The sequence below is a fragment of the Colius striatus genome, chromosome 6, assembly GCF_028858725.1.
Source record: "Colius striatus isolate bColStr4 chromosome 6, bColStr4.1.hap1, whole genome shotgun sequence".
Taxonomy (NCBI): domain Eukaryota; kingdom Metazoa; phylum Chordata; class Aves; order Coliiformes; family Coliidae; genus Colius; species Colius striatus.
Window position 1 is genome coordinate 30492892 of NC_084764.1, and position 60948 is coordinate 30553839.

Below are 60948 nucleotides of genomic sequence, written 5' to 3' on the forward strand. Positions count from 1 at the left end.
GGGCTCAGACTCTCCAACCATGCCATTTCCCACAGTCCTCCCTGCAATGCATCTATAAAGGTGGAAGTAATCTGGGCTACACAGTTGACTTCAGCTCTGATAAAATCCTCAGTTGTGTTATGTGCAATGTTCACGCTCTTGTCAGTATGCCAGCAAATGTCATTGCTTTATTTTGGGGGGAATATACCATGTTAGAAAATCGTTTGGGGTAGGATTTTCATTTTCTCATGGGTTCAGCAGCAGACAAATGCTTTCCTCACTACATGTCAGCAGATCTGATGAGTACTGCCCTACTGCCTCCCATCAGCACGTGGCACAGTGGCTTCCCATCTTGGCAGTTCCAGCTCCCCTACGCATGAGTTAAATCAGTGTTTGTGTGTGGTGGCCTTTTTTCCCTCTTCTGTGCAGCATTACAATTTTTCAAGCCTCAACGACAGTGACAGGAGCCCTCAGCACCCTGTCACAGCTTTGCTCTGTCAGATGTCTTTCTGTCAGCTCCGGGTTTGGGGAGGATGAGTGGAACAGGCTACATCCCACAGAGTTAGGTACGCTGGGTCAGTGCGTCAGTGGGCAGATCTGAAGACCCCACTGGGTCAGAGTCCAGGACTGATAGACAATCCCAGCTCCAGGAGCTCAAAACCTGTAAAATCAATCGGGATGCCTACCCATCTTACTTACCTGGCAGAGTGCCCTTTGGGAAAATGTCCCTGATGCTATTCAAAGGGTATGTCTACATGAGCCTAAACACTTCCCTTCTCGATACCTCAGTTCTTTGCTCATAAAAACTATGTGGCACTGTTCCTTCACTTCCATGGAGTTGTGAAATTAATTATAAATGGCTTTGAGTTCATTATCTGAGAGGAGCTATAGAAGTGTGACTGTTATTTTTAATAATGCATAAGGAATAATTTATTTAACATTTCTCTGTATTCCTCATTAGGCTGCATTTTCCTGCTCTGTCTGAAAGTTCTCCCATAAATGTTGACAACAAGCTTCAAACTTTTTTACTGGTTGATTTGGAGATTTTTTTTAGAATGATGAGATACTGTGTCTCAGTCATTAAAGTTGTGGCACCTGCTCTGTTAAAAAAATAGGACATCAAGTTTAAACAGAATAGGATATGACAAGAAATTAAAAGAAGCAAACAGCTACTTTGCAAACAGAATCTGTTAAATCCAGTAAGTAGAATTAGTCTTATATCTCTGCAGTGAGTTTTTGCTGTGTTGTAACACGTTCACTTCAAGGCCATGGTTTCTGGGTAGAGCTAAATAGTTTAAACATTGAATGCTGTGTGCTGTGCTGCCTGCAGAATCAACCTGTGTTTCAAAACGATGCAAAAAGACAGTAACTACTTATAGGGCTCTGACCTATACAAAAGGAAAATATTTCTCCAGGTAGAAAATAAATAAATAACAGTGTGTCCTACCTATAAGCTGCACTGCAGGAATATGTCTGGAGTGAAGTAGATGGTTATTCAGAGGCTGAGGTGTGAGGCATAGACTAGTTGGTAAAAGCTGGTGGACTTTGCCAAGTCAAGCACAAAAAGTTCTGAGTCATCATCACCTCAAGCAACTGAAAATACAAAGCAATTTGGATTTAAGTTAATCTAGATATGCCAGAGACTTCGATCTTTTCTGTAACATCAAGAAGCATCCCATGGATTTGGTTTCAAATGAAATCTGAGCTTGTTCTCTCACTGAAGGCAAATGGCAGCCCCAGGGGAAAACACTGGGCTTGAGGGCATAGGAATACGAGAGTCTCTTGGCTATCTGGGCTTTAAACCTGGCATGTGTGTCCTTCCTTGGGTTTAGCCTTTCTCACCAAGCTGCGCTCATTCAGGGCATTCCTGGAACAACTGCTGCAGCGTGCTTGTTGCCATTACCCTTTCTCTATCCAGGCCACACAGACAGAGGCAGCCTAGACAGCCTCAAGAACCACTGAGTCCTTTCACTTCTATTTCCACAGAGCAACAAGGCCAGCTCTTTCTCACCAATGTTGTAGGTACAGACAGAAAGTAGGGGTATTGAGGTATCAGCCCTCAGCACCACCTGAAGGGGATGGCAAAGTCACCCTGGGTCTGCAGTAGGGTGCAGCCCCAGGGGTGCTGGCAAGGGGAAATGTCGGTAGGCAATGTGCAAGGTACCTGCTTGGCTCTCCATGGCTTCTGCTTGGCAGCAGCTACAACAGCTAAGAAGCAATGGGCTTTAAGGGAAGCAGTGCCAGAGTCCAGGAAAGAAGTAACTAAAGAAAGATTTCTGTTATTAGAAGACATAGTCAAACTGATGTTTGCAGGTGGGATATATGGTGCAGTGGAAGAAACAAGCTCCATCTCATTACCAGTTTGGTCTGCTTCAAGGACTTTGTTGCAGAGAGGCACCTAGTCTGGTCTGCAGCCTCTCCATGATTGAGCTGCTTAAACAGGCAGAAGGAATGGGAATAGGAGCATAAAGGGACACAGCAAAACTTCAAGTTGCTCAAGACGGTTTGAGGAGCAGTTCAAACAAATCTCTTATCATAGAATCACAGAATCATTTTGGTTGGAAAAGACCCTTAAGATTATAGAGTCCAACCACTCACCTCACACTGCCAAGCCCATCACTAAACTAACCCATGCCCCTCAGCACCTCATCGATGTGTCTTTTAAGCATCTCCAGGGATGGTGACTCCATCATCTCCCTGGGCAGCCTGTGTCAGTGCTCAATAACCCTCTCAGTAGAAAAGTTCTTGATTAAACCAAAAACAAAACTACCACTGAAATAGCTGTCTGATTTTTATTTCCTCAATGGGATAGGTGCAGATAAGGAAAGTAACTGTTGAGGGGTGGTAAAGATGCCACTTGAGTATGTTCAGGCCACCAGCCTCAAAGAACTGAAAAAAAATTATTATAGGTGTGTATACAGTACACACATACACACACACTCTACATGCATATATAGTGTGCACATACACACACACACTCTACATGCATATATAATGTGCACATACACACACACACTCTACATGCATATATAATGTGCACATATACACACATACGCCACAGGAACCATATGCCCTTTGCCAGCCTCCAGGACCCCATGGACACGTGGCCAGTGGTACATGTAACCAACAAAAGACTGTTGGAGTGGACTCTCCCCTTATTTGTTGAATGCTCATTTGGCATCTGCTTGGATTAATCACTTGGACAACCTCAGTGATGGAGAGACATCTCCCATCTTTTCCAGCTCACTCCGAGACCTGCCCCAAGAGTCAGGCTGCCTGCCAGGTCAGGCTGCAGTTTGTCTCCCACTCCAAGATGTTGCCCATCAGCACAGCTGATCTGACTGGGCAGGAGGCAAATCAGGCAGGTGAGCTTGTACAGTGATGGACATTCAGCATGTGTGAGGCCAGTGGCATAGACAGCAGACTGAGGCCAAAGGAGCAGAGCTCATGCCAGAAGTGTGAGACAGGCTGTTTCTATGCACAAGGAACCTCTCAGACTGGGGGATGTATTTCCTTCTAAAGAACCATCCAATAAAATCTAGCTTCTGAATGCTCTCAGAGAGGTTTATAGATAACCAGTTACCAATTTTGCATCTAAATGTATGTTCAACAGCTCATTTCCCTTGGAAGAATGATGCTATTCCTTTTTGCCATTTAAGCAACCCCTCTGCCCTATGACCATGCCCAATGCAACATCTTTTAGAGCACACCATCGTTCCTTAAGTATTTTTCATGTAGACAATATGGACCTTGTAAAAGGGTGGAAGAGATAGTGGAAGGTAGAGTTAAGCGCTGGCATTGAAAAGGAAAGTTGAAGCTGATATAATAAGGTGCCAGGAGCTGAAAAGAACACTGTTGTATTACAACTAAATCATGTGAAAGGAGAACGCTTTTGAAAATGTTTTCTAATCAAAGCTTTGACGTTTATAGATTGTTTAGAGCACAGATGCAGGGGGAGAATGATGTACTGAAAAGAAGAAAAGCAAAGCACTGATAAGAGCACTGAAGATTTCACTGGAGCTCACCAGAAAGTCGCTTTTATTTATTCACTAGTAGGAGAAAAGCAATGGACAGTATCCTGTGCAGCTTTCGACTGGGGAGGGATTTTTCTTCTGCTGCCTGGAATACAGGAAGACATTGTTTCTTTCATTAAATCTCTAGTTTAGACACACAGACTTGCTGCTTCTGTCTCCTCTCCATTCTCCGAAGGGGCTGCAGCCACCCATCTCTGTTTCTGTGCTGTTCCTTGTTTTCACCTGTAACAGGGGCTTCTTGTGCAGCTCAGGAAGCACTATGCTGTATTATTACAAGGGATGCAGCCTTTCACAGCAGGCTCCTGAGCAACAACCTAAAGACAAATAACAGAGGGAAAACAAAAAAAAGGAAAGAAAACAGACATCTAAAAATGCCAAAACAGCCTAGAAAACAAACACAAGGAAGAATAAAATGGCAGCTGTTGCCTTAAGAGTATTTTTCTCCCCGGTGAGTGTAATCAGAGCTGCAGCACTATGTTCCCTGGCAGCCTCCAGCCCCTGGTAACTAAACCCGTGTGCATAACCCTGCCATTGTTTCTGCCAGGGAATGGCAGAGCCCAAGCAGGGGTCAAAAGTTTATGAGAGACCAGGGCTGTGGCGACACGTGGAGCGACATGTGTGTTGCCAGCACACAGGGCAGTGCCTGTGCGGCCAGACCGGCCAGGCCACAGCGCCAGCGCCACAGTGCCAGAGCGGGAGGGAAGGAAGGGAGGTGATGCTGGTGTAGGAGCATTTGGCAGGGCTGAGAAGGAGATGAAAGGCCTGTTCGTCTCCCAGGACTGGGAAAAGATCAGTAGCAGAGAGATGATCCTACCACCAATACTCCTTAATTAATGACTTTCTGTCTGCCACTGTTTTGGAAAGGGCAGAGAGCACGACGCAGAGAAGCAAGCTGCACGCTAGCTGCTGTGCCACGAGGAGGGCAGCTCTGCTCTCTGTCCTGTTTGTGTCCAGAAAAAAGCACCCCATGCCAAACAGGGGATTTCTTCAAAAGCTAAAATACCCCATCCCAGGGTGTCTGCAGCAAGGCCCAGGCCAGGACCTCTGGGAGCATCTCCAGCCCTGTTGTCTGCCACTGCCGCAGCCACTGCAGCTCCCGCGGCCCGACACTCTCCTTGCACATAAGAGCTTTGGGCACCAATGACCATGATGGTGGGAGGGAGATAAGATGCATTTGGGAATGCATACCCCTCTCCAGTGAAGAGAGAACAGAGAAGTGCTCAGTTTTCTTCTACCCTTGGTTATTGTACTCCATTACCTGCAGTGCAAACTAGAGCTGCCAGCCCGTGACACTGACTTCACCCTTAGTGCATTAAGTCTCTGGTATGAGAAACTTGAAGAATCAAACTCTCTGCTGTGATAGAATGAATTTCAGTCTTGTCTTCACGTTTTTCTTTTCCTGTAGTAATAAATAATTCTTCTTACTAATACCACAGGAGTAATGGAAGGCAGAATCTCCATTATCTGATTCTAAGAGAAGAAAAGGAAGACTAGTGAGTGACCTGATTGATCTGAGTATCATTTCATAGCAAGCAGGCTCCATCAGCACATAATTGCCCTCACCATGGAAGAGCCCTTGACTCAGCTGAGACTGGTACTCACTGTGCTAGGTACAGATGTCTATTAAGAGACAGTCCTTCTTCCCGTGAGTCATCTAAGTGGATAACACATTTCAAAGAGGCAGGGAACATGCAGATCCCTGAGCACCAGGACTAGACAGACCTGATTTCCCAAGGATGTTTTTCTGAGGTGACTGGTTTTGTATAGAAGAAGATATAAATTCTTGAATTTTACCTATGATTGGCATATATAGACTATCACTTGAATCCTCTGCTGTCTAATAGTGCATGAGATTCCCACTCCAACTCCTTCCCAATAAATGCACTTAGCATTAGACTCCTGCACAGAACCACCTGTGTTTTCGAGAACTGTGTAAACATCATGTCCTTCAGACCATTACCTCTCTGCCAAATGTCACTGAAATTGGAAGGCATACTAAGAGACATACAAGTAGGCAGCACAATTATGACAAACCCCATTCCCACAGGAAAACAGTCACAAATTTCAGGTGGAACAGATAAAAGGATGGCATGAAATATCACAAGGTTTCCTTTTTTTCTCTTGCTTCTTCGTTTTCCTATTTACATGCTTCTGTGACTTGATTTTGCATCACTTGATTTGCCGGTCAAACATCTGAAAGGCAAAATATCCAATCTGTATAATGTTATTATGAAAAAAGCCTTTAAAAAGCCTGACATCTTGTTGCATAGGTATCAAAGCAGCCTTTGCAGATCAAGGCTCCAGAAACAGAAGGTAGGGTACTAAACTCTTTCAGGTACAAATCATGACATTTGAAGGAAAAATGAAAAAAAAAAAACCAAAACCCAACAAAAGCCTCTTCAACTCTGAAGGAAAATATCATCCATCAGAAAGTTATCTTTTCATTTTTCCTTGGTCCAGCTATAGAAGAATAGTTGTGGGGTTGCTGCCAGTGCTGAAAATACAACATCAGACTAAGCCGGAAGCACTGGAATTTGGTTGGTGATAACTAATCACATGCTTAGTCACTCCTGTGGGCTTCCTTTCCAGGAAGGATGGAGTCTGCACCTGGAAAACAAAACACTTCCATGATATATTTTGCAAGTCATTTAAATACTCCATACTATGTTATCTAGCATTTAGCAGCAAACACCAGTCACATACCATGTAGTCTGACACTTGAAAACAGATACCAAGTTTGTGTTTTCACTAGATATCACTTTTAGGTGCTAGGCATTTCAGTTTTGAGGTCAAATTTGGTATTTAAATGATTCTCCAGTACTACAGTGAGGACCACTGTACAAGTGCTTAAAATAGATTCAGGGTTCTAGATGAAAGAAGAGAGAAAGAGAGGTCATTGGCTTAATGACAGCAGCACTTAGCTGACCTGCAGCACTGGGGCTGGAGAGCAAGGACAGGCCCTAGCACCTGCCAGCAGCACTGCACAGTGTCTCCAGTGGCAAACTCTGCTGAGAGGAGAAATGAAAAAACTTTTTAAGAAGCCTTTAAACATTAATGGCAAAAACTCCCAAGATGGGAACATGTATTCCAGACAGCAGGAAAGCCACCTGGTGTCTTCCACACTTGTAGCATACATATGGAGACTTAGGGTAGAATGTAAGATACACTACAATGACTCCACAGAAAATGTTCTTGGCCATTATTAAACATTTAGACCCAAAGAACATCTGCTTTCTGACATTGTTAGGCCAGGAAGGTGACCTGCTCTGTATGAGGATTTTGTATGATGCGAATGATATCTTTTCCTGTATCTTTGTAATGACCAGATGTTCACAGATCCACAGACATTAAAGTCTCGGTGATCTTTTGCATGCCTCAATTTCTCTAGCAGTGAAACAGAGCTAAAACATTTGTCTTTGTTTGGAGATTTAACGTCTTAAATCTGAAGGCACTTGGAGATTTTTCAAGCAAGCCTTACCAGTATGAAATTTTAATAAAATGAAATTAACTTAAATGCAAATAAATAAATGAATAAAATAAAATAAACCAGAACTTCAGCTTCCTTTTGTCAACGTGTCAACTTTAAGCACGCAGTATGAGAAGCATTCTACCATATTTAACAATGTGTTTATTAATTTATCCAGCAGGCAAGCTCATGTTCTCACTGAGGAATACACAATCCTTAGCTATTATTTAGAACCTTTCATCCACAGATGTCAAGATACATTACAAATGCTGCAGTGCCTTTTGCCAATGCAAAACTTTCATTAATATCCGTGGAAGAAGGATTAAGCCCAACACATCCCCTCAGAAGAAATATTTATTAAGAACTTACCTTGTTTGTTCCCCCTCATTGTTTTTCCATCGTGAGTGCCATCGTAGCATTATTGACCCAGGGGCAGTGACTCATCCCTGCTCTGAAGGAGTCAGCTCCCAGAGGCCAGCAGTCATCTTTGTCAGAGGTCAGCGGGCAGGGTAGGAGCGAGTGGCCGCGTCCTGCTGCCCGTCTCCCCCAGTGCAGCCTTCCAAGCAAACAAAAGTACAGACGCCAATTAATCACACAATTGCATTAGTGCCCTCTGAGCCAGCACACTCAGCTAGTCCTCTGCTGAACTCTGCTGTACTGAAAAGACCTTCAGCAGGATTATGCTTAAGCAAAAGCATTAGCACAGTGCAAAGCAGTACCCTCTGCCCCCCTGCATGAGCTCATCAGTGTAACGTTGCTACAGGGCCTTTGCTGTAATGGCAGCGAAGGTGAATGCGTGGCCATGAAATAGTTTGGGTTGCATATGTTTTCTTTTAGATCAGCATTTCATAGCTAAAAGGTGGTCCAGTGTCCAGCAGAGAGGATAGGCTGATGCAGGAACCCTCTCCAGAGCATTGCCACTCTGTCATCACTTGATGCTGCTGACTCTGCCTATCAGGTCAAAATACACCTGATATAGCCCAGAAGGCTCTTCTCCTGCCTGGCCTTGGTGCCAGGATGAGGATGGGTGGCCCTTAGGCGCTCTGCTGGGAATTCCCGTATCAAATTTTTGCTGCCATCTCCCCCATCCTCTGGATGTAGGAGGACCTGACTGGCTTTATGTAGACAGGCCTTGCTGAGGTGTGCAAGGGCTGGGAACCGCCTCCAAATGGGACTCCTGCCAGACAGCAAGCTGAAGAAGGAGTCCTCTAAGTCAGACATGTTGAGGTGTCAGAAATCCTATTTTCACCCCACAGGCATTTCTCCATAATCTGAGATTGGTGTCTATATAAACCTAGTATTCAAAGCTCAGTGCCCACTCTGGACTTGAATGTCTGAGCCATCTTTTTCAGAAAAGGCAGCAGACTTGCTTTTTTGAAGCACAGACAATACTATATTCATCTCTGTAGTCTGTAGAAAAAGTGGATGACATCTCCTCATTCTTCCCTCAGCAACACAGTCACTGATTTGGAATGAAATTGCATTTAAATTTTGAATTCCTGAACTCAGGACAGCATTTATCTGCATAGCCTCTGCCAGGGTGTACTTGCATGATGTGTGGAGGATTGAGCTGAAGAGATTCTGATTTCTGATTGAAGTGCAGATGCAGGATAAACACTGAGACATCCAGCCATGCAATGAGGAAATTATTTCAGGCATGGGCAGTAGCAGAACACCAAGAACTGTAGTAGCAAGAGCTTAGGGGCTTGTGACTTTTAAGTGTGTAGAGCATAGGCAACAGATATGAGTCTGTATTCTTGAACCTGAATGTTACCTTCATTCTTGTGACAATAAGGGCTTTGGGCTATAGGTCAGTGGTGCAGACTCGAGAAGTCCAGCTTGAGCGTGAAGCATGGGGTCACCTCTCTGAGTCAAACTGAAAGTGCTTTGTAGACTTATTTGATGGAGCTAGAATTCGGTTTAATGATAGACTTTTTGGCAACATCTCCAGCATAAAAAGGAATATGAATCTCTTCAGCCTTCATGTCATGATGATGTCCGGTGTGAGCCACAGCAGAATGAGATTTCATTCAATTCTAAAACTTTCTTTGCAGTGCAGGTGTTGAAAGTGCAATATAGAAAATGCAATGCAAGTAGACATTCTATTGGTCCATTTATTCAGATGCTTTCAATCCCCATTTCAATGTGCTTTCAGCTTAAAGAAAGCTGGTTTATCGCATCAGCAGGTTCATTTCTTTAATAGATAAACTGACAATTGGGGTAAGCAAACGGAACTCCAGTGAGACCAGCACAGTTGATTCTACTCATGATAGTCAATGTGGCTTTTGAAAGATTTGAAAGCAATCAATGTAAATGGGCCTCTGGAGCTTGCCAGCTCTTATTAACCTTGATCAGGAGGCAGGCAGGCAGGCAGAACTAAGAGGCCCTCGTGATTCGATGTGGCAGAGTCTGACCTCTGTGTTTGTCTCCTGTGTAAATCCATGCAGAACAAATTAATACTCAGACACTGCATCTCTACCAGAGCCAGGGAAATCCAAGCAGAGATATTCTTGCTGAGCTCTTCCCAGAGTCCAAAGCCTGGTTCAGCACCATGCACGCTGAAAGTACAAAGTCCACCTGAGCCAGAAGCCCGGGGTATGTAGAAAACTTGAAGTCAATGGGCACTGATTGATATCCCCAGGAAGGCCTGCATGGATTGGGCAACATGAGAAATGTGTTAGGCTGCTGTGAGAAGTGGCTCCCCTCTGCAGGCCAGCACAGGTGATGCCAGTGGCTGTGGGACAGCAGATCTGGGCGCAAGGAGTGTCAGAGGTTTTGCAAAGAGCAGAAGGTCAGTTGTGGGAGGGAAAGATTATAGAAGAATTGTTTTTGTTGGAAAAGACCTTTAAGATCATCAAGTCCAACCACTAACGTAATACTGCCAAGCTCACTTCTAACCCATGTCTCTAAGAGAAGGATGATGAGAGACGGAGAGCATCACACGAGTGCTGGCTTCTCTCCATCTTGCTTTGCAGGGAGGGCAGAGGGACTTGCACTGGGCTGCAGCCCACGTCTGCACTGGAACACGCCACAGCCACGCCACCACTGCCAGATGCCCACAGGATCACTGGAAATGGCTGGTGTCTGCAAACAAGGGCTCGTGGCATTTAAGCATCGTGAATGATTTAGGAGGCCCAATGACACAGGCTGCTCTCCCCAGCGGCTGTGGCGGGTGATATCTTGCCCTGTTGGGATGGGGCTGCGAGGGGAGAGCTGAGCAGCGCCTGCCTAAAAACGGGAGCCCCGCAGCTCCTGTCAACTGTCCAGAGAGAAATGAAGTAACAAACAATAAAAGTGACTCTATGTGATGCAATCCTTGACTTGTCCTCCTAAAACAAACAGTTCTCCAAGGCTCCCAAACCATACATTAGAAAAGCCACCCCCTTGCTGACAAAAAAACCATCACGTGTATGTCTTCCCTGAATTCTCAGTGGTGCTTTCAACAGCTAAAAGCCTGAATATATTTTCACAGCTTTTTTTTTTTTGTGAAAAACAAATCCCTCTCTAAAATATGTATAAACATGGAACAGGCAGTACTCTTTGGAAAAGGATCTTTTTAAGAAATTATTATTGTTTTTCTGCATTGTATTTCATGTTCTTATCATCATAAATTCAGTCCTGCACAAAACTGTGGCCTTTCATATTTACCTCTAGGGTGTGCCTGCTTATTTTAAATCAACATACTGGTTTTTAGGTTTTAACGTTAAGCTGGGAGCTAAGGTTTGCTTGGATCAACTAAATTTTCTGACTGAGCATATTAGTGCTACAGATTCACTTGAAGATTATGAAAGAATATGTAACTGTATTTTTGGAACATCTTTGCTCTTTGCACATTTTTACATGTTTTATACAGAAATGCACAAAAAGTATTCCTAATTAATCATTCTTTCTGCTGTATATATTTTAATTATCAAAAATGTCACAGATATGACCTTAGGATGTAAACACAGGGTGATAACCTTGTTTCTCCTAAATCAAGAACATTTTAAAAAGCGTTTATACAATGGTAATGCCAAGGGTTCCAAACCTGCAGATATAACATGGAACCTCTAAGAGACCAATAAGGATCCTCTCAAGCATCATGGCTGGCTTTGGGCTCCTGACTTTGGGCAATGACTCCCATGCTGTCTTCAAACTGTTTTGTGATTTCCTGCTCTTTCTGATTCGGGTGCCAAGTTTTACCTGGAGACAACTGCAGCTTCACACTGGATGGACTGAATCCCAACATCTCATATAGACAAGCATTTGCCAAACCTTTCTTCCTGATTTAGTTGCAAGCATCACAATGCATCACTTGGCAAATGAGCGCAATCCTGCAGGCACTGACCGCGTTGGGAAGGAGAGGTGAATGCTCAGAAGATCTTTGGCTCAGGCCCAGCACCAGAGCCACTGAGATGGTTTCTCCATTGGACAATGAGAGTCTCTGGTTTCCACAGAAAAGGTTGTTAGAAATACTTGTTTGTTGATTATTCTTTTATTTATCTGACATACTCAGCAACTTGTAATTATCTCATCCTCTATTTATCTATTTCATTTTGCTTTGATGGTAAGTGTAATTAGCAGCAAAGCTGCCAGCAACACCTGAATGTTACTGTAGCTATAGGAAGAAGAAAGCACTCTCATTTTCTAAAGAAATGCTGGCTGTGATGTATCTGTTACTACAGATGGCAATATAGAACTTGCCAAGAGCATGAGCAACTTCTTTTTTTTTTAATTAGTAATTCTAGCATGGGTCAGAGCTGTCATGCCTGACTGACAGATTGTGGCCTGTTGCTGTCCATCAGAGCATAAGACTAGGCTTCTGGTGTTTGTTGGGGATACCACCCTATGTCCGTCCAAAACTTTTCTCATCTCAGCTTCAAAGCATCATCCGGCAGCACTGGCAGAGGGTGTGGAGTCTCCTTCCTTGGGGATCAACAAAACCTGCCTGGACACGTTCCTGTGTGACCCGATCTAGATGGATCTGCTTCTGCAGGGGGGTTGGACTAGATGATCTCTAAAGGTCCCTTCCAACCCTACCGTTCTATGATTCTATGATCACCCAATCTGCAAGAGCAGCCCAGGGTCCAGATATCCAAGTGGCTTGCAGGCAGGGGTAAAAAGGGGTACGGGGTTAGAAAATCTGGTCTACCATGACTAAGTGAATATTTCAGACCTAATAGCATCTGTATATAGAGTTACACCACAAATGGAAATAACTTCAAAATCAGTTACAGCTCTTTGCAAAACAATTACATCTGCACATTGAGGAATAAGGGTATGTTTTCCACTAATAACTTTTTAGCAGCTCCAGCAAGATTACTATGAATTTGGCCAACAGAGGATAGTGTCAGGTGGAGACATAGATCACAACTGAAATTGGTTAGAACACCTTTTCTCAATTAAGCTGGAATTCTGAATGGAATCCAGCTGCTATTATGGAGACCTGACAACCATCATAGAGTACATTAAATTCCTCCCTTGAGTGTGCAAACATGCTCCCAGTTACCTGCTTGGAGAAATAGCTGAGGAGCCAACTCCAATTAGTTTCTCAGAAATGGAAGCTCCTGCTGGTACACTAGTGGGTTCAGCAGGGTTCTTGGGGGTCTCTTGTTTAACTAGTTGTGTATTTAAGCCTGTAGTTTTTGTCTGCATATGTCAGCTGACACCTTCTTGGACATGTTCTGAGTTATACACCATGGTAGACACTGGTGTGTGCTGGTGGCTTCAGACAGTTTCAGCAGCCCTTTTATGTCCTGGGTTTATCAGTTCATGTGGATTCAACAGTACATCAGTCTGCAATACTTATCAGCTCTTCAGAGGCTTTGATATGTTACTTCTCTGCGTGAACTTGCCTCTTTTCAGCTTCTTGTTTTCTGGTAACTATTTTTCATCCATATACATGTGCACTCACAGAGACCATTCCCACAAACTCATGCAGGAACGGCTTCTAGAACACACTAACAAAAGCAAGGAACAGAAAATGCTAGTTACTCCCTCTTGCATATACACAGAAGTCTAGAGCCAGACACTTTCAGCTGGAGGAATTTGGGTTAATGCAGCCTGGCTGGGTACCTAGCTCAGGCAGAAAGTCAAGCTAATGCAATTACAAAGACTTGGGGCTGGAGCTGACCACTTTGGAATCTTTGTGGGGTCCATCTGCACATATCCATCTGCCAGATGACAAAATGGAGACAGCAGGAAGGGGTGAAATTCTTAGAGGGTCTACAAGCTCATTGCAATGCATGGGTAACTCACCTCACATTTATAACATATCTTGTTTGGTTTTGACAAATAAGGTAATTTAAATTTGTCAGTGTCTGCCAAGGGCAGCCCTCAGAGCCTCTGAGTGAGAGTTTGTTAAAGGAATTAAATGATCCACTCTAATTTAGGGTATCATATATGTTATTTCCTTTCCTTTGTATTTGATCTATAGAGTAGCTAGTCAGGGTAAGAACCGTGCCTGTGTACATGTCTACAAAGCCCTAGTGTTTTCAGACACTGTGCAAACGAAGGCTGCCATAACACAGAGGTATGAGGAGGTACAGATCATGTTCCTCCTATAATCCTTATATTTCCTTGGTTTTGCCTGTCTAAAATAAAAAACTTTCTGTTCTTCTAATTGAAGGAGTGTGTTTTGGCAGGAAATAGAAACTGCATTTTAGGTCTTTAGTTGGGCAGTCTTAAAATAACTATCAGCCTTACTTCTTTCAGAGACTGGATAGTGCAGATATTTATAGCAAAGCTAATTTGATGGGTTAAGACTGAAAAATTAGAATTTATATTACATTTCAAAATATTAGTGTACACTTTAGAGGTGCTGCCATGGCGACTGCAGCTTTACTGAGCTTTACACACACATTCAGTCACTGGGTCTCTCCAGGCTTTTACAGCAATTCACTAGCCCGGGGTTTTTTCCCCTTCTTGTTGCAATTTGTCTGTCTGATGGCTCAAATATTTGCAAGTCTCTGTCAGGGGAGCAGAGGTCTAAATACTTGCATGGTGTGGAACTACCAGTTTGATCCCAAGTGCTCCTATTTTAGCTGCTTCTAAACATGGTAAGAAGGAAAAGGGTTGGGACTCACACATCCCCTCTGACTCCAATACAAATCACAGGCACTCAGTTACTTAACACAGAGAAGGCAGCCAATTTACAAATTTAATGGAGGAAATATTGCACCTGAGGCTTCACCTTAGTCTTTCTTTTAAACTCTCTGACTTGGCTATTGGTGACCCACAAAAGGATGTGCATACTCAGCAGTCAGCCACTAACCTCCAGGCCAGACATCTTGGTGCACTTCCATGTCTCTCTGGTCACAGTCCCCTTCAACGCAGCACAGTTGTCCTAGGCATAACAGTAGCCCAATGCTTCTCTCCAACGGCCTCTCTGCTCTGGACAGAAAATCCAGCATCCTCTCATGACCCCCAGAGCACAAGCCAGGGCTGGCAGCAGGGAGCTGTACCTCAAGTCATGCACCTTGTGAGAGGCACGTGCATGGGGCCTGAGAACAGCAGGAGCAACTTCTTTTTGTATTTTCCACTCTAGCCAATTTTTACCCAAGCTTGCATCCAACTGGCAAGATGGCCTCTCTCAAGGGATACGATGGAGTTAGGACACAGAAATGGCCCCTTTCTAACAAAGAGTTAAAACCGGTGTGGAAAGAGGTAACCCCGTGTCCCAGTATAAGATGTGTTTGTGCTTTCCACCTTGAATTTAACTCCTGTAATGTGCAGTGTGCCTGCTCTTGTTCTTTTATTGCTTGAGCCCTCATAGCAGAATGTTAATGATGTGGTTATTCATAAAATAGCCTCATAAAATATCTGTCTTGTTATCATGCTGGTCCCAGTGAGCAGCAGCCATACAATCTTTTCTCCAATACACTTTCAAGCAGCTCAAAGCATTTAAAGCAAGGCCTGCAGTTGAAGCTGTCAGGCAACTACAAAGAGTAGATGCTGTCTGAGTCAAGGTGACAAAATCAAGGCTTTTGATAAAAATAAAGTAACAAAAACATCTGAAGCAAGTAACCAGGGGTTTTGATTTGGTGGACAGGTTTGGGTAGGACACTAGCCTTACCACATAAGACTCATAACAACATCTGACATTTGTTACTTCCCACATAATGTCTTCCTCAGCACCTAAACCATACATCCATAAAATATCTAAACAAGGCACAATTTTGTTCATGCATAAAATAATACACTGACAGCATTTGCAATCTAGTATCTTCTCTTGAAGTTCACTAGCATTAATGAACTCAAAAAGGAATTGCATCAGGCCCCGATATTTTTGCCACATCAACATTCATATTATTATTAGAGAATAAAACATTTTACAGAGTCTGGAAATAGGTTCATAATTATTAGGGCAGGTACAATCTTCTCTATTTTGAACAATATTTACTGTTGATTTTTTGGCAAGGTCTTACACATCATCAAACAAGAATAAGATATAACAAAACCCACAGAACCTAAAAGTTATTGAACTACAAAACTATTCAATAATCTAAATCAATGAGAGTATGGTTGTAATACCTCTGGTGACTTCAAAGCTGATTGGGTTAATAACTTAGAGTTTAGGATCTCAAAGAGTTTGCCAAACTGTTTCTTTTTGAAAGGTGCCCTCTCAGTATAGTTTTCACAAAATTTAGTTCCTGCAGTGGTTTAACATCATGGTTTAAGAAGTTAGTGCAGAACCCTCAATAACTGTGGATAGCCATGAGGCTTCTGTTTTTATGATTAACCTTTGAATGTTGCTGTGGAACAACATAACTGTCTGTTTCAGTGGTAATGGCCTGGCATACATTGTAGTGTGCTCAGTCTTCTCACACTCATTGCTGCCTCGTCTCTGAAGCACTCCTCTGAGTGTCAGCTATCGACAGGCAGCACTGTGCTTTTCTAATGGCAGTGGAGATGTGCTGTAAGAAAACTCTTTCCCCACACTGGTACAAAGGGAACAATTTGCTATTAAATGCAAATGCATCAGAACACAGGTCACTTGTCTAACTGGAGATAACAGAGAGGATTTAATAACTCCAGCAGTTGCTGCCCAAGCATCCAATGTACCTTTCTGTGGTGATGGGAAGCAGCCCTGTGTCAGCTGCTCTCAGGCTTTATCACATCATGTCATGCAGCCCACACTGATGTGACCTAATGCAGTAGGCAATAGGATCTGTGCCAAGTTACTGAATAGAAGGAAAATATTTCTTTTTCATGCAGACTACCTTAACATGTTGAATACTGCTGTCATGTTGGGCACGTTTCTGAATGCTTTTGTGTCTAAATAAAGCATTCATGCCTTGTCTGTATGTGTGCTTTGTTTCCAAAAATGAGCAGCATCTGGCAATCACTGCCTGCTGTTGCACTGGAAGTTGTCACCTGCATTCAGAGAGTCAGTTGTCCAAAGGCCACTATTTATAGTTTTGTCTGGAAAATAGATTAGAGCTGTGCCACCAGGAGACCTCATGAGTAACCACAAGTGAAGCACAAGGCAGTCAAAGCTGAAATAAGCAATCAAGTAATATCTTATCTTTTCTTATCCCTAGCTTGTGGATCTGTTGGGGACTAGACACAGGAATCACAGAATCACGAAACGGTATTCAATTGCATTTTGTGTCCCATGTACATTTGTTGCTTTTGAACTAGGACTGCAGAACAGAATAGCCTTGAAATGTGAATTTTTGAAAATATGGAATTACATCCTACTTGTACACTAACACTTTCTTCAGTATAGCAATCTAGAGTACAGTAAAATTCTGTAGAGCACAGAGTAGTTTGTCTTCCAGCTTTTGGGGGTGTTGTTCCACTGTAGAACCACAGCTGCACTGTATACATGTTATCTCACTGACTCAGAACAACTTAGTTGCCCCACTGCAGTGGGATTTAATAAATGATTTCAACTGTCTACATGACTTCAGTATCACAAACAAAACCAATATCTGAGGAATAAAATTACTCTTAGTTGGTTGTAGGCAGAAGGAGGAGCACAGTGGGAAGTATTCAGAGTGTGGCTGCAATGTGGTCACATTCCAAATGCAATCACATACACTCCAATGTGTTCAACAGGCAGTGCAGTTCCCAGTCCTTTGGCTTTGACCCACTTTTAACAAAGACAGAAAAAACGGAAAAGCTCCCATCCCCAAATATGCACAAGAAAAAGAACGACTTCTGCTTAGATGAAGGCCATTGAAGTGATGAATTCATCGCTTCCAGCACAGTAACTTCAGGGGTGGAGTCCCTCAACTGCTAAGACATTCTTAGCACTTTGAATAGTTCAGAGACTTGGCAAATTTCACAAGAAATCAGCTCCAGAACAGCTTGGAGGAAATGCTCCCAGAAGACTCTGGCCCGACATCTCTCCTAGCTGACTCGATGCACTAATTTGTTTTGAAACCCCAGAGGCCAGAGTGGGAGAGAGTCAAAGTGGACAGTGCTGCTTCAATACTGACTCAACAGTACAAGCATTGTGCCTCACACTGATGCAAAAAACATCAAATCAACTCAAACAATGTGCATATCTTTTCAGAGAAGGTACAAGGCTCATCTGTCTGCAGATACTTCCAGAAATTCTGTCTATTTACTTAGCCATTAAAAATGACTGTGCAACCTGACTATGGAATCACCAGGACACAGAATTACTACTTATAAGTACCAGAAGAATTTGCTTCCCAAATATGTCATTGGTAAAAAACAATTATCTCTGGTATTTTCTTAAATGCTATCTTGCAGATGGACACTGCTGATATTTCTTCCCTTAGACTATGTTGCAAGGTCAGGGAAATCACCAAATGCAAGGAGCTCAGCACATAACACCTTTCTTGATTTCCTGCTCAGAAGAAAGCTAGCTCCAGGGCACCTAGAGCTCCTGCTCCTGCTGAGCTTTTGCTACTGTTCTCAGAGAGAAAAAAAACCCTTTTGTACCTTTGAATTACTACCAGGAATAAAGTACAGTCTAAAGCTGCAGCCTTATGATGATGAGTACTGGTAATGTACAGAAGTGTTTTCCACGTGTTTCAATAAATACCTTAAAACTCACCTTCTCTTCTGGGCAAGGTATAAAAGAACATTCAATATGTATTGCTGGAACTTCTGTCTATATTACCAAAAGAAGTATAACCACCACCACCAAAGAGATAGAAAGAAGCTGTCAAAATATGTGGAAAGCCTTGATCTTTTAGGTGGCATAGTCACCTGTAAATACTGTTACTTCCTTTTACTATCCCAGAGACATGCTAAGGAACCTGACAGCAGCTTCAGTCACTAATTTAAAATCAAGACACCTAAAAACCATATCATGTCTACAAAATTCCAATAATACAGTAATACAGCTACTGTCTGGCATGTATCTGAGATAGGAGATCTGAGAGAGGAAGATTCTGTGTAGCACCCCTAGAAGTGCCTAACAAATGCACATTGCTATGTACATTCCATATATTCAGGATAAGCAAGACATTTTCTCCATGACTTCTTGACATCAGGCAATCCAGTCAAAATTTCCTGGTGGAAAAGAAGACCTCTCAGAAGTATAAGTACAAGTTGCTATGGTTTCTCTAGGTTGGCACATCATACTCATTGTCCCTGCAGAACACAGCAAAGCCACAGTCCAATTGCTCCACCCATAGAAAGCAACAGGGCTGAAAGTTGAGTGCAGTCAGCTACCAGGGCAGCTAACTCCTTGCTTTTTCCTTCTTTCAGGGATACTTTCCCTTGAAGCAGCAAAAGTAGGATTTTACAGCTGATCATTCTCAGGAGGCAGTCTTTGATATAGGAACAATATTTTTCTTCATGTGATGCTGTAACATTGTCATTTTTGACAGTGAATAAAGTTTGGATATTGAAGTGGGTGCTGTGTTGACTCCTCTTTCCTCCTTTCCCCAAAGGAGGAAATACAGAGAGAAGGTATTTGCTGCTCTTCTTAATCTTCCGTGCTTAAAATGACCTATCTGCTCACATAGTCTCATTTTTCTTCTCCTACAGATAACCACACCATATCAGATTATTCAGTATTGCAAGGATGGCAGGCAAGGCAAGATCAAAGAAATTGAGTCAGAACTTGCACTTTCCAGGGTGAAGTCTGACATCTGACAGAATTCATCCCTGACCACTAGGACTCGCATTTAGAAATGTGTGCATGAATCAAAGGCTTATTGGGGCATTTGGACTGTCTAGGCAACACCAGTGGCCATGAAAATACTGCCAAGAAGCACTAGCCACCAAGTTTCCATGCTGTTTAGCTCTATCCTGGAACAAGTTGTGTAGGCATGATGACCTAACATAATGCCAGTTCTTCCCTGGTTTTCTTTCCTTATGTTTGTCACTAGTTGTTTTGATGTCATCTACTCAAACAGCAGTAGTAACTGACTTTGAAGAACCTAGACACATGGCCTAGCTTTCATAATCCTACTATAGTTTCTGATTTACTAAAGGAAGCTTATGCAGAGCTTGTTTCAGGCATACTTTAAAAAATTTTAAATATTTTTATCTATGTTTCATCCTGCTTGCCTTGGGAAGTTAGGAGGGTTTTTTTTACCAGAGGACATGGTTTTAAGTTTGTTGCATTATTCATCCATAACATCAATTGACATTGCTTCAAGACAGGTAAGTAAGTATAAGAACTAACTGGCGTATGATTTGTAATGCTTAAGCAGGATCATTTGGGTATAGGGAAGAGCCAGAGATTACATAAGCAGTAAAAAGTTTGTTCGAGTGTCTCTCACTTATAAGGACGTGAATGACAACCTCAGAGTATCCTGCATTTAAGGGAAAAAAAAAACCCAATACAACATTTTATATGTTTATCTGCTATTCATTTCCTGATCTGTCATTTGGTTACTATTCTTGGCTCCAAAGTTTCCTTCTGTGACACCTCAGCCTGACAAATACACCAGGATATTTTCACGGTGTGCAGTACTTGTCATGATTCCAAGCACTGAATAAGAACTTTATAAGAGACAAAGCTTTGGTCCAGGCACCAGTGAGCACATAGTTGTTCATGAAATATAAAATTAGCAGGTTTGGTTTCCCAGTGGGTCTGTTACAATCAGTTTGTATTTCTCCTAAATCAGATAACAGCTATGTCCAGAGCAAGAGTTCAGTCAATTCCCACCTTGTTTAGTGCCTGTAATTTTAAAAAATGAAAATGATACAGTGTGATATCAAATTTCCTTTCTTCTCTTCAGTACCTTAGAAAAGGTGTTCCCTGTAGGAAACAAAGAAAAAGTTATCAGCCCTGTTTGACTGAGAGGTGCACACTCTTGCTGTTGCTGGACAATCACATGGTAGGAAAGTAAGTCCTTCAGAATCAGAGGCAGGAACAACACACAGGATATTACCAACTCCAAGAGCTTCATCCAGGGTTCTAGCCCTCCTAACTTGCAGCTCTCCTAAGTTCTTAATTTGGCTCACTCTTGCAGTTTCAGGTGTGGTTCCAGTAGGACTCATAGAATCACAGAATTGCTTTGGCTCAAAAAGACCTTTAAGACCATTGAGTCCAACCACTAATCTAATGCTGCCAAGCCCACCACTAAACCACATCACTCAGCACCTTGTCTCCACATCTTTTAAATATCTACAGGGATAGTGACTATTTTCCTTGTCCTTGATATTTCAGAATAGCTTCGTAAGATGCCTCTACAGAGTTTCTGTTGTTTTGGGTTTTTTTACCATCCCTGCTTCAGGGCACTTCCCTCATAGTCTATAGCATGATCAATGCTTCTCCATGCACTGTGTCCAAAGCATTAGATTCAGCTGCCTAAACTTCTACAGACCTAGGGCAACATGCACCATGTCTGCAGCACCAAATGGAAATGTAAAATTCTATTAGGAATCTAAGTCTAGAGAACTGGATCTTACCTACAGACACGTAGATACCAACAAAGTATTTGCTGTAAAACTTTCTCTACTTATCTGTGACAGTGAAGTTGCACCATCTCTTTTGTAGCGGTTAAGGTTTGAAAAAACAAAAGCCCAATGGGAAGCAATCTTTGAATATATCAGAAATTTATAGATTAAACATATACTCTTACAGTTCTACCTAATTTATTTCTCTTTATGCATATGTCATATCCATGTTAGGGAAGTTATGGGAACACATAATTGAATAATGACACTGAAATCACCATAGGAACATTCTTCATTATAGAATGCTGCAATTTCCTTTATACCTGTTTTGAAACAAGCAAATTATGAGTTTTGTGGTGTTTTTTTTCTGTTGGAAGTTGTCTTTTCATTTCTAAAAGGAAACAAATAACAACCATAAAAACCCAAACCAAACAAATAAACAAAAAAACCACAAAGGGCAAAAAAAGAAAAAAAAAAGAGAAATGCAGAGAAGATGGAGTAAAGCTGAAGGTGGGATCAAGTGCATTTGTGTGTGAGACAAGCCTGTCTCAGGTGTTACACTGCTCAAAGATGAGTAATGATACGTAGATCCAATTAAGTGATTTTAATTTTAATAACAGGATAACTTAATAATATACCTTGGTTTAATTTAATCTTGCACAAATTAGCTGAGAATTCAGCCCTTGATCTAGATCTATTAGAAATACATATTCTCAAGTTTTAATCTTAACTTGAATCCTCTGAATGTAACTACCACTCATTTTCTGTTATCTATAGAAAAAGAAATCATGGCCCAGACATACTGTGCAGTGCAACATCACTTGGCAACAACACATCTCTCGCCAGCCATACAGTGAGTTGGTAAATCACTTGCCTGAATGTTGATTTTTTTTCATGGAAGGTTTCTGTCTTCCATATCCATTGGATTGGCAGGTGTTCTCTTATTTACAGCATAGTCATACCAAGTCTCCACAGGTGAGAAGGCCAGCGCAGAGGAACCACCTGTGCAGGAATCTCTCTGGAGGAGTATGACCTTATCAGCACCATTTGAGCTGCATTTTATTTGTTTAGAGTGAAACCCAAATGCCAAGCCCACGATTCTTCACATAGGCTGCAGCTCTAGGGCTTGAAATGCAGATGGCTTGATCCGTCACAACTTCCACTTACTTTAGTAGAAAATACGGATAATTAAGAGGAAAGTGTTAAAAAGAGCAGTTGGAGCAATCAGGAGAAACTGTGCTTGGCCTCTATCCCAGGGTGGTGGGGCTCTATTGCAGTCAAGGCTGTTCGGAAATCCTGAGGAAGGCGGCTGGCAGACAACCAGGAAGGATCACCCTGGGATGGTGCTAGGACAGAGTCAGGCTGCACAACCCAACCAGACATGGCAGCTTGGAAACACAAGTCCATCAACTGAGAAAGAACAGTAGGACTGCAGCCTCATCTCAAAGTGTTATTTACCAAATTTCTGGTGACCATTTAGTGATGTACAAGATTGGGTAAGAGGTAAAACCCCATGATCTGATCTGTTTGGCAAGCTTGCCTTCTTCCCATACATACTGGTCTGGAGTCCAGTTGAGTATGGTTGCTGCCCTGGCTTCACCTTACTGGAAAACTATTCCTTAGAAAATCCAGCCAGGATAAAGATGATCCTTTGATAATACAGAGCTATACACTCATGTGCCTCTTCATTTCTTTCTCTTCCTTACCCATCAACATTGCAAGGGGAAAAGAGCATAGCCACTTTGGCAGGCTAGGACTGTGAGCACAAGGCAGAGAAAATTTCACCTGCTCTAGAACAAGGATCACAAAGGGTCTAGGGGCTGACTTGTAACTGCTTCACAGGTTTTTGGCCACAAGTAAAACTGGGAGGAGAATTTCCATGCCCTAACTTATGCCTCCTGGACTTGTCAAGGTTTTAATGCTAGTGTGGCATATCACAAACAGTAATTCTTTAAAATCGCTGGAATTGCATGCGGTCAAAGCACCAGACTGACAAGCAGAAGTGCTGGCTTTCTTTTCAGGCTTTAGCAAATGAGCAAGTGGCAAGGCTCCCTTGCTCCTCAGTTTCCTTTCTTTCAGAGCAAACTGACAATATCAGCCTAACTTGCAGATCTTTTATGAAGATCCAACATTTCCTTGTCATAAAGCAACTTGAAATCCTGTGCTGACAGATACTAGCAAGCCCTCATATATGATAATATACTTAATTTAAAATCAGAAGACGTTTTATGGCTTTCCAGAAGTCTCATAGCAACACAAATCATTAGAATAGCTAATAAATGACAAACATTTGTTATTACTCCAAGTTTCTGAAGTACTTTTTTTCAGTTACATTAAGTGAATGCAGTGAAACAGTCAATAATTGTTACTGCATCCTCATTTTCATTTAGAGTAGGCTTGCAGAGGTATGCAAGGAATAGAAATTCCTCATCATTAAAGATTTTGAGACTAATAAGACTTAATTGCTTTTCTCAGTATTCCCTCAACTGCTAGGATGGACATTCCCAAGTGCCTTCCCAAAAGTCTACCTTGCCTAGTAGATAATTCCTATTAGAGGAGAGCACAGATGTTTTCATATCAGGAAACTTACAGTTCATTGGGTGAACTTAAACCAGCATCACAGTATACATTGCAAATGGTATTAAAACCAAAATAGATCTATCAAGGTCAAATTACTGAAAACTTGGAGAATGATCCATAAGGTGCTCCTTCACTTCTCCTTCAGTGTTATTTAGATATGGGCGAGGGTATCCAACATCAGAAGGAATCTCACCTACAGTTTTGCAAAATTAAGGGACTTTTAAAACACAGTTCTCAAAGTACAGATGGGTAAATACCACTTTGCACTCTCGCTACTGAAACTCTGTCCTTGCAGGCTTAGCTTTCCAATTACATATTTCAACTTCTAGCAATTTTTTCACTGCTGAGATATAAAGGCCAGGAAGAGCTGGCAGGACCTTCTCTCTGCAGCAACATAAATACTGCCAACCACAATCCATTTATAAGGGCTCCCCTTCCTCTGCCCTATTATTACCTCCCAAATTGAAACTAAGAAAGAGTCTGATAAGCAGAGCTGCTGAGCCCATTTTCCCTCTTTGCTCTTTTTCCCACGTTTGGGGCACAGAGCAGCAGGGAAAAAGGCTGACAAGCAGAAGTGTGGGCCTGAGCTGCTATGCCTGAGGGCTGGCAAAGTGGGGAGAGTTGCAGGAGGATCATGATCATCTCCTTCTTGAAGGCATTCTGGGAGTGAAGTATATCATTTTGTAAATGTATCATGTATCACTTTTGAGGACTCCTCTGACACCTTGCTTTTGGATATGGTCACAGGCAATACATTTTCACTTTTCCTTGTACTGTTCTGAGGATGATGAAACATAAGTATGTCACAAAAAAGTTCTAGTAGCAAAAGTTTCCATTCCTGAGAAGCACAGCAGAGGCATCCCACAAGCTCTTGGTTCGTCTGTCACTACTGTGACCTTGGGACATGGGAATCTCAAAGTAGCATATTCCATGTCTGGTAAACTGCAGTAAAGCTGGCATTGTGAAGAAGGCAACGTCAGTGTCAGCAAGGCAGGGTGTATGATAAGTGATATGAAGACTTCTCCCTATCTTTGCAAGTGTCCTGGCAGCTTCACCTTTATCACCCCCTCCCCATGCTCCAAGGATGCTGGCTGTCATTCACAGCATTGTTCAAAGTAGCAATTTATCTGATGAGGAAGACTTTTGTTGACAAGAAAAGTTGTACTGCAATCCTTTCATAGCTGTTCTACAGAGACTTGAAGGAGCCCAAGGCATAAAGGGGGCATCTTGCAACTAAGAGGATCAAGAACAAGACAAAAATTTAAAAAAATAAAATAAAACAAAAAAAGAGAGTGAAAAAAAAAGCCAAGACTTTTGACTCTTTGTGTTCCCCTGCAATCAGAAGTCCATTGCTACAGAGAAGTGCCTCAATTTATCATTAGCAGAAGAGACAAATAATGGCTCATTATTCCTTTCTACTGTCTTAGAATATAGAAGATGTTTTGCTTAACTTACATATAAACCAGCCACCTTTCACACCTCTACACTACCTTTGAATCATACAAAGTGAATTATTCCTGTAATAGCAGGACAATTAACATGTGCAGCTAAGATAACAAGACAGAAAGAGAGCTCTCCTTAGAAGCCAATGTTTTATTGTCAACCATCTTCCTATTTAGGAACCCTAAGGCTCACTGAGGCTTGAAAGTCGGTCTTCTGAGATGAGCATGTGGTAATATGTCCACCAAATAAAGCTCCTCCTGTTCAGAAGTATATCAGGGTTATCCAGAAAGACCAGTTTCCTCTTGCCTACATCCTCTATATTATGACCATGAGTGATACATGCACCTCTTGACAAGTTCGAGAGATTATTTCATTGTGCATGCAGAGCTACACTGTTCAGACATCAGTACTGCATTTCGATACAAGCTCCTACAGAACAGCACCTTGAAGAAGTACTTATTGTCTTTGATTCATGACACAGATAATTCAAGTGAAAGATCCCAACCAAATTCTTAGCATATTCAATTTGTCTCACTGCCTATTGGTCCCTGCAGTGCCCTGTCATGTTTGGTTGGATCAGTATGTAAGTTTGATCTCAGAGAAGTATTTTTACCAAACTAGCGAAAAACAGCTGTTGTTCTCTGAAGTCCCCATTGGCTTCTGTGCAGTGCAACAACACACACTGGACATTCAACAGTCTATTGTTTGTAGTCGTTTTCCCCACCTCTTGTTTTCTGACAGAAGAACTTCACCAGGAAAGATGTCTCATAGTGAATATAAATGTTTCTCTTGTTCTTGGTATGTCTCAGGTGGCAAATACCTGGTTTTGCTGGAAATTATATTCTGTTAGAATTACCACACTCTAAAGCAGACACAGTAACAGAAGCAAACCAGAAATGGCATCTTTGCAATGAAAATAAATTCTCTGTCAAATCAGATAAATAAAGCAGAAGGTCCAAAGCCATTAGTAATATTGGACTTTGTGTAGATTTCTAGACAGTCCCAAGACATTTACCTTGTTGCAGCTGTATCTCTACTTATGAAGAAATGTCCATATTTCAGTCTCCAAGATCTATACTCTAGGTAATTTATCACTCAGAGAATTTATGAGTTTAGAATATAAATATTAAATATTAGTCAATGGGCAGCTGGTTTCGATTATATCTGCTGAAGTCAAAGGTCTTTTGGGGAAAGTGTATAAGCACTGAATATAAATGGAAATGATTGACAATTCTATAGCACACATCATCTGTGCAAATATCACAAATATCACTTTTTCTACCACACAGCCTAAGGCTTCATGTGACAGAATCCATGGCTCAAATGCTACATAGTGGTCTGAGGTCTCTTATTCCTCAAACCATTTCCCTATGTTGTTCATTTTTATCTCTAACTGTAGATGAGGGGCAGAAATATTTCAATTTAGGGTTTTTATTCTTATTTTTGTAAGCCAAAAATCAGGTTGTTGCTTATTCAATCCATCTGGCAATGTGAATATTTGCATTTGTTACAGGAAGTGATTACAACTTGTTCCAAATAACTGCTGTTTGAATTAACTGAGATCACAGATAAACACAGATTTCTTCTACGTCATAGGACTTAGGAGAGGTTTAAAGTACAGAGGCTGTTACTGGAGATACTTCCTCTGCACCTAGCAGAAAAGGTACCATCCTGTAATGGGTGCATGCCACAAAATCCTGCTAAATCAGCATCCACAGGAGGGTAAATCTACTCCAGTGTTTAAGCTCAAATCAGGAGGGCATTCTGGAAGTGAACTTCTAGTAATGTCTACTTTATTGTGCTTTGGGTCACAGCAGAAAGTTGTCTTGGCACACATATCCTTGATTCTTTGTAAATTAGACTAAACTGGAACATCGTTAGATGAGCTATTAATAAGAACTGGGTTTTCAAGATCAATTTAGAAGTAAACTTGAGTGAAATGCCTTGGAAGGTGTATAGTGTGGACAACTGATCCACAGCATCAGTAGTTTTGTTCTAGACACTCATTCTCATCATGCTGCACTATTTGGTAAGGCAATTATTTTCTAAAATGATAGGTTACTGTAATTGGAAAAAGTTTTCACAGAAAAAGCAATAGATAAATCTGATAGCTGATATGCTTACCTACTGCTGTCTCTCCCTGCCATGAGCTCCAAGATAAATTCCAGCTATAGAAGTTATAGATTGAAGTTATTATGCTATCATCAAATATATTAGAGGGTGAAGATCTGCTCAGTTACAGGGTTTCAAAATATTTTCCCCTTACATTTTCTCTTAAAGAACAGCTAGAACATTAAACAGAACATAATAGCAAGACTATTTCAAAACACAAAGTTCACAGAGATTACTTCATCTGGCATGTTGTATGTATAAAGAACCAGTCCTTGTTTTGAGTAAAGCCTGTTCTTAATGATTTTCAAGAAGCTATACCATATTCTGTCCTGACTCACAGGTTGGTCATTATTATGAATAACCTAAAGTATTCTGCAGGTGTGTTGCTCTCCATCACATATGTAGGCAGTGGCTAAGCCAGCAGCAGAACAGAAGATTCTTGACCATGTGGTTCTTGACTGCTTTGAACATAAATGCTACTTCATAAATCCACTGGCTAATGACAGAAAAAAAATACCCAAAATCCTCACGATTTTAAAACATTTACTCACCAATTAGTAAGAGAAAGCAGAGGACTGATCACATTCAGGCATAAATCACTCTTTGCCCCATTAGTTTCCTTCCTATACTCTACAGAGCCATATGAGTATTTATCGGGATTCGCATTCCTCTCCACCAGCGCTACACCTTAATTAGCCAGATGGCTGCTCTGGCTCCAGTCTTGCAGCGTACATTGCTTGTCAGAGTTCCCTGCCTCCGCAGCACAAGCAGTGTGGCACTGGGCCTGAAGCTAGTCAGGTATAGCAGCAGAGTTCTTCCATTCCCCCAAAGGGGAAAAAAAATAATTCTAGTAGGTTTTATCGAAGGGCTTCTCTGGAAAGTACTTTGTAACCTGAACAAGCAGGTCTCTGCTCAAAGGTACTGCTGTGTCACTATCAATTACCTGTGAAGCACCACCAGGACAGGCAAAAGCACTTGAGGTGGTAAAAGTGGCTAGGACTTATATGGTCTCCCATTATCTCATTACAATAAATTAGTAGAACAATAACTTGAACCAAGCACAGTGCTAAATCAGTAACTGTTTTTGAGATGCTCGTCTTTTTAAACAGGAATGTGACAATCCAGGTTACAGGCAGTATGATGAGAAATGTTGCCTCCAAATTAGTATCACACATACAATGAGGTTTACATTCAGATATCTGGGCACAATTCCACTACCACCCAGAACCCAGACCCATCCCCGTTAAACTCAAAAGACATTTTAGCACAGAGTCCCAGAAAAGTATTACTGGACTGCTACTGCAACCTCTGAGCACTCGGCTTGAAAAACTCAATTCACACTCCAATAGAAAGATAACTCATGTCACTTGAACACCCTCATCCTTCATTGCATCCTCTGCAGGGAGTGAGACGAGCGTTTCCATGGTGCCGAACAGCAGTGAGCATGCCTCAGTGAAATCAGAAACAAACCCCTCTTCTCTCTCCGTCGAGTAACACCTGCTATGCAGCTCTAGCTGCTGATCCATTTGAATATTGCCTCAGATCTTCAAAGATTACTCTTAAGATGCATATCTTCTTTTTTTTTTCCTGCAGAATAATTGGTAATAGACATGTGTTTAACATGCAACTTAGTATAACTGTTTATTTTGTAATCAGTATAACTAATTATGCCGATGGAGAAAGCAATAATGATAAAGGTTTGAGGTGGTGGTGATTTTCCACAGCAGCCCTTGTAGAGCTGTGCCTTCTATTGGTAGCTAAAAATGTGTATTGACAGCACATCAATGTTTTAGCTACTGCTTGCACAGCATCAAGGCTGGGTCCCTCCAGCATTCCTTCCCCCAACTTTACCAGTAAGTCGTGGGATGGGCCACAGCCAGGACAGCTGACCAAGGAGATATTCCATACCATATGACATCAGCTCAGCAATGACATCAGGAGCAGGAAAAGGGAGGCATTTGTGGTTCACTTTTGCCCTCCAAAGCAACCATTACATGTACTACACTTCTCAGGAATTGGCCGGACATCGCTGCCACTGGAAAGTAGAGAGTAACAGCTTTATCTGCTTTGCTTTGCTTCTCATGCACGTGGCTTTGGTGTTTCTCTATTAAACTGCTTTTATCTCAACCCATGGGCATCCCTGGCTTGCTGAGGAGGAGGGTGATAGAGCAGCGTGGTGTGCACCTGGCATCTTGTCAGGGTCAAACCACCTCAAGTGTTACGGAAAACCATGACAAAACTTTCCTGTTAGCAAACATGACAGCTTCCCAAAATTGGAGGGGAACCAAAGGAAAAGATGAGCCTCATGTATGCTAGTAAAGAATCCATCACCACCTCTGTTTCCACAAGCTCTTAGCAACAGCTTCTACACTATTTCCCCAGGGACTAAAGCAGGAAAAGAAAACTGACCCAAAGGGCCACAGAAACAATGCAACCCATTCTTGATGTTTCAGAGAAAAGAATTTAAAAAACAAAAGCCAGTGGTTTAATCAAGTGATCATGACTTCTTCATTATAGCAAATGAGTGGTTGCTATCTTGAAAAATGAAAATATTGTCATTTTGCTCTACATTTCACATAAGATGTAAAAAATAATTGCTTTGAGTAGCTTTAAACCTTAAAAAGAGGATTTCTTTATTGTTATATCCTACTGAGATTATGCATTGCATAAAGCAAAGACATTTCACCACTTTCAAATGCTGCATGTAATAATATAACCTACTTTTGTTACGTTCCATTATGCCTAATAGAGATCTTATTAGTTACAATTTGCTTAAAAAGCAGATATTTTCCTTCTAGTTTGAGCCAAAACTAGCACAAAATAAATTTAAATCTGCAGCTTCCCAAAGCTTAATGGTATTACGGACAATCAAACCCAGAAAAAAGTAGGCCCTAAAATAGCCTAGATTTTTACAAATAACCTCAGTGTTCATAATACATAAAGAGAAATTTTGGAATCTTAGCAGCTAAGGGTTATTTGGAACCCCAAATTTGACTTTTTTCATTTGACCCAGTCTCCTACTTTAACAGACATGACACAGGTCCCCGTGTCCACCCAGGGAGCAGGGCCTCATCTTGAATTGCAAAGACAATAATATTGTGAATGCACATAGATCTACCCATGCACCTGCTCAGATGCAACACTATAGTAATGGCTAGTGACAACCATCCCAATGACAATCAAGCTGGGAAGAAAATCCTAGAATGACAGGCATTGAAAATAAAGGCACATAAAGAATACCAGAAAGAGCACAGCTAGTACCTTTGACCAATTTCAGTCCTAATAAATCTGCCATCTTTAATTTAGTTTTATAAACATATCTTAAAGAACTGAAGAATGTAAAAGGGAAAAAGCAATAAGAAAGTATCTAGAGATTTTGAGAGTCCTACTACCAAGACTTGGCAAACGCTTTTCCAAAGCACCCTACACTGCTGTGACATACTCCCAAGTGACAGGATACATACTATAAAAGGACATTCCCATAAGGTGCTTGTCAGTTTTCTCGGTACACTTACTTTGGGACTTCCATATTGTAACATAACATAAACAGGGCTAGAGGCACCTGCACAATTCTGTAATGACTGAGCAATTGACAGAATGATACTTCACAGAATCAACTAGTATTTGATTCTGGAAACACATCCGTTGCTTCAACTCTGCCCAAGACTACTTTGACAGCTCTACACATAAGCCCAAGTATTTCAAAACAAGGCATTTCCATAGGTTTAGACCATGGAGATAAAAAGGAAATCCTTTGGCAAGAAACCTTAGAGAACAAGGTTCCAGTGCTCCTTAAGCACCAGTCTGTTTAGAAAAAGAACACATGGCACAAAATGGTGCATTAGGCTGACTGCACCTCAGAGAATCAACCTATAGACTGGTGTGTTTCTTCTACACTGGTTCTGTGTTATATTAGCCAATCAAGTGCTAAATGAGAATCTTGCCAATGTAATGCCAGTGTCATCATCACCGCTTCTGAATCTGTCTCTCTGGGAGAGTTAGGCTTTTTTTAATTGGCTGCAAAGATGCAGCTTTAAGACATTCAATTCCATCAGTGTGCAAGGGAGAAATCATTGCACATGAGGACATTTTACTGTGAATCATGCTCTTTGGGTGGGAGAGTCAAGTAAAGATTAAATAAAGGTTTGAAGGATTTTTCTCTGCAGTATTGTGCCTGGCAAATTTCCAGAGAGAAATAAACCCTAAGATCTAGGAGACTAACTGAAAGCTTCTCAAAGACAAAATGAAAAGCTACATTTGTCTCCATTAAAAAAATTATACCATTTTAGAAGAAATGTAGAATATTAATCTAGCCAGGATGAAGTTAGGGCCTGTCTAAAAGCTATATTTCTCTTGTAGATGTTTGTATTTCCATCACCATATTTCAGCTATAGCATAAACATAGAAAAACAGTGTCTTTAATGCCAGGCCTAAAAAATATTTAAAGTTATTCCTTTTTTGAGCAATGCTTTTCCAGCACTCTAAATATACAGTATTTGCAGATTTTAAACACCATCCATTAGACACATAGTTCTCCAAACTGTTCTCTTTTTCAGAAAGACTAATACTTCAGCTGGCTTCCAAAGCCTCCATTAGGATTTCTAGTTGAAAGATTTCCCTTTTTATCATAATGATGTCACAGATTACTGAGGGCAGCTATTTCATCCCCACCTCCGTTATCTAAGATTTTGTTGTGTGTGGTTAGTTTCATTTTTTTATCCTCTGCTTTCAAAATTAACTCAGCTGTGGATGAAGATATGTATCCTATTAGCACTATCCCTTTGGGGAATGCCTACAACAGCTGCAGCTGCCATCTTATTTCTCCTTAATACCCTTGTGTCCTAGAATACAAATAAAACAAATGTTGGCATCTTGTCCGCTGCACACTCCACATGAAATGATTTCAAACATACTGTACAGCTACATAGAATGCCCCTGATACGACACTCTTAGTCACTTGCAACAAAGCCATTAGAATAACAGTTTCTGCCTCCATAATCCATCCTGGAATAATGAAACTCTACACTGAATACCAATAAATGATCCCAGAGCTCATAAGCCTTCTTAACTCTGAACTGTGAAATATTAAAATACTGCAGAAATCATGACAGCTGACAGTTGGAGTCATTAGAAAAATGTATGCAAATCCAGCAGCAAATGACGCTGCACAAAGTAAAGGAGTTTACAGCTAATGATTTGCACTGATGCACAGTCCCATACTCTAGAAAGAAAATGTCTAACATTTATATTGATGGCAAGTAAAACAGTAATATATTTAAATTCAGATATCTTTTGTCCTGCACTGAACTCAAACTTGGGAGACAGACTTAAAAACCTAATAATAGAGATGTCAGACCTTGCTTATACTTACATTTTGATATGTCACCTTAGGCACTTAAAATTCAGCTAAGAACCCAATATTATCATCAGCACTGAATTTCCATCTGCAAGTAAAGATACTGTTACTGACTAAAAAAAGACTGTGTCTTGTTCCTATGCAGTCAAGTAGCAAAGAAAAAGAATGTTAGAGTCTTTAGCTGATATTGTCTCACATATTTGCTACTTTCCTCCCCAGCTAGAGGTACAACATAACAGAAGAGGGGCAGATGATAACCAGTTCATTACCAGGGAATGTAAGGGCACACACAGTGAAGCAGTTTAGACATATGAGTGCAGAAACAGAATTCATAATGCTACATTACCTCTGCTGCAAATAGGGATACAGACTGGGACTGACGACTTGGATTCCCTTAAAAGGAATCAAAAGGGAAGCAAAACAGCCAAGTCCAGCTGGGAGGATAGATCCTGAACAACAATCTGCCTAAGGCTGCACAAAATCCATCACGTACAGTACCTGGTCCCACCTCACCTTTAGCATAATTGCGGCAACGGTTGTATTCCTATAGCACCTTCAGCCCACGTGTGGTTAATGTTAATGAATTTATCTTTATAATACTGAAGTGAAAGTATGTTATCGCCCTCAAACTACAATGAAGGTCACCCTGACAACAAAAAGTACTGTTCTAAAGTGTTTCCAAAAGTGCATTTAGCCCCTGACAAAACCAGGAGTGGGGAGCAGTTGCCTGTACTTCTAGTTTTAAAACTTCATCAAATATATTGTGCCTATTCTGAAGTATAGCATAGTGGCTTAAAAAGGAGAAGTAGAGGTCTATTCAATTATCACCCTACTAAAAGTGAGTTGCACACAGATTATGTGGGACTTCAGGATCAAAGTAAAACTGATCCAGAAACCTAGCCACTTCTGAATGCTTTGAAACTGTATTTTTAGTCATAATACTCTTTCTTCAAGTTCTCCAAGTATATCTGCATTTTCCTTGAATCTGATTTTAAAAGCATCCAGGATAGATCTAGTAGACAAGGATTATAAAGTTAACATTTTTAATAGTATAAAGTCCACTCAAAACTGCAAACATTCCATTAACATCTTTCATCCATTCAGTAACTTGTACCACCTGAACTGGCATCATCTGCAGCATCACTAACAACCATAAACACAGATACCTCCTCACACTCATCAAATCTGTACAAGTTACCAAACAAGGAGAGCTCATTGTGAATTAAGATACCCAAAAGCTTGAAAAACCCAATATCCAGAGAATGTTTCTCCCTGAGATTCCATTAATGATCTTCTCAAAAAAACATAACAAACTAACTATAATAATCACTTTTCTCCAGCGTTATGTGGCTTGGGAACTTTTACTAGTCACCTCAAACTAATCTGCAGTAGTACCAGAAGGGGTGCTGGTTCCTGCTCATCAGGTAATAAATACTGTGTGTTTCCATAGGTCAACCTGTGGTAATGACATTTTCTTAGAGCTGACCAGGGACCTGAAGCTGTAACCAAGGACAGGAAGGCTGGTGACTGAGAGGGAAAACCAGGGCAGGGTGCTATGGTCACGGCAGAGCCTTATAGAATATGAGAGAAGAGTCAAACTGGATTCTATTCATCTGTCTTGTCACTGTGCCTTTGTTATTCTTAAACCTTGAAACAGCTATGTAATCTTGTGATAACTGGCATCTCTAGCTTCTAGTTCACGTCCTTCTTCAGAGTTCTTCCTCCTCTATCTTTTAGCAGCTACTCACAAAATTCAGATCACCAGCTCCTTCACACAGAAAAAATGAAGAGAAAATGCCATATAGGAGATGTGCAACCAAATTAATGATAGTATGGTGTGTTAGATTTATTTTTGTCCTTTAGAGTACAAATTGTTCATAACAAAGATTATTATTTTATCTTTATAATTATCATATTACTGTTTTGGTCATTCCCCAAACTACTTGTTTATCTGCAGCTTGGCCAAATTTCTCTGTCTGGGAGGGAAATGCTAGTGATGACACAAGATTTTCTAGCCCTGGAACCAGCCTGTGAGAATCATAAACTAGTCTGGAGAAAGCACCTCAAAAAACAATTCCTGGAACTCATTATTTATGCTCATTATTTATGTAAAGTAAAGCAGGTCAGCCAGAAGTTCCTCCTCGCTGTGCAGGTAAAAAGTTGAAAACATGAGATTAATCCTGTTGAGAAGGACAGAACAGAATCTGAGTTTCTTTTGTCCTGGAAGAAAATGCTCACACGTAGTTAGTGGCTTAAGGGCTTTTGCTTCCAAGATTACAGCTCTAACTTGCCACCTTTTTCAGTCTCACACAATCATGAAGTGTTTTTATTGCAGATTCAATGAAACACTTCATGCAGAAGTAAAACTCTGATTTCAGTGTGAAGCATTTCCATTTTTAAATGTCTTTGCCCTCATCGTTATTCAGACAGTCCTATTGTTTGGTTCATTTTCAAGAATTTATTTAGTGCTTGAGAATTAACTAATCAATTGGTCACTCAAAATGTAATAAACCTACAAAAAATGCAAAAAAACATTCTTGAAAAGGAATTTTGTAAGAGGAATAAATAGGGACATGAAATAGTACTGTTAGCTCTCAATAGCTTATGGAAGATATCACACTCTTGCAAGTAGAGTCCAGAGAAAAAATTTACCCTTTTCAGTAACTGCTTTGAGTGTTACTTTTTTTTCATCTCCTAGTGAAGGAACTGTATCTTTCCTTAGTTTTGCAGAGTTTCTCTGGGCATCATAATGACACATCAATCTCACTAATATAGCCTGCAATTTTACATGAAATGAGGATATGGCACCATTTCACTCTTGGTTGTGCTGATAGGAAGCATAATCAGCATAGCGATTTCCAAAGAGAACAGAAGGCAGAGAGTTTGTAATGAGAAACATGCAGAATACACAGATAAAAAAACAAGAAACGGATGGGCAATGTGTGTGGTAAAATGTGCTTGGGTCTCAAGCAATGATGTATCATGTACTTGAAAAATGACATATGGCAGTTGCCTACAACCCTGGCTGGCTAAACGCCCAGTGCAAGGGGGATTATACATAATTGCTTCACACCAGCAAAAAGCCTCTTCTGTATATTATAAACATATTCATATTGACTCTGTGCTAACGAGACAGGAGACAGAGACAAGGAAAAATAATTTTAGAGCGGAGTACAAGAGGTTGAAGTACAATTAGTGCAACATTTTGTGCAATATATTACATTATCTACTTAGCATATCTTGAGACATGTCCAAATATTAACAGTTTCAACCCCCTTCTATATCTTGTGCAGGAATGAGTGACTGTTAAAATATTTCTCATGGGATACAAGACCCCATCGCACTTGGGCAGGCCCATAGACCAACCTTCCTCAAATTTTCTGCAGCATGAAAAGAAAAAATAGCCCAATATAGCTATCTTAGACCAAAGCTGCTGCAGGGGGAAAAAAAAAAAAAGCTAAGCCCTGTCACTCCCTACTTCTTACTGACTTTTATTTCATTTTCAGAACTAATCTATTCAGAGCTACCTACGTGGCTGCAGCCATCTGCCAGACGAGCTCATATCAGAGGACTTCTGTCCATATCTCCTAAGCTAATTATGGGCTGGGCACACTTGCTTCCATTTTATGCAACACACTTTTATTTAGTTATGCTCATTGTATGTTTTTATGTTTTGAAGATTTCCTTTAGTGATTTCTGGAGACATTGTGGTGTTTCAGCAGCAGCAGGATTTGAACCCCCAGATCTGCTTTTTTATTCTGAAAAAATACTTCCCATCACCTCCTCACACCACCACCGATTCCTTAACTGAAATTACTCATTTCTTACTACCAAGTGCTAGAATTACAGAAAGAGGTCATTCGAAATATGCAGATTGCTTGCATTTGGCTCTGCCCTTGAAGGAATAAAGCTGGTTTATGCTGTAAATAAGGAGTAGGTTGCAATGCCACATGGCTGGTCATTATCACTACATGAAACTAGCTATTAAAAAAAAGGCACACTCCCCATGAGTTCACTTCTAAATGGATTTCGCTCAATTTCCCTGATTCTTTCATTTCCATACCTCAAAATTGTGTGATTGTGAGACACTCACCAAGATGGCAGAAGAGGTGGGACAGATGTCTGCCACTTGCCAACAGGAACCAATAGCAGCAAAGTTACTGTAGTTTCATCCAAATTTCTTCAACTGCTTTCATGAACTGTATCCTCTGACTTTTATTATATATTCACTTGTAGCCTTTGCTGCGTCTCTGCAGTTCCTGGTATACATCTGGGTCTTGACAGGGTCCACAAATCTGTCTGAGCACTGCCAACTGTTATTCATATGAATTACAAACCACAACATCATTAGATTTAGATGTATTAGAAAAAGAATATGATCCTATTTCCTACCTAATTTCTGACAAGGATATCAAAGGGAAGAGATCACCTGGAGAAGCCAATAATCTTTTTGTAAACGTGCATTTGAAGCCTTTTTTTTTTAAAAGGAAATCTCAGTTACTTAGTTCCACCTTATTGTGGCTTTAGAAAAACAACAACAAAAGAGCAATGATTAGCAATTTACGTCTTTGACACACCGGGTGTCTATGACTGAACCGAGTTCTCACTGCTTTGTTGAGAAGCCATTGATTTCCTTAATCCCGTTCCACAGACAGAGAAACTGAGGCTCAAAACTGGTCAACTTCATGAGATACATTTAATGTGTTATATTTTTCAAGATTTGTCCATGTATTACACTCTTGAGACTTTAGTCCTTTGATAAATATTACCTTTTTTTTTCTTTCAACATCTATGCTGTGAAGCTTTTAAACCATGATTTACGTCTTCTCTAATGTCCCAAAGAAGAGGATGTGGCAACAGTATTGTCCGTTGACAGGACCAGGGCATAATGGACATAAGCTGGAACACAAAAAGTTCCACTTAAGCACAAGGAGAAGCTTCTTTACTGTGAGAGTGAGGGAGTCCTGGCAAAGGCTGCCCAGAGAGGCTGTGGAATCTCCTTCTCTGTGGGTTTTCAAAACCCACCTTGATATGTTCCTGTGTAACCTGATTGAGATTAATCTGCTTTAGCAGATGATTACTAGAGGTCACTTCCAACTCCTACCATTCTATGATTACAATTCTTTGATCTACAGAAATATTTTGAGGTTTTCTAATTATTTCTTGAACTAAAATATTCTCATGGATGCACCAGTGAGCATCAGGCAGCAGGCACTGAACAAGAGATGATAAATAAAACTTTCCATTGATGGATCAAATTTAGTTGATGTTCTGCAACACTTTATGAATACAGGCACGTGAAATGTTCCTCTTTTTAAAGATGGGAAAGCAGAGGCACAAAGAGATTTTAAAAAGTTGGACAAACAAGCAACAAAATGAGGAAGAAAGCCCAGAGTTCCTGATTTTCATCCCATTAGTCATCCAGTGCACTAAATCAGAGCAGCCAGACTGAATTCTGATCTGGCTCTTAAATGCTTATGCATATGCAGATTCATTTGAAATTTTCAGGCCTTTTTAATAAATTTGAATAAACAAGTAGCATATAAAAAGCCATCTTTTATAGTGATACTGCAAATACAGATCACATTTGAGAATTTCCATCAGTATGATGTCAAATGAACAAACAGTAAAAGGACCATTTTAAGCAGTGCATGCAATGCTGTGAAGCTTTTAAACCATGACATACCTCTTTCTCCTCCATGCCCCCAAATTAATAATTTCAGTATTGAGAAATGTTGGCAGGTGCTTAATCATCTGCACGTATAAGACATTGCAGATTCAATGCACACATAGATGCCAGCAAACACGCACGCAAAACTGACAAACCATGCCAGCTTCCAGATGAAGAACTGTCTTTCATATGAGGAAAGGCTGCAGGATCTGGAGCTGTTTAGTCTGGAGAAGAGGAGACTGAGAGGAGATCTTATTAACATTTATAAATATCTAAAGGGTGGGTTGTCAGGAGGTTGGGTCATCTCTTTTTTCTCTTATATCTAGCAACAGGTTGAGGGGTAATGGAATGAAGCTGGAACACAAAAAGTTCCACTTCAATATAAGAAAAAACTATTTCACTGTTCAGGTGATGGAGCCCTGGCACAGGCTGCCCAGAGGGGTTGTGGAGTCTCCTTCCTTGGAGGTCTTCAAGACCTGCCTGGACATATTCCTATGTGACCTGATCTAGGTGACCCTGCTTCTGCAGGGGGGTTGGACTAGATGATCTCTAAAGGTCCCTTCCAACCCCCACCATTCTATGATTCTATTCTATTATTCTAACTATCAGTTCAATGAAGACTCACACTAATACAAAAGCTGCATGTGCCCTGGATGTTTTGAGATATCTGAAGTCAATAAATGTTAACCAGGTCTTTTAAAATGACATTTTATTTTTCCTTTCCTCATGAATGGAGGACAGACACTGCTGAGTGACTGTTGCAGGTTCTAGCTTCACTAGCCACGGAAAGACCCAGCTACCTGAACTTTATGCAAGGCCTGTAAGAAATGCAGATGGCTGCTTCCTTGTATCATGGGCTTATTGGTCCCAGCTTGTATCAAACCAATGAATGTTTGCTGTTAGGTTGCTTGCTTCTTATTAATTCTGCGAAGCTCTGCCACTTTGAGAAGCAGAACATAATATACAACACTGAGAGATTTTCATCACAGATGATACCAATGTCCAGCTTTCAGATGGATTGATGATAAACACAAAATCCATCTATTGTATCTTGAACTGCAGCACTGAGTATTTTAAAAATCTTGACAAAATGGTAATAAATATACGAAAACTATGAAGTTCTTTTTCAAGCCTGCCAGTTGTTGCACGAGTCTATAAAAATTTCTTTCTTTATGGCAAATTAATGCTTACTATGCAAATAGCTGAATGTGGCCCTATTCATCCTTTCTAACACTAGTTTTGTTTTTATTGCTGTATGAAAAGCATTTAAATGCTGTATTTTTAAAATTATTTAAATGTAACACAAGTCCAGAACATTTTGACAAGTCCTAGGAAAAAGACAAATTACAACTAATAATAATATGTGAAATATATGGGGGGTTGTCAATTTTTTTTTGTAAAAAAAAAAAAATATCAGTTTTGGGAGAGGGAGTCTTCCAAAATCTAATCATGAAATCTGAAGCCATAACAGAAATATCTGGAAATTTATGGCACATTCTTTTCTTTTTCTTCTTCTTCCTCTTCTTTTTTTATTTTTTTTTACTTAAATGTTCCTGACCTCTTTTATAGCCAATTACCACGATATAATAGTCGAGATCATTCGAGATGTGACAAGAAGTCACCATGAAAAAAATATAATTTGCCATTACATTATGTCAACAAGGTTTAGCATGACTTAGGGTAGAAAGAGAAGTGACAAACACTGTGCAAAGTGAGGCAGTCAGCTGGAGCACCAGATTAGCTGCTTGAACTGTCCAGGACATTGTGGGGAGAGGGAAAGGACCTATCCACATGACTCTTTCATCTCCACCTCTGCATTGACCCAAAATATGATATACAACTTTAAGTGCATGTTAGTCAAATCCACTCTTTTCTCCACTGACCCTTATGAAAAAAAATACTTCCTCCAAGCTCTGAGTAACTCTTGGCATTGTTGAAGCTCTTCTTTGAACCCATTGGTGACTGCAGAAAGATGAAAAGCTATGTTTGGTCCCCAAACGGTATCAGTGATACGATCCTGTGTTTAAGTTGTTTGTTCCTGACCTTAAATTTAGTGCAGTGTCTAGCTGTACCTGCAGATGAAATTGTGCTATTTTTTCACTTAAAAAAAAACCCAACCAACCAAACCCTTAAGTATTTTAACAGAGATGGTAGGATGCTACATGATGTATGTATGTATACAAAAATACCTGCCATTACAGAAAATTACTATAGAAAACTCAGCCAAATCAGGTGACATTTTTTCCACTGTCCTCCTGATTACAAGAACATGACTATTTGAGTAGGACGTGTCTTATTTTTTTACAGTTAGAACTGAATATCATCAAAATACAGAATCCAAACTGAACTATCATTGCTGTACAAAGCCCACAAGACTTTGGGGTGTTCAAGACCAAGAGACAGATACGGGAAATGCAGATTCATCTCTGTAAGAGGCTTGAACCTGCCTACTAGGAGAGCTGCGTTCACAGGTCCTGGCTTCCTGACTTCAGAGCAGCAGAAAAGTCTCATTAGAAATTTTGTATGCAGTAAAATCTGTTATCTTCTGTCAACTTGACAGCTATCAAGCAGACATAGCTGGCCTCTCAAATGACCAGCCAAAGATCAAGACAGTCAATAACTCGAGCTGTTTCCTTGCTGTCAGCAATAGCTTGTTGTGTCTCACTCCACGATGCCCCTTGGGCATTAAAAGCTCAGACTTTTGTGGATGGATAAATTAAGAAAATTCAGCATAAATTAAAGAGCACTGAAGTGAAAAGTATGTGGAGGAACCAGCTGGGCCACGGTGTCAGCATGTGGATGTCAGAAGAGTGAATTTTGAAATGAGGCGCTGATATATTTTATGTGGCCATGGAAGTTAAGACTGGGCTCAGCCCTGCAGGACAAACTGGTTTTCTGTCCTACAGAGAGACCTCTCTGCATACAAGGCAAGAGAGAGCATTCTAAAATGGTAAAAATAAATCCCAGGTTGCATTTCACATTTTACTAAGCAAACATAATCTGGTTGAATTGGAAATGGATCTGAAAGGACATAGCAGGGTGCAGCAATGGCCGGCAGCTCCCTGTGGCCTGGCCAGGGTGTCAAGGCCCAGCAGCCCAGGCCTGTCTCACCACCCCAGCCAGGAGCAGGCCACTGGGGCCATAGTCCCACGGGTATGGCCAGCTTGTCAGAGCTCATGGCTGGGCCAGGCAGGGCAGGGCTTTGGGGAGCTGGAGCCCAGCCCTGCTGCTGTGTCACTGGGGCAGGGGCTGGCAACCCTAGGAGGCTGATGTGGGCTGTGAGTAGTGGGCAAAGATCCCAAACTGGGGAGACGGGCCTGTAAAGCCTATTAGTGCCCTGACAAAGAGCTCCTCATCTGTGTCTGCCTATTGCCAATCTGGTGGTCAGTGTTAGGGAGCAGCAAAAGCAGGGCAGTGGGTATTTAACTGAGAAGTTCAGCCATTGAGATCCTGAATCTGGATCACTCAGAGCTTCATCCAACAAATTCCTGTATCGGGCAAACATGCAGTTCAAGTTCAAATCATGAGAATGATGAAAGCAACTGAGCTGGAATGTCAAAAGGTCACTTAAATATCAAAAACAAGACTTAAAGAGTGCACACTAAATATGTAGTTATTATGTATAGTCTATCATATCCATTGCTTCCTTCCTCACAGCAAGGAGGTTTACACCTCACCATTACCCTTGTCCAAAGCCAGGACAAACCTAATGTGCTGTAGCTGGTGGGTAATTTCAAATTCTTTGACTTCAAAATTTAATGAACCACCTACTCTTTCACAACAATAATTGTTCTGCACATATTGCTTATTCATTTCCTATTTACTCTAGTAAACAGATCCTCTGTTCTGCACAGCTAGCCCTGTCACCATGCTTTAAGTCCAAGGACATGGGCAGAAACGTTTGTGCAATAATAATGAAAGTTAGTGGGGTAGAAGGAAATGTTATCAGCCATTATCTCTTGCTCCAGAGGACGAGAGGAGAATATAAATAAATCCAGACACTGCAAATGCTTTGCTGCAAGCTAGGCGATTAAAGTATTTCAGATTCCTACAAGTCTATTTAAAGCAACTTAAATCTTTTTGATGGCCAGTAGTTCACTACATTCTAGCTGCTTGCTCAGGCTAAGCTGCCCTAACAACGCTGCACAAAGTCTGCAGGAAAATGGCTTCAGCTCCTGACCAGTATTAATACAAATGAGACATTAGGTTACAGATAGGTCTTCAGAAAATGTTTTAGGCTACTTTTATTTGCTTCAGAGATACACAAGCTCCCTTATAAAGCTTAGTAGTGTTTCTTAGGGTCACATACTTCAGCCTTTGTTCACACTGATGAGACTTGCACATTCAGAGCAGTGGAAGGACAGAAGTTGCTTTGCAACAGCTTATACAGATGACAAACAATTTAACTCTCTTTTAGTCAAGAAGTACTGCCCAGAATTTGCTGGTAATATTGAAAATACCAGCTCTACCGCAACCTGATTTACTAGTATATGTGTAGGCTATTTGGAAGGCTATACAGTGCTTTCACCTACTGACTGCCTGAAGCTGCCAATTGAGTAGTGAAATCAGCTCACGTGCTGCCAAGGAAGAAGCCTAGTGTTAGTAAGGGAGGAGAGATAAAAAGGGATGGGAGAGGATAGAAGGGAAGAACAGTGCTTGCTTACATCAGTTTAGCCATATCTAAGAAACCAGTAAACAAAAGGTATAGTACAATAAAAATTAGAAATATAAAAGACATCCATCATTTGGAATAAATCTAAGAAAAAAAATATTCTTAAAACCAAAACCACCAGACAAACACATCATTGCCTGAAGAAGACTGGTCAGTAGTTGGAATTATGCAGGAGAACAGCTTCTGCATACTGCTTTAGCAGAGGCTGGAGAAGTAGGGGAATTCAAAAGGAGGAAGAAGCGTTCTGTTAAAGAATACAGCAAAGGAACAAATTGATGAGATATCACCCTGGGAAAAGCCTAGAAAGTCAAGAAATAACATTTTGGGCCAAAGTAGTATCTGAATAACTTTGAACTAAAAGTAAAGACTAATTCAGAGAAACACTGTTTTGCAGATATCTTTTGTAAATAAACACAATTGCATCAAAGATGTCGGACTCCAAAAAGTTGCAAAACTATTGATATTGCTTGAGAGGTTTACACTCTCAAATGATTCCAGTGCATTTTATGAATTCAGAATTTATCTAACCAGCATGTTGCCCCTAAAGAGATAGAAGGCAACCGTGCATTTAGTAGTACACAATGGCAGTCCACAAGGCATAATATGGTAGGGAAATCAAGACTGGGATATGCAGAACAGAATTGCACAAATCAGAAATGGGCCTATACATCAAGCTAACGGTTCTGTTCCTAAGGAAGAAGACATAGAGTCTTCATGCACATCTTGAGACAGCCATTATTGACTTCACACAGCTTCTATCAGTATTCTGCAGAATTGGTACTACACTGATTAGAGAAAAAAACCTACATTAGTAAAGTTTTTGCAGTATCCTACATTTTCTTTAAATACATGTCAATCAAGTGCTAAACATACCTGACCTTGTTTACCTAGAGATTCTAACAAAAATCCAGGTCCAGCAAGCATACTTCAGTCCACTTAATGCATGTTAAAAGAAGGCAGGAAAAGCCAGGTAAACAGCTGTAAGTTTGATACTACCAGCTTTTTACAATGATTTCCAAAGAGAGAAAAAACCCCAAAAGTTTCTTTTTTAAAATATGTGTGAAAGACAGAATACTGGGGAGTAACATTTTCCTACAATAAATAAATGTAAGGAGTTCAATATCAGGACAAATAAGTCCTCCCCTTTCAGTTGTTCAGCATTATTTTCTTGCTATTTTTTATTTAGAAATAAGAAAAGTATCATAGAAAAAAAAAGCCCTAATTCCTATGATAAGCAAATTTTGTTCCTTGTTTTTGCACTTGTGTCAAAAATCACTTGAGGACAAAACATTTTCCACATTCCTATTTCATGTCTCTTTAAACGCTCTGTCAAAACTATTTCAGCTTGTGCTGCAAAGATCATCTAAAGAACACATTTTTATTCTACATTCACCATTTTCCTTCTTTTCAACTGCAGTTTTTATCAGCTTGTGTTATACACAAAAATAACCAAAAACTCGAAGACATGCTCTGTGGTGAAAAATTTCACATTGCTTTTGAATGTGATCAAGGCTAATCAGCTAATAACAGCTACAAGATAAAACAAATCACCTCTAGAAGTTCTGAAGTGAAGGGAAAACAGTCAAGTCAGATAATCCTAAGAGGTTTGGTTCTTATCAAGTAACTAAATCCATTTGAAACATCTTTTTTTAGTGATAACTAAGGGAATACAGGGTAGATATACATATCAGAAAAGATATTTTGGAGGTCAGTTGCTATTTCTTGTTCCCCTCTCTTAGCACATGAGTACAATTAATTCAGCACCAAGGTGAGAGGCAACAACAGCCATCAGATTTAAACCTCACTATATATACTTTTTAAAGTGCAAATAGACCTTTGATTTGTGAGCAAGGAAGTAATGCATTTCACTCACAAAATCAAATATTTGTATGCTTAATAGGACTGTTTTGGTTTCATTCCATTCCACTTGCATAGCCTGGAGGACTTCATTTTGAGGAGCTCTATCCATGATGAACAATATAGACCTGTGGAGAACTGACAGGCTCCAGTCAGGAAGAAACAGAAAACACATTACTCATGTTTTCTTCACCTGATTTTCAATGGCCAGTGGAGACCCATACTTCAATGTTTTTACTAGAAAAAGTATTACATGGCATATTCTGCCTACTGTATTTAATCATATTCAAGACCCTTACCTCCATTTTGCTGACCTGCAGTCACAGCCCAATGATATCAGAGTACTATCAAAACGAACTAGAAGTGCCTAGACACTTGAGATTGGAGACTGTTTGGAGCCTGAGAAGAACATTTCTGTGTCAGCACAAGGCAGTTTTTGACAGAGGCACACAAACAATTTGTTGGCATTTCACTAAACTGATCAGCACCCATAGCTAAACTCTCCTAGAAAATAAGCAAGCATAAGTCAACAATCTGCAAAAGCAGAAATTTATCAAGAGCAGGGAGACCTTATACTACTCAAGACTGAGCATTACTCACAGAAGCAGATGATTCTGACCAGCTTCAGCATAAGCTCTAGATCCAAAACTCAGGCACAACGAATGTTTCCTTTAATGTACTATTTTCAAAGTCCCTGTAAACATCCTTTTCCTTTCCTTCAGTATCTTACTCTTTATGCCCACATTTCTCTCATCTTAACCCCAACTTAGCTTTGTTTCCACAATGTGTAACCTTTTAGCATGTAGCCTTGGTATTTGTCTTAAGCTCTTACAGTGTAAGTACTTTTAGACTTTAAGACTAGGACAAATATTTTAAGACATGGTAGAGCTGGGGAGCAATATAATAATAAAAAAAAAAAAAAAGGCCAAACAATCTGAGGCCAGTCAGAAAAGCAAACATAATTCCAGCCAGAGAAATGCAAAAGGCTTCAGATTTCTGCCTGTATTTATTTTTTAATTTGATCTTTCGAGCTTTCTCTGATTAGCTGCAAGAATTATTTCAACCGAGATGCCAGCTGTTCCAAGAAACTCAGCTGAGTCCCATCTGGCCTAAACTATACAGCAGTCTGATAATATCAGCTGCTTTGAGCAGTGAGCTAAGACACAGCTGGTTTGAAATTCAGAGCTAAGACACACCAGGTCATGAGCTGTGTCAAATGTCAGTCTGCTTCAAGTTCATTTTCAAAGCATGAGGCAAAGCTGAGTGTCTGAATAAAAAACAAATGCCCTCAGAAGTGGCAATATCTATCGTAATGTGAGTCCTGGAATGCCTTGTTATAATTACAAGAAGTTACCGCCACGTTGATGCAATTTGCTATGTACTGATCACCACACTGGGCTGGCTGAGAACACCTCTACTTCTTCTGTATTTTCACACAAACTGATCTGAGAATTAGCAGAACTGGACGTTATTAACACTTACTGTTCACATTCTCTGAGGAAAAAAACACCTTTTGCTTTGTGTCAATCATACAGTGTTCCTCTGACAGTCTGAAATATCTGTAGAAGCCAATATACTCAGTCTGTCCTCAACTCTTCATATGCCTATAACTTATGTTTGTTACTCTGTACTTGCAGTTACATCAGAAAAAGCTCAGCCTTTGGCTCATAGACTGCATAAAGCCTGTAAGGAGAATTAACCCAGCTGAGCCTGCTCAGGATGGTCTGCTCTCCACTGCTATAGCTTTCCAGAGTGCCCAGCCCTGGGCCCTTGACACCATCCTGTCCTGCCAAGCTGCACAGTACGAGTGCACATATATATTTCATCTTCTTCTGTCACCTCTGGGATTGAGATAGCGTCATCAGAGTGAGTTGGTGGCATTTGCCTCTCCCCAGCCACCAGAATGAGTCATAGGGTCTGCTCTTCTAAGAAGACTGCATCCAACTGGATCACATAATTTGTTTAGAAGAGCTCAACACTGTGCCTCAGCATCTGCTGTGAAGTATGAGAAGACTGATGGGACTATTGATGACAGGAGAACTCTGCCCTAGCAGGAGAATGAAGACAGCCTGCCAAACACTACTGATTTACTAATGATGCTTTTCTGCTGTAATCATCACAGAGAATTGGAATTGGCGGAGTGAAGAAAAACCTCAGGGAAATCCATTTGAAACAAATTTCTGGACTTAGCCAAAGCAGTAGGAAGACTATAATTTGTATAAGACTCTTAGTACAAGTTCTCTCAAATAAGATACCAAAACCTAGAGATGATTTTGCAGGTTTTGGCCATGGGTTGTCTTTAGAGCTCTATGTTCCATGCGCTATATCTACCAGGAAAATGGTTTGAATTTAAAAGAGCTTTTACAAAAATTTGTGAAACTTACTGAAACTTTTCTAGTCTTTGAAAGATCAGAGTATCTCTGAAGGTCAGAACAGAGGTGGTCTGTGAGAGGATGTCCTTAACTTATCTAGGGAGTCAGCACAGCTCTTGAGGCTGAGGATAGCTGGACTGTGGGGCTCCACATACCTCTATGAAAGCAAATCAACAAACACTCTGCCATGCCAAATTAAGACACAGAGTTCATTGTGGGTGAGGTCCTGTGACTGCTTAATCATTGTGGTTGAGTTCAGCAGTAGAGTGAATCTTCAGAGTATGGATCTAGCACAGATTGTAACAAGCTACAGTTATTCAGTTATACAGCCTATTCAAGAAATAAAGAATAGCATAACCGATTTCCAAAGATGATTCATATGTAAAAATCGGATACACATCTATTGGGCCTAAGCTCTACTGTTTCCAGGAAAGCATTTTCAACTATTTTGACAGTTCTGACTGATTGGTTCTTTGTCAAATCACCACTTAGCTAGAAACAAGAAACACAAGTTTTTGACCAGGAGAAGGGTACATAGTTCACCTATAAACCAGGCCTGGCAGATTATCAGGGATAACTAGGGCATATAGAAAAGGTTTTACAGCTCTGCCATCTGGTACCACAGTCCTAATAATCTGCATTCTCCAAGCAAATGGCCCTAGGGCAGCATGCTTGTTCCTCAATATGGATCTCCCATGTGTACTTTTATTCTGCAGAAGGCAAGAAGGGATTTCTTTGCCAGATCTCTATTGCCAGTAAGTCTTCAATGGCACTGCTGTAATGGAGCACTATCTGATGTTCTTGCCATGTTAGATATATTCAGACCGTTTTCATCTCCTCTTTCTTTTCTCCTGTTCTTGTGGACATTGTCCATTTTTGAAACACTAGTATTAAAATAGCAGTTGGCTGCAAGAAGTTTGATGAAATCTTATTTTAGTCTTACATGCAGTCTGTCAAAATCCACATTCTTCTGAAATGGGATTGATTTGCTATGATTCATTTTTATAGAATAAAACTGAAAAAAAAGTTCAGCCAGTGTTGAAATACCCTTTTGACATTTTTAGAATAAGATACAACAGTGTTCTGTATTGAAAAAATAGTGGGTTATCAGAGGACAGATAAGAAGTATTGTAAATGTTCAATATCAAGAACATCAAAAGCTTGCTAATGACCTAAAAATAATTTTTTAAAATGTTTAAAAATGGAAACACAGACACTCACAGAACATATTTTAAAGTGATTTGCAGATAGCATCAGAAATTCTGAGGCATAAAATGAGCTGCAACCAGCAAAGGACATAAAAGGCAGTGAGAAAAGCTTTCATAAATACATTCAGGATAAAAGATGGGAGAGTATTTGCACTGGTCTTGAGCAGGAATGGTGAAAAATGCATGAAGGAATGTAAAAGGACAAAGTGTTCAGCACATGAGCCTTTATAAAGAGAGTATCTGTGACCAAATTCTTAAGACATTTCAGTGGTCTGGAACACTGGCTAGAATCAGGAGAGAACAGCTAGCAAGTACTTAGCTGAGACACATATGCATGATAACAAAGCTTCCTGAAATTTACCTTACAAGTTTAACAAACAATTTTTTTAAAAAAGTGGACTCTTTTGAGGACACACAGAGGACTGATGAGAACAGTTACAGTCCTCTTCTGCAGAAAGGGAAAAGGAGAAGCTGGAAAATTTTAGGCTAGTCAGCTTAAGACCTGGAAAGATATCACAACAAAATGTGAAACAATCTGTGTACAGGCATCTAGAGACATAAATATAACAACAAACAGCCATCTTTTGGATGGAGGAAGGTAGTTGAGGTAATGGATGTTCAGTTTAGTGAAATTACTGCAGTCTTAGACAACCTTCTCCACAAGCAAAGTCAGGGAATGTGGTCTTTATTATATCATCATAAAATAAGCCTGTCAGCTGTGGAAAAGGCCTGCTCAAATAATAGTCAACAGTATTCTCATTCCAGTTTGAAATTGTGCCAGCTTTTGAAATATTGAAATTCTTCACAGTAAGAAGCTTCATTTCTCAGGACAGTTCTCAGGACACTTGTCATGGGAAGGGGTGATTTCTAGCCAGCAGCGAGAGCAGCCCTATACAGAGGAAATGTGCCAGACCATACCTATGTCTATCATAGTACAAACTGATGGAGTTCAAGACAGATGGTTAGTCTAGAAGCACTAAAGCATCTCTGCAGGGAAGACGTCACTAAGCCAGTTCTCTGCCTCCGCTGGGTGACTGTATTCTCAGGGCAGAAGGAAGCAGCCACAACTGAGTTGCAGTGACTCTGGTTGTCAGCAACTGTCACTGCAATTAGCAGTTTCATCTCCTTCTATAAACCAAAGTATTCCTAGGAAATAGTGGTTAGTATTGTGCTACATCACTCTGGCATCTAGCTACAGCTGAGTTTCACTTCCCTGCTACCCTTTGGCCTGCAGATTCTATGACTTTGGCAGGTAGAAAAAATGGCACTCTCAGAGGGCACCTCAAAATGCACCTTGTTCAGCATGTCAGTACAAAGGAAAACAACAAGTACCTGTCTTATATCTCTGAGGTACAGCAAATCAATGCAATCTGGTCATGCTGGCCCTGTGATGAATGTCTGGTAATGCTTAGTCCCAGATGGGAAAGGCACATGCCATATAAATTCATCCAGCTGGTCTTTACTGATTTTCATTTGAAGTAACTATGACTTTATAAAAATGTTCACCGATTCACAGATCGTACAATAATCTATTTACAGTAGTTCACAGTGATTGAATTGATACTTTCAGGGCATTAACCACAAGTCCTAAATTTTTATATATATTAAATTCCCATAAAATAACCTGGGAAGAATGAAGAGGGTTTTTTAAATAACACAACATGCATTATTTTGCACATGTCCGTTTGTTTACAAGGAGTATCAATAAGTACTTATTATTATATTCCTAAGTTACTGATCATCAGCAACTGAGATACATGAACTGAGCAACTGAGGCATATATGCAGTCCCCGTTAGCTGACAGGCTGCCATAGTTAATTGGATCACATTGGGTTGGATTCTATGTGCCTTAGCCCTGTATTACATTGGATGTAGTCTACTATATTTTTCTACATCTTTCCTAAAATTACCTAGGCTTTTATTAGTCCTTTACTAATAAAAGCAAGTAATAGGCTCTGTTCTTATCATGAGGTAAAAACACGTATTTAATAATAAATATACTGTGACTTAAATGCTTCTTTTTCCATCAGCTTTCCTGTGGGTCATTTTTTTTCAATAAGCAAGGTCAGGGACAGCTACTAGACCGTGCAAGACTAATCTCTCCCTCAGGAGAGTTTTAAATTATAACTTACTTTATCTGATTTAAGTTCAAGTAGAAACTGAGCTATAGGTTCTGCTTGCAGCCTTTGTGGTGTCACAGAAATAAGGTTATGAGCAAGAGTCACCTGTCACCTAAGAGCTTGTCTAAAGGGAAAACTCAAAAAACGGGTAAGATTTAATCCAAAGGCAAACAGTGTAAAGGCAGAATGCCTGTAATTAACAACCGGCTAAACAAAGGTGTAATGGCAGATGGCTTCCCTATATCAAACAGCAAGTGTTATGAGATCTTTAGATTCCTAGATTCCTGCTCTCATTTTTATAAGAGTGGAGAGTAGGGAAGGGAAGAATCTTCATCACAAGTCCAGACTACAGCCCATATTCATCACCTTTGAGTTAACAGCAAGGTGTCTTATCAAATTTGCTTCTGCATCCCCCATCAAAGTAATACCATCTCCATTAACAAAACAACTGTATGTGAAATATCATTTGTTCTGTGAGGCTTGGAGGGGAAGAAGAGTCTAAACTTGTTATGCCAAATTGTCCTCTAGCCAAAGCCACTCTTAGCTAGAAATGAACTGTAGTAGGAGAGGCAGTAGCCCAGCAGAAACATATTAGAAAGCAGTCAAGAAGTCAACAGGAAAGGAAAGAGAAAGACTCTGTTTTTGTCCACTTCTAGCACTCTGAAGAAATCTTCTTCAGTGTGTCCCTTCCCTCATTCATTAGTAGCAATGACAAAAATGCTGATGTAAAAAGAGTCTGTGAGTTAAGTTGATAAAGACAGTGAGTAGCTTTTTTTTTTCCCCACCATGCTGTGTACTGACTGAGTGTCGAAGTAACAGACAGAAGCAGCCCCTGAGGCACTAAAAAGTTCACTATTGTTCATACCAAGACCTGGTTAGGAATGAGATGTAGCTCAGGAATTTGCTAATGTGAATGCATGCCTGATCTCTGGATTCAATCAGTCCTTCCTCTGTAGCACTTATTTCTCTTTGTCCATGCACCCTCAGATGCCTCTTGTGACTAAAAATTCAGTGAATTCTTTCATCAGCTTTAGTAAAAAAGGCCTCTGGATTGCTTTTTGTCATATTGCAAGGGCCTGGCATTTGCCAACTTGCATGGACCAAGCTACACTAGAACTTAAGTTTGAAATATAAGCTATGTATATTAGGAATTTAATTATAACCTAAAAGACAGGGTTTTCAATAGTTCTCCTGAACTAATTAATTGACTGTCTTTTTAAAGCTCAACTGTTAATAATTTTATTGCCACAGATAATAATTCGGAATGCAGCTAACAATCCTTCACTAATTTTTCAATAAGTAAGCCTAATCAAGAGAACAGGTCTCATCATCCCTTACATTAGCTGGCATGTTGCATTGTTATTATGCTTTGGAAGCCTCAGGAAAAAGAAAAACCTAGTTTGGGCCAACATCTCTCAGTGTCTGCAAGGTTTCCCACCATCACTCCTTGCTCCTGAGACCAGAGTGTAAGTGAATTGATATTGCTTTTACTTGAATGACAAAAAAAGCTGAACCAAGAGGTATAGCTGAATGAAGTAAGTGTCAGATTCTAGTAACTCAGTCCCACTGGACAGTAATTTCACCTACTCAGTTACATGACTTAAATTCAATTGCCATTAAATAACTGATGCTGATGTCCTTTTGACTTAACCAAATATGGCATAAATTTTACGAGACAAGACAATATAGATATCACCGTTATCTTACTTTAGGATTTTATTTCAAACTTAACCCTCTAGACCACAGTGGGCAACTGTATTTAAAAGTTTAGGGATTGTTGATAGCAGAATATAGTTGCTTCAGGAAGATTTATTAAAAAGCAGCCTTGGTAAATCGTTTAGCAGAGTACTGAGGATTAACAAACTAGTCAGTCTGAATCCACATCATCAGTAAATCTGATGTTTATAGAGGTCTTTCTATTGCCTAGACCTTTAGCACACTATTTTTAGTGGCTAATTGTCCAGCTACATTACATCTTCACCTAGATTCTCTTAGCCAAAAGGAAATTGAACCCATGAGGAAGCAGAAAAACCTAGCTGAACATTAAACAACACTGGAAATGTAAGAGTAGTGGGATATAAATGTCTTGCAAAAAAATGAAACTGATAAACAATCACAGGAAAATCTATTTGGGGGGGTGCATTGTTTTCAAAAAAAAGATTGAACTTTTCTGTGAGAGTGTATTAGAAACACACATCTAAGGGCTGCTGCAGTGGGATAAAGCAACAAATTGATCTAAAGATCAGCTTTTAAAAAGCAGATTAGAATAATAAGAGACAAATGCAAATGAACAGACAAAGCAGCATGAAGCCAAGAGAGTAAAGATGTGTGGAAAGCCCAGAGGAGGACAGAGGAATGGATAAAAGACATGCTGGACCAGAGGCTTGAGCTGTTATATCAGCATCACTCAGGGCTGGATGAGATACAGGTTCCTGTCAGTAGTGCTTTAGGAGTATTAGGTTTGCCTGAACCAGCCTGACATTTCCTCAGATGCGTTCATCAACTGAATTTGAGGGCAGATGGCTCCTGGCACTTTGCAGCTCTGAGGGGAGGAGCAAGACTTGATTCTTCGTGATTGATGTTGCTATGCTTGAATGCAGTCACTAATTCTCCTGCACAGCTGCACAGAAAGTTCCTCCATCCCTGAAGCACAGCTGGAACACAGCCTGGCACTATCTAGTGTGGTACACTGCTACAGCCCCAGTTTATGAGGGACACCTGTAATACTTCAGCAGTCTGCTTTTTCATCAGCTGTCTGGAGAGAAACTGAGCAGACAACGCTGTCGTGCTAAGCAAGCTATGCAGAATGGGGTAGATGATAAAAATCACAGTGAAAACTAGGCATTAAAAATCCCTGACTGATGTCAAGGGTTTATCTGCACAGTTTCTATCAGGTTTGGACTCAGCCCTGTGTTGAGACTTTTTTCTCTGCTGCTCAGAACTAAAAATGTGGGCTATTTGTGTTAGCACTTTAATTATAATAACCTCACAGACAATGTTTTGAAAAGCTTGGCTGAACTAATTAGCTGACTGACATTTTTAAGCTAAACAAGCAGCAGTGGTGTTGCAGCACGTCACAGCTAGCACAGTCTTCAGTTACATCTCTGCTGCTGTGCTCTCTCAAGGCTCAAGTTCTCCATAAAACACGAACTCCCTTATCATCCACAAAGCCCATATTTTTGGTTTCTCCCTGGCTCAAATCTGGAACAAGCAAATTGCTTCACCAAATGGGAAGTATGATCCCTGAACAACCTGCTCAGCATCACTGGCTGTACATCGGACTTGGTGAGCTCAGGCTTCCAAAAACCAGTCATAGGTACAGCTGGAGCAAAGCATGAAAGGATCAGTTTGGGCTGAAAAAGCCAGTCTGTGGTGCTAGACTGACATGGATGTCAAGCTTCTGAACTCCCGATCGCTGCATTTTCCCAGATACTGGTACCTGACATGGACAAGTTACAACTCACTCAGGCATTTCACCATTTCCAAGAACCACATCAATGTCAAAACAAAAGTTGCCTCACGGCCTTTGAAATATGGACTCATTTTCAAACAAAAACCCCCCAAAAACAGACATGTTTCCCCTCTGAGTACACAGAGCTGAGAGAAGAGTCACACTGCTCAGGCCAGAACTCAGCAGAAATCTTTTCAAGTGGCAGCCAGGTGATTTCAGTACAGTAATGGCAGTGTTTTCCAGTTTTCTTCCTGCTCTTCTGCTCATAAAGAGCCTGTAGTTATTATGCAGTTAATTATCTGAACAAGCTTTATTCTCCAGTAAATCCAGCCTGGTTAATTCAAAACATCTAGCAGACTCAAATGGCCCTTCTGTGCAAGGTGAACATTCTGCTGTCACACCCCCATCTGACTGCCCTGGAGACCTGCTGCACATGCAGATTGTCATGTTTTGAAGTTTTACACTGAATAACAGCTGCTATTAGTCATTGAAAGAGGACCCAAATATATCAGCATTTCCATCAGCCTCATGGGAAAATAGATCTGCAGAGCCCAGGAAACTCATTAAATATAAGGAAAAATAAAAATATCATAGGAAAAACCCTTTTGTTCAAAACAAAAGCAGCAAGGAGAGTTTTCTCACACCTCTTCTTAGTAGCCTGCTGACTGAAGAGTATGTTGCCAAAGAAAGAGCGCTCTGCACTAGATAGCAAAACTCTTTCTGATCTACTAAAAACATTTACAGTTTAACTGAGTAATGATCAAAAAACCCAAGAACAATCTATAATACAAATAACACCCACAATGACAGCTGGGTGCAAATATTACTGTTTCTTTGCAAATCCAAGACTAAAAAAAACCTTACATATTGAAGATCCTCTGGTTTTACTCTTCCCACTATCAGTAAATTTCACAAAAGCCCACTTCTGCAAGTATGGTGCACATTCATAATGTAGTCAGTTCCTGGGTTCTTTTTGCATTTAGCTTCTAGAAGAAAACAACTTACAAGTAGTAACTGCAAGTTCATCGCTGCAAATTAAATATGCTCATCCCAAGTTCTTACACAGAGAATTCTAAAATGACAAGCTCAAACAAAATGCAATACCCACATCACTCAATGCTTTAAAAGTTATAAATAGCTGAGGAGTTTCTAATCTCCAGGTCAGTGTCTTAAATTTAAGCTTTTTGATGTTACTTATTTAAAATAAAAATAGATGGTACTTTCATTGTAATTTAAACATAGAAGCTTTACATCCTTATCTTGAGGAAGCCTCTACAGAGGGATGTGATCATGTTTAAATTAGTCTCTTTATCCCATTGTTCAACTGTATGGCTTTCCAATGCTGTGTTTTATCGATCTGAAAAACATTAGCGTTCTGGTAGAGACAGCTGCCTCCACACAGCTGCCACATGCAGTGAGAAATACTCCTCCTTGTGGGTTTGCTCTTTATTAATTTCTGTTACAAATGGCTTTTGTTATGGATTAAATTCTTGCTGTGGAGAAGCCATCAACTGTGCCAGTCCTCTGAAGGGAATGAGGAGACATATTCGTAGCCTCTTTTCAGGAGGGAACATATCATGATTTGAGACTGTTTACATGTGCAGGCACCACAGTCATTAGCAAGTCTCACAGATACAGCAGGGAGATTCCAAGTAACAGCATTCTTGTCAAAAAATAGCCTGTAACTTGGTGACCAAAAGGAACAACTCCTCTGTTTCTCTACAGAAGGAATGAATGTGCTTTACTCGTGAGAAGCCTAGGCACTGGGTCTGTCTGAGAGATTATCAGATATACGCATTAGGTAGTGTTCAGCCTGCTCTGTTGTCAGCAAAGCAGCCTCTCTTCTTTGAATAGCAGTTGGCACAGTTGATATCATCCATGTTTTATGATAGAAGCTCCCCATTTACAGTCTCTGCATTAATTTATGTTCATATTAAAGTACGATGGAACTGATAAATTTAGAGAAACGGTCCTAGAGAAACAGGCAAGGAAGTGGAATTATCTTCTTATTTTTACCAATACTTTAAGGTCACATTTCTAAATCTTACTGAAGTTTCACACTGTCCCTAAGACTAGTTCTACTTACATACTAATTTTTGGTCACCTGAAAACCAGAAATATTGTCATAATCCGAAGGGTCAATTGAGTTTAGTGCAGTTAGCAAGGCTTTTTTTGGTCTATATATAAGATAAATAGAGTCTAATTGAACAGTTCTTCTATTCTTTCTAAACTCCAGCTCTCTTGATCTTTTTCATCCATTCCCAAGTCATAACAGATAACACATACACAATTTTTTTAAAGGACTCTCCCCTCTATTGCTCTATGCATTTCATTATATCCAGATTTATTGCATTGTGCCTAGATTCTGTACTGCCAGGACCTCATGTTCCCATCATTAGATTATAAACAGAATGGAAAATAAGGTCATGTTTTATCTTAGGCCACATTTTATCTAACGTCTCTCTACTGAAGTGCACCACCAAAACCTACAGTTAGACATTGATATTAAAATATAATCAAAGTGAATGAAAATTAATCTTGAGGAATGACAGTAAGACATTTCTGTTTGTTTTTCTTCTATTCTTCAAGTGTTGGGAAAGATTCCCTGAAAATATATCACATATTTTTCTTTGAGACACAACACTCTCCAGGCAATACTGAAGGATTTAGTTCACCTGCACTTTCTCACTACTACCAAAGAGGCTTCTGTTCTTTTTAAGCATCCTTACTCATATGCTAAAATCACAGTAAATAACATCCATCCCGGAAGCCACATGGGTTCATTAGTCGTCCCTCCATCCACAGCTAACTGGCTCAGAAATACAGTCTTCTGCCAAGAATGCCAGTAAGCACAGATTTATCTACTGCTGCTCCCCTGTAAAGATTGCCTTGCATCATCATTCAATGTCCTAACTCACTGAGCTCTCACTTCATCTGGGGATGGATTTGGCTTGCATCTAGTCTTAAACAACAGTATTTTAATTACTTTCTTTCAAAAGGAAGAGATTTTTTGACAGAGGAGAAGGAAAAGGGACAAGAAAGCATCTCAGTTTGGGGGTCAGTATATACTGTACTGGATCAATGTTATAGCTGGTGATTGTGGTGTTCAGAGTTCTTTCTTCAAGAGTTCTTCAAAGAACTCTTGAAAATTTGTCACCGACACCCTATGGAATGAAGGCTACACAAAGTAACAGGACCATTAAACTTGTCAAAATAAGTGGTCAGGCAACGAAGTGTGGAATCTCCTGGAAAAGCCTGACTAGGAGCATGATTGCTTGCCATGCACTAGGAATTTTGTGTTGCTTTAGCAACCAGAAGAATGGAATCAACTTCTGACTAAAACCTATAATCTTTAGATAATAAACATATTTTTCCTTTTGGTGTTACTGTTAACACCTTAAGTTATTACAAGTAAACATTTGAAGAGTTTCTTGATGGCTGTGTTTGCATCAGGTAAGGAAAAAAACTCTCTCAACTTTCATGTTTTGGCTTTACCTAACTGGCACAAATCCAAACTTTAAGTCTTGTAGAAAGTCCAGAAACACAAGCCAGAATTTCTTTAGTTCTTTTCTGACTAAAGAAATGGAAATATCCTTTACTAATGTTATATTTTGAAAGTGCTTGGGGCTTGGTGGCAGAGGTTGTTTGGGTTTTTTAGCACTGTATGATGTCTTGGCAGCATCTGTGCAATATTAAAGCATGTAGAATACCGAAAGAGCGTATCTTTCATTCTTCCTCTGTTGGCTAAACTGGTTTCACACTCAGGTGAAACTTCGATTCCCTATTCTCATTGTTAAAAACACTACCACACTGCAGGAAGCCACGCTTAGCCATGTCAATTTTTGTTACATCTGGAAAGAAAAATAGTGGACTCGTGAAGAGAACAGGCTTTTCTTGTCTAAGGCCTCCTGCTGTTGAACCGAGCGAGATGAGTATCAACTTCCTGGAAAACAAACCAAAACAGCACAACAAAAACACTGTAACAAGGAGAAACACGCCCGAGATGAGCTCAGAATGCCTTGCAGCGGTGCCAAGCTCTCCGTCTTTCCAGACCCCGTGGTGATTCTGAGGGGCTCTGCCAGGGGTCCAAAGTGAAAGCAGAGTTAGCGCTTCCCGGCCCTCCGCCCCGCTTTGAAGAAGCACGCCGTAAGTTATATTTTGCAGTGCTGTCATCACTGGCCGCACCGCCGGAGCTGGTGAAGGTCAGCTGAGCATCTGGAGCGCAGCCCTGACACGCGGCTCCCCCCCAGCACCGACAGCCGCCAACGCGGCTCCTGCGGCGGCGCCCGCGGGCCCCGCAGCGACGCGGCGCGGCCGGCGCGACGCGGGGCCGTGTCTCCCCCTGGCGGCCGCAGGCGGCGGCGCAGGTCGGCGGCGCCGCCCCCACCCGAGACGCTGCGTCGGCTCCGGGGGAGCGGCCGGACCCTGAGCGCCGCCCCGAGCGATGCCGAGCGTTGCGGACGCCATCGCCCCTTCGGCCCCTGCAGGCCGGCAGCCCCGGCGCGGGCTGTGCCGGGCCCGGCTGCGCGGGCAGCTCCTGCGCGTTCGCGCCGGGTGATCCCGCGAACGAAACGAACGGCACGGCATTTACAAGCGCACACGGGACCGCTCCTTCAGACCCGCTGTGGCGTCCCAAGGATCTGGTAGTGCTCGGGCTGCTCGTAGCGAAACCGCTGGACCCGGGGAACGGGTCCTCTCAGGGGATGCGTTTCATCAGCGCCCCCGTGAACCTGCTGCAAGGGCCCTGGCACGACCGCAGAAGCGAGGAACCGGCTGGGATCACAGCTGGGAACGCCGAGACTCGGGCCAGGCACTGTTCTCCTGGATGGGACGGGACGGGCAGGCGATGCTGCAAACGAGGAGTCATTCCAAGCAAATTCTTACGTGCAAGAGCCCCAAAGCACAGCAAAGTCAAATGCTTTTCGGGCCTTGTGGCACAGCACAACTCCTGCCACAAGAGGGAAGCGGGCTGCCAGCCCTGGCTCCTCTCACCACTGCAGTGGCTGCTTGTGCAGCCCCGTGCATCACCGCAGCTTTCCCTTAACTCGCAGCGGAGAAAGGAGGCTGGAGAGAAGCTGTGACAGCAGCCAGGAGGGTGTAACACAGGCTGCAGTGCCGCGCCACAGCCCATGTGTTTCTCAACACGTCAAGTGCAGCCTCCAACACAGGGAGCCAAAGCCCAGAGCAGCTGCCTGGCGGCTGAACAGCTCTGCCACAGCCCGCGGAGCCGCTCGCAGCGTGTGCGCGGCTGCTGTTGTCCTTTCCGCTCACCAAAGCGCATCTACTAATGTCCCTGCCTGATGTCGGTAGCGATTGCTGTGGGGTTTGCAGTGCTAAATGCCTTGCTCGTGAGCATTTTGAGAAAACATGTTTAATTGTATAGTGTGGTGCTCAGGAGGGTTTGTGCTGAGGCTTCTAGTTCTTTCTATAACCTAAAAAAACCCCCAATAATTACACCTCCTCTGTCCAGCCTCCTTCAGAGAAATAAAACCAACAGCTCAGCTTGCCTGACAAGCTGTAAAGAGTCAGATAATCCTGTCCAGCTTATTCTCCACTCAGGGGCAATTTGTTCCTTTTAAACCCTTTAACAGCATTTTGCCAAAGCTCCCATCAGGGAAATTGTGAGCTGTACAAATATTTCGCTCAGCCATCCGCACGCTGCTTCCCAAAGGGTTTGTTGTTCCCCCCACTCTCCTGCTAGCACAAAGCACAGCCGTGAGTTAATTCGGTGCCCGATACTATTGATAACATCAAACTCTGCCGACAGTTTGGTTTTGAAACGTTCCCCTTAATGACAAGCCCACGGAGCCTGCACGCAAGATCTAGTCAGCCGCTACCAAAACACCCCCAAATTCAGCTCATTGCTGACGGGGTGGTGACACCTAAACCACAAAAAACTCCGCGGCCCCAATGAGGATTTAACTTGCGATCCCGGTTTACAAAAAACACCGCTCACATTTTGCCGCGACAGCCCCCAACGATGTGGCACAACCCTGCCTGCTACACCCTACCGGGCACCGCACGGCCCCTGCCCGTCGCAGCACAGCACCGTGACACACCGCCCCCAGCCCGCCCCGACACACGGCCCTCGGCCAGCCCGGACACACCGCCCCCAGCCCACCCCGACACACGGCCCTCGGCCCGCCCCGACACACCGCCCCCAGCCCGCCCCGACACACCGCCCCCAGCCCGCCCCGACACACGGCCCTCGGCCAGCCCGGACACACCGCCCCCAGCCCGCCCGGCCCCCGGGGGAAGGGGCTGGTCCTGCAGAGCGGCGTCGCGGCCGCCGCCGGGAGGAGCCCGTGTCCCGCCCGCAGCCGCGCGGCCTGTCCCGCGGCACCGAGTGGGCGCTCAGGGCCGGTTCCAGCCCGTCAGTGCCGGTTCCAGCCCGTCAGTGCCGGTTCCAGCCCGTCAGTGCCGCCGCTGCGTGGCGAGCGGCCAGGCCGCGGAAGGGTCTCTGGGACCCTCGCAAACCGGGGAGTTAAACAGGTGGGAAAGGCACTCATCCAGTCAAGCCCAAAAAAGCCAAACCCACCAGAGGAGGCATTAGAAGTAGGTGAACGTTGAAATACAGCCCGATTTTTACAGGTTAGGAGCGACAGCTGTGTGGCAGAGCTGCATACGGTGGTGCAGGGCTGTGTTTCTGAAAAGGTTGAGTTGTCTTGGGAAATCTGAGAAACGCTGCTGAAGGACAGAGGTGCTGCCCCGGGGCTCTCCGATCATCACTTGCTACGGGAGCCCCCTGGGCAGTGCTAAACCTTGGAGGAGGTTTCTAGCACATTCTCTCACCAGGTGCCAGCAAGCCACCT

The 60948-nt window shown here is 41.4% G+C and overlaps 1 long non-coding RNA gene across 1 annotated transcript; it reads right to left on the reverse strand.

Annotated features, from left to right (window-relative positions):
* Window positions 1-6579: 6579 nt before the first annotated feature.
* On the reverse strand, window positions 6580-60161 carry LOC133625605 (uncharacterized). The gene is made up of 3 exons (XR_009818857.1): window positions 60093-60161; window positions 7849-8035; window positions 6580-6620 (listed from the first exon to the last, which is right to left on the reverse strand). It is a non-coding gene; the product is annotated as an uncharacterized LOC133625605 (long non-coding RNA).
* Window positions 60162-60948: the final 787 nt, after the last annotated feature.